This window comes from Tyto alba, unplaced genomic scaffold (genome assembly GCF_018691265.1).
Source record: "Tyto alba isolate M040663 unplaced genomic scaffold, T.alba_DEE_v4.0 Super-Scaffold_35, whole genome shotgun sequence".
NCBI lineage: Eukaryota > Metazoa > Chordata > Aves > Strigiformes > Tytonidae > Tyto > Tyto alba.
The window spans coordinates 306018-368982 of record NW_024881310.1 but is presented as its reverse complement, the minus strand read 5'-3'; the positions used below and the strand labels follow the sequence as shown (position 1 = coordinate 368982).

At 49.9% G+C, this 62965-nt stretch overlaps 1 protein-coding gene and 1 pseudogene across 1 annotated transcript; one reads left to right on the top strand and one right to left on the bottom strand.

Moving 5' to 3' along the window:
- Positions 1 to 3320: 3320 nt before the first annotated feature.
- On the top strand, positions 3321 to 30240 carry LOC122154260 (annotated as a pseudogene).
- Positions 30241 to 42923: 12683 nt separating this feature from the next.
- Positions 42924 to 43904, bottom strand: LOC116959757 (olfactory receptor 14A16-like). The gene has a single exon (XM_032985248.2). It carries the CDS (start codon positions 43848 to 43850, stop codon positions 42924 to 42926), a length of 927 nt encoding a protein of 308 aa, XP_032841139.2. The 5' UTR covers positions 43851 to 43904.
- Positions 43905 to 62965: the final 19061 nt, after the last annotated feature.

The following is a 62965-nucleotide window of genomic DNA, read 5'->3' as shown; positions in this document are numbered from 1 at the left end:
AGTGCCCAGACATCTCCCAAGATGGGGTTTGAGCCTCAAGCGCATGAGCAGTATAGGGAGTTGAATGTAGTAGCATAGTGAGTGGAGACTTGGACAGTCTAGGAGTAGACTGACTGTGCTTGAAGAGAGGTTTCAGAGCTGTTGATTTTATTCATAGTGAAAACAGCATGAGAAAGAAATAATGCATACTGTGCAGCTGGGGAAGGCCAGAGTGGACAAGCAGCAAAGCAACATCACTCAGAAGGATTCAGGATCAGCCCAAGGCTTTGTGTTTCAAGCAAGAGCCAGGGAGGATGGTGAGAGATCAGGAAAGGAAGGAAAGGCTCAGGTGGGAGCGAGGTGAGACAGCTGGGGGGATGAGGACAGCCTCAGGGAAAGAGCACAGGGGATGCAACCCCATAGGACAGCCTGTGGTGGAGATGACAGAGGGCTGTGGGAAAGCTGAAAGCCCCAAAAGTCAACCCCATCACGATTTTGGCTATGGCTGTTGTCTCTGCCACTGATGCCTGTGAGGAGGCACAGTCCCTTGCAGCAGGGCCTCATGGCCTCCTTGTGCATCCTCAGGAGCCTGGGAGGTGCACATCTCCATAGCCCCTACCCCAGGAAGAGCCCTGAGGAATGTGGGAGGGACAGGATCTCCCTTCCCAGGGGCTGGGGGTCATGGCTTGGCCATTTGGTTAATGGGCTTAGGGCTTGGAACTTTGGCTTAATGCAACACATTCAGGTTTACTCAGCATTTGCACCACCTTTCCCTTTTAGTTTCTGACTTCATCACTGCCTCCAGATTTCTACTCTAACAGGACCCTGAGGAAGCTTTGTCAATAGTGGCCCTCAGTGGGCCATTAACAGCAGAAACTTTGGAGTTTGTATCTGATACTGACTCCTTGAGAGGTTTCATCACTACCTCTCAGTGCCTGAGGTTCATGGATTGGCACCAAACCCTCCTGAGGGGTCATTAAAGTGCCTTGGGCTGTTGCTGTGGTGCTGAGCTGGGCCGGGCTCCTGGGCCGCAGGGAGCTCCTGGCAAGTGGGCAGCGCTGCAGAGAGACAGCTCTGCCCAGGAGCAGCTCCTCTGCAAAGCGCAGCAGGGCTGGGGCACTGCCTGCAGGCACCCAGGGCAGAGCAGCGAGGCACACACAGCTTCAAGGCAGCCTGGGCTGGGAGGCTGCTGAGAGCTCCGAGGAGGAGAAAGCGTCAGGGCCCTGGCCACAGTAAGTCTGGGGGTGCAGGGCAATGCAGCTGCAGCTCGGGGAGGGATCTGGGGAAGGCGGCAGAGCCGCCAGGAATCTGCCTCCTGCCTAGAGAGAGGAGGAGGAGGAGAGGAGAGGAGGAGGAGGAGGAGGAGGAGGAGGAGGAGGAGCTGCTCCCGAGCAGGGCTTCCCTGGTGCCCCCTGCGAGGGCCAGGGCATGAGGGCTGCCTTCTGGCGGGGCCGGCTGCAGGGGTGTGCAGCCGGGTGTGCAGGCAGGGGTGCCCAGGGCTGTCCTTCCCAGCAGGGTCCCTGCACCCCAGGGGGCTGTGTGCTGGGGCAGGGACTCTGCCGCCTGCCAGGGTCAGCACTCAGCCTGCCCGGGGAGCTCCCCACGGCGCTGTGGGGAGAAGCTGTGGGGGGAAGGAGCAAGCCACTGTAGGGCAGGGTGGTTCTGCTCTCCAGAGGTAGCTGCATGGGTCAGGGCTGATTGCAGCTCCACATCGCCCCTGGGACATTTCACAGGGCACTTTTCAAGAAGGACATCAAGGCGGGGGCTACTGGGCAGTAAAGGAACTTTCCAGGATTGGTGCTTTCACTCTCCAGCTGTGATGGTAGGTAGAAATGGTCATGGATCTGTTCAGGTTTGCACAAGAGACAAACAATCCTACAGCATTACAGTGAGTGAGGAACGGGTTTATCAGGAAACCTGCTGAAGTCCCTTCACTCACCTCAGCCTACAGAAAGCATTAACATCACCTTTGTGGTCTCTTCAGGGTTTATCTGAAATTCTCTTCAAGACTTGCCAGCACAGAGATCCCCCTGGTCAGTATCCTGCTGCCAGGAGGTGTCTTCTGGCAGAGCTGGGGACATGGTGGGTGGGATGGGATCCGTGAGCACGGACAGGGAGGAGATGTGGGGACAGAGAAACAGTTCCTGGCAAATAGAGCTCCCAAGCAGGATCCCAGGGAGTGCTGAGCCATCCCTTGGGTGTTGTCAGTCTCCTCGCAGATTCCTTTCCTTCTCTCTGCCAGTGCCCATGTCCTGCCCTCTCATCATAACTGCACCTCTGTGGTGGTAAAATGATTTTTCAGAACTTTCCATGCAGATTGGAGAAATAAGACTCCCCTGCTTTCATTAGAGTCCAATTACTTTTTTTTTTTTTTTTTTTTTTTTGAGAAATTTTTCTGTGCAGTCATCCTCCAGATAGCAGAAATGAAAGCACAGGGCAGCTGGGAACAAGCTTTATTGACGCTGCTGCTCTCCTGACTCTGCACTGAGCAAGAGACAGCTGAGCCCTTTTGCCTGTCTTGTCTTAAGACTCCACACTTTCAGTCATAAAGTTGAGGATTTCTAGAAGTAGTACTCACAGATGTGATGATGGTGGAAAAATAAAAGGCACAGAGAAAGTTATCATAACACATGCTAAACCTCTCTTCTGCATCCCACTCTCTTGGGAGTCATAAGTGCAGATATTAAACATTTCTATTAAGGGTGAATTGCATCTGACATCCCTTGTGAACACTGGAGGAGACAAGAACCAGCTCCCATGTCCTCACGGCAGCAGGGCAGAGCTGGCTCCTTGGCAGCACATGGGCAGAGGTCCTGATCCTCAGAGCAAACAAAGGAATTGTGTTGGAATTGGGAGTTGGAGGGAGGGATTTTGAAGAGAAATGCAGTGGCTTTGCTTGCAGGCTGTCACAATTGTCCCATCTTTTCCTTCTTAGGCCGCTGTACCCATGTCAAGAACCAGCTGATGTCCAACAGCAGCTCCATCACCGAATTTCTCCTCCTGGCATTTGCAGACAGACGGGAGCTGCAGCTCCTGCACTTCTGGCTCTTCCTGGGCATCTACCTGGCTGCCCTCCTGGGCAACGGCCTCATCATCACCGCCATCGCCTGCGACCACCACCTCCACACCCCCATGTACTTCTTCCTCCTCAACCTCTCCCTCCTCGACCTGGGCTCCATCTCCACCACTCCCTAAAGCCATGGCCAACTTGCTCTGGGACACCAGGGACATCTCCTACCAAGGCTGTGCTTCTCGGTCTTTTTCTTTTTCTAATGATCTCAGCAGAGTTTTATCTCCTCACCATCATGGCCTATGACCGCTACGTTGCCATCTGCCAACCCCTGCACTACGGGACCCTCCTGGGCAGCAGAGCTTGTGTCCACATGGCAGCAGCTGCCTGGGGCGGTGGGATTCTCACTGGTCTGCTTCACACAGCCAACACATTTTCAATACCTTTCTGCAAGGCAATGCCCTAGACCAGTTCTTCTGTGAAGTTCCCCAGATCCTCAAGCTCTCCTGCTCAGGCATGTACCTCAGGGAGGCCGGGTTTATTGTGATTAGTGTCTGTGTAGCATTTGGGTGTTTCATTTTCATTGTGCTGTCCTATGTGCAGATCTTCAGGGCCGTGCTGAGGATCCCCTCTGAGCAGGGACAGCACAAAGCCTTCTCCACGTCCCTCCCTCATCTGGCTGTGGTCTCCGTGTTTATCAGCACTTCATTTTTTGCCTACCTGAAGCCCCCCTCTATCTCCTCTCCACTCCAGGACCTGGTGGTGGCTGTTCTGTACTCAGTGGTGCCTCCTGCAGTGAACCCCCTCATTTATAGTATAAGGAACCAGAACCTTAAGGATGCAATTCAGAAACTGGTGACCAGATGTTTTTTTAGAAGGAATATACTGCCTATCTTCTCCATATCACTTTTAATATAACTCATTACAGTCTCAACCTGTCTTTTATATATTTTGTAGTTGTTGATGTTATTGTTGATTTTTTTTTTTTCGCTTCTGATTAAGTTGTCCATAAAGTGTTTTCACTATTCATACCATTTCAAATTCATTAGCTATCTGTCTGGTTTGACCCAGAGACAGTGTAAATGAATTTCCACACCCTCTGCATTTAAACACTAAAAAGGACCCTGCAGTGATTTTTTTCTGAGGCTTTTTTTCCAAGACCTTCTCTGGAGCTGCTGCATCAGCTCCTGCATACAGAGTCCCTGTGCAGCAGATCTGTGACAGAGCTGGCCTCTCTAACAGCATCTCCATCATGAAAGGGGATCTCCTCAGGCCAGTGCCCAAACGCTTAGGGATTTTTCTAACATGCCCAAGGAATAGACTCCAAAGAGGACTCTTTCTCTGCTTGTTTCCCCATGGGCTCAGTGTGATGGCTCCCAGTATGGTCTTGCAGGGACTGTGGAATGGCTCAGGTGTTACTTGTTGGACGGCACCCACACAGATGGTGAATGGTCTCCAGTTAAACTCCCTGGAGCTCTACAGCATGTGATAGGACTGATGGCAGATGATTTTTTTTCTGGAAGGAGTCTGGAACTGCCAGCAGAGTGCAGGTGATCTAGGTGATCTGCAGGATCAGCATGTGCCAGGAGGTCAGCAGTGAGTGGAGCCCACTGAGCACAAACGTGTCCAAGGTGGAGGGACCCAGATATAATGTGCTAAATCTGGGTGTGAAGTGTTGAGTGAGGGCTCTGCACCGCCAAGGGACACAGCAGGCACAGGGAAAGGAGCCTGGTGAGTGATTTGTTCTGCCATCACTGGACTCCTGTAGACTAGGTCCAGTACAGCACCCAAACACATCTTGTGGTGTTGGCTATAAGGCAGGGTACCTCTGAGCATCCTCCATGGCCACATAAGTGCTTCTGTGGGAGGCAGTTGGTGGCAGTGATGTCCCTGAGCTGGGTCTGCCTCCCAGCATGACCAGCACAGCCCTGTAAAATCACCATGTGACCCCAGACAAGCCCACTTGTTCCTCAGAGCAGCACCAGCAGCTCAGGGGCTGTGGAGAGCATGGAAAGCAGGTGCAGAACTGGCTGTCCAGGCCAGCACAGATGTGCCCACCTTGAGGAAAGATCCTTTGTAGAGGCGGGATGTCCTGGGAGAAGAGCAGGACACCGTGTGCACGGAGGGCAGATGTGGAAAGAGAAATTCTTTGATGTAGGTGCCAGCTGAGGGCAGCGGGAGCTGCCTGAGGAGCTCCAGAGCCAGGACTCTGCGCTGTCCTGGGGAGCGGGGCTGGCCTGGGGGCTGCAGCCTCCTGGGAGGGGATCTCCAGGCCACGACAGCAGGAGAGACACTGACAGTGACCTCCATCTCATCCTTGCTGTGGGGCCAGACCAGACTGGGCTGGGCTGCTCTGCTCAGCTGGGGAGAAGGCTGGGGAGTGGGGAGAGCTGGGAGGGGGTTGAGATGTCTGGGTGCAGCAGTGCTGGGCAAGGGATAACAGCGCTGTACCGCTGAAGTGTGTGAGTGTGCAAGGTCAGGGCACACAGCTGTGTCCTCGCACAGCCAGGCCTCTCCTGGGAGAGACATGAAGGACCATCAGAGCAGGAGCTGCTCTCTGCCCGTGTGTGCTGGACACCCCAGGAAAGCTGCCCCAGAGTGATCGTCACACACCAGCCAGTAACAACCACCATTACAGCACAGGCCTCTCACCCCAGCTCAGAGAGGTTGTTTGCCACCCCCCCACTGCAGGGTCCCGGGGGGAGCGGGGGGCGAGTGGCCGTGACACAGTTTGGGGGCCGCCAGAGGGAAAAGCGGGGCCGGGGAATTCTGCAGGAGTTCGAGGTCAGGGGTACTGAGATCCACACGGACACGCCTGCAACAAAAATAGCCAGAAGTCTCTTCAGGGAGGGAGAATGTGGCGTAAATAAACTGAGATGACTGACAGATGAAATACTTGATAGAGGACGTGGAAACCAAAATTCTCAAATATCTGCAGGAAGAAAATTCAGTCAGCCATACAGAACAAAGCGAGTGTTTTAAAAGGAGTAATTAGCACTTTTCTGGGTTAGCCAAATCTCTGCATACAAACATCACTTCTTCAGAAATACATTACTAAATAGTAGGTTATTCTCCCAGACAAACAGTTTACATTTACATCCTGACAGGCAAAGAACAACCTTCAGCATCGGAAAGAACATGGATTAGGTTGAAAAGTCTCTCTCCAACCTTGCTGCTAGGATCATGGCTTTCATATTTAAAGCACCTAAACCACTGCTTTTGAGAAAGTGCCCAACTGGGCTGCTGAAAACAACCTAAACCAATGGCCTGGAAAATTCAAATCTATGAAAGTTGATTTCTTCTTTGATCCATTTCTTCTCAAAGCCATTTAAACAAACTTTGCAATCCTAATTTATTGCTGAAGATGTCGCAGCAGTATTACAAAAAAGCTTCTCATGGTTTAGCACCTGTCATTAGCTAAGCATCAGTTTTTAAAATTCACTTGGTAGATTACAGCTTCACACTGTACCGTGTTTCTAACTAACCTGAAACATACTTACTTCGTAATCCTTGTGATCTAGAAGACAAAAACCTTCAATAAGCTTCACAAGACCCCAAGGGACGGCAAAGGTAGTTGGGAAGCAGTTGACTGAAGTGTGTTTTATTCGGAAAGGAATGCGTGATATTTAGCAGCAAGCATGTTGCCTGGTATCAAGTACCTAATTAAGGCTAATAAATGTGTAAGGCCAAAAATGTATCACGTGACATTTAGAAAAACATAATGAAGTAAGAATATAAAAGGGTGAGAAGCAGAAAATACTAATGTATTTAGTCTTGCCATTTGGAGCTCTTATAACCTGAAGACAGTCAGGTCCCAACCACAAAACTGCATTCTGCATAAACAGCCAGAGAGAATTACTCTTTGATTTCTGTGGAGGCGTTCAAAATGTTCACTTTAGATATTTAAATACTTCAGTTATAAACTCAGGCTCCCTCTTTAGTCAGTGGAGCTACCAGTCAGACATTCAAAACATTTGAACGTCCAATGATTCATTAGTAAAGCCAACAAAATCTACAGTTGGTTATCTTCCTCATTTCCAGAGTATATAAAATAAGGTAAACTATGGTGGTTTTGCAATACAACTTAGCGCTGAATTATTAAAATTGGATGAAAACCAGTTTTATCTTTACCATTTCTTAGTAAATGTGTTTTCTCCTATCAGAAAAGACTTTGCCACAAAACATTAAAAAAACAGACAAATCATAAAAAATACGCAGTACTAAGAAAAAAAAAATCCAATGCTTCTGTCTACAACTTAATTCTAAACTAAATGTTTTCACTCGCATTGTGTTTGAAGCATAAATTAAAAACTGTTATTAAACATGCAGGTGCCAAACATTTAAGAACGTCTGTGTGCACAAAATGAAGGTGTAATAGAAATAACCAGGAAGGATACAATTGCATGGCTGTAGCTTTCTTCAGTGCTTTCTAACAAACAGAGATCCAGCACGGCCTGAAATGAAAAATTAACAGTTTTTAATCTCCTTTTATAAATCATAAAATCTGGCGGGGTTTGGGGGCTGGTGTTGTTGCTACTGTTTTCAGTGAACATAAACACTCCCATATCAACTAGCAGGTGGGTATTTCCCAGTGCCTCCTTCATCTCTCCTCCACAACTCCTCTCCTCGGTCTCCGAACTGGGAAACCATTCCATCAATCATCAAGCAGCCAGAATCCCATTTTCCTCTGGAACAAAAGGGAGCAGGGATTTGGACACAGTAAAACACTGATTCCAGACTCTCTGTGTAACAGATTTCCTCCAGTCAAAACAAAAAAAAAAAAAAACAAAAAAAACTCCCATGACTCAAAGAAAGTACCAACCATACAAAGGCACGGTCATGACTTGACACGCAACTGAAACATTTCTGAGCCAGATGAAAGATGTTCATTAGTTCATACTGAATTATTAAAAGAGTTCAAAAGAGAAACCCTAAAAGCTCTCCTGTTACGGGAAAAGTTGCAATGACCTTTTAGTTTTCAGGTTTCCTTTTTTGTTGTGTTACTTGTAATAGAAAGGAAGTGTAAACAGAGATTTTAAGTGCCAAAAATAACCACTCTCCTACTGTCTAACAGAGGAAACGTAACAGTAGCCAAATACCAGGACTAGTCTTTATCACAAATCTAGAGCCTCAAACTGGAGTGTTCCAATACACAGCTGAGAGACAACGTAATGGACATTTCAGATTTTGTTCTCAGCATCTCACTTCTGTTACTGAAAAAGAGTTCTTTTCAGAGAGCTCAGCATGCAGGTAAGTTGTATCATCTTAAGCAGCATCTCTGTTTCTATACACGTGCCATTACAATCACAGACGGCTGAACCTTTAAAAAGTACTTTCTTCAAAAGTCCATCTGTCTTCTGCTGACTGCGACGCTGCCCTTTAATTTCCCAGTGACAAAAAGCAGAAGCAGCACACTAGAGGCTGTGTGCTGCTGAGGAACACAGGAGCCTGGAGGTCAGTTACTTGAGGAGTAAGCTAAGTAAGATGAACTTGAAAGTCAGCACCTCCTACACTGCAGCTTCCACCTGAACTCCTCTTGTAGCATCTTGTTCACAGGGTCAGAGCCTAAGCTTCTTTAGGCCTTTATTTCATTTTCAGTACCATTTCCAGAGAAAAACCTATGATCACCTAACCCAAGCTATATCCCCTCTATGCTGGGAAGCCAGGCCAGGCAAGAGAGTTGACATTCGGGAGTGACTTTTAGCCAGCAGCCAGCAGAGTGCTCGCTGTGCCAACGGTGTGTAACTCTGTCTTATTAAATTGCACAGATTCACTTGTGAGGAGGAGATTTAGAGCAACAGTTATGACCATCCATTATTAGACAATGAAAGAGATTAAAAAATACCACCACATTCTTTCTTCTACGTCCAAAATAATTGTTCTGTGAACTCCGTGCTTTGCTGAACTGGAGATCACTGATCCTGTCCTAAACACATCATCTTTTTCAGTAGTAACAAATTATACAGATTAGCCAAGGAATGACGTACCCCACAAAAAAATGAGGACACCAACAAAGAATACCCAGCAGAGGTATATATAAATTTGCAGCACAGGGAAGTAACCTCTGTGCTCAAGAGAACACAGGCACCGCTGCGTTCAAGAGTACTCCTGGCAAATGCATTCAGTGTAGCAAACAAAACTGTCACTATAAAAGCCATTCCCTTCCACTTCTGAATTTGCCTTGGAAGTGTTCTAGCATTTTCCTGTAAGGCTGAACTTGATAAACGCGCAAGTTTCTGTTCAAGACCCGTACAGCAGCTCTGAATCAGAGGATAATTGTAGAAAGGTCTACACAAATGCATATGGTCATCTACAGGCAAGAAAGCAAACGCAAGTTAAAGAGGTAACATCATATTTTTAAACTAAAATCTTTGACTAGAAGGACAGAAGATCGTACAAGAGAAGCATCAAGCACAGGCAAGACTCCAACTCTGACAGAAGCCAGTCTTGTTTCTGCCTTTGCTAAAAGAGGTGTAAGACACAAGAGTCTCAAGTGCCAGTAAAGTTGATGGAGCGTTCAGAACATGCAGCGTAAACTGAAGCTCACTACCAAAAAAAAAAAACAAAACCTCAAAGGAATGGGTTTTTAAACATGTCACATGAGCATTTATAAGACAATTAAGGCTGAGAAGAAAATTTATAATCCAGCCAAATCAAGAAGTATTTCCAAGGTGCATTTTTCCCTCAAGCAATAAATAAAAAGATCCCAACACACAGGTAATGTTTTTACTGGAAAAAGTACTTGCCGTTTAATAGCGATATGTTTAAAATCCCAACTATTTCAAGCTGTGGACACAAGCAACTCCTTGAAGTCTGAGGCATACTGCTCTTTCTAAAAAACCCAGGAAAGAAACTGCTTGTATTATTCCACACTGTCTACCTGAAAACCCAGTAGAGTCTCCGCTTCACCAACAGAACTTCAGCACATGCTGTCACTGAGCCAACACGACTTGTTCTGGATGAAACATGTACAAACCCAGGGCTGAGCAGGTGTTCGTAGGAATCACTTACTGGAGAATCTCCCGGTTACAAATGCATTCCAGTTTAGGCTCACCTAAACCCTCTGGAAGGAGACTGGGCCGACAGAACCAGATCACCACTTGTGCAGACAAAGAAATGAGGCCAGTTACCCCTGGCTGAGTTGTCAAGTCTGTGAAACCTGATAAAAGGCACAAGATGATTTTTCTTATGCAAATCCTTTCATTTTGACAAAACTCCCTTCAACACCCTAATTAGAAATTATATAAATAAGAGGGTAGAAATCTGTCTTCCCATTTCTTACTACATCACTTTCTTCTTTGATGACAAAATCTACCATCAGCACCAAAAGAAAAAGCAGCCCTACAAAGAACCAGATTCACTAAAGGATAAAATAAAAATAAAAAAGAAAAGCCTGAACTATTAAATATACTCATGAATAAGACATTTCTTTTTCACATAGCAGAGATTTTTACTATAGCAAAGGCATATTGTTTTTTCCCTCAACATGCCACGGACAATTGATAATATAAAAGGCTATAGAAATTCAAGTAACTTAATTTACAAGTTACTCCTTTACTCTTCCTTTCTGTTTTTATCAATTTTCAATATAATATTTGCAGGCAATTATAAATTTCTAGCCAAGAATGAGAAAGAATACTTTGCAGCATGACCCCACTCAGGTGCTGTCATTTCAACCCAGCTGCTCACAGAGCTTCTTGCTGAATGGAGCCTCCCCGACCCATCCACAGGAACTCCACAACACTTTCCCTCGACTCAGGGCACATGAAGTGTCAGCCCCAAGCTCCCAGATTCAAGCCCCTTCTCCCAGCTACAGCTGCCTGTCCTCCACTCCTCAAAAGCAACAAAAGCTCCTGTTCCCACAATTCCAACCCAAGCAGAATTCCGAATCTTAATAAAACACACCAAAGATTTAGTACTGCTCTTGGCAAACCTCTTTCAGCAAGCTCTTGTGCTTCTCTTAGAAAACAGTTTCAGACTGTGCTAAGGGTGCTCAAAAGCAACTGGCAGCGCTGCAGAGACAGAAGTGTCTGTGGGTCAGCGCAGGGGCAAGAGCCATCGAACAGCAGAACACCTTTTCAAGAGTAAATATTAAATCATCAGCCCACAGAGCAATCTCAGAGTCTCAAACTACGCTCTTCAAGAACCACCTGCAATATCACATACCAGCAGGTTACTGAATAAGCTCAATTAGCAAGAATGATTTCAGGTGAGCAGAATGACTCCTGCAGGGGAGAATTCAGTCTCCACAGACGGCAGAGCCACTCAGCAGGTATTCTTTATTCGACGCGTCGGGGATCATTCCTGCTAATATGCATACCGCCGTAGTGGAGTTGATGATATTTCCACACAATTCACTTACACATGCATGGAATTCCCAAGAACTAATTACAATATTCATTACTTTTCCAAGAAATCATTATAATCCGTTGCCGCCCACTTCCACATGCTCACTACAGTCTCTGGGTGGTCTTCTAGGCCCCGCAGTGGTCGTTTCCTTCATCATTCTCATCTTCTTAGTCCTACCCAAAAGTGCACATCAAGTAGGTGTCACCATACCAGTGAGTAAAATTCCTCTTAAGAGGATTCAGCCATGTGCAAAAAACTCCTATTAGAATTAGCTTGGAATAAAAAAATATTCAGTCAAGCCTACCAACCAAATGACTGTTTATAAATTTGTCTATATAGGAGTAATGTGTTTTTGGCTGGGTAGGAGAGAGACTAAACCTGGGGAAAAAATCCTGAAAATGTTCGTGCTTTCAATGTCTGAAATAATGTTCAGTTCAGAATAGGACTAAGTTTGCTTAATCACTTTCAACCTTTAAGACCGAACATTTGATTCAACACAAAACAATGTATCTATTCCTAATGGCATTCTAATGGAAAAATGCCTCAGCTTGGCACACGACTGATTTTTTTAACAGTTACGTAGCCATCAGTGTCTACTACACCTACAATTCTACTTCACACGTAGCAAAACCTCAGCCCGGCGGGATCAGGCAGAGCCCCACACCACCGGCGTGTGCTGAGCAGAAGTGTTCCAGCAGCAGCAGTTTGTTTCTCCCGGCCGTGTAACTTTAACAGCCTTTCCGTGGGGATGCTGGCAATCACTGACTGCCCTTCTCCCTCAGCTGGCTCACAACATTTGCAAATGCGTTTCAGTTTTAGCAGATAATAAAACCTGAAATCACCATAATTCCCATCCTCTTTTGGTGCTCTCCTCAAACACTAACCCCCTAACACAGAAATTCCTTGCATAATAAAACTCTTTCTGTGAGAACACAGCCACCTCACTTTGGAGCACCCGGGCTCCTGCACCCAATGAATGTTCAAAACCCAGCAGGAAGGATTTCTGAGTGGTTTCTCTGCAAAATGCAGACATTAAAAATAAATTCTGGGTGTGGAGGTGTCACCATCCCAGCCCTCTCCCCACCCCCGGCTTCTTTGCTGGTTTTCACGCGAATCTGGCAACCTCTCCCATTGTGGGGGTGGACACGGGGGCACCTCTCCCATTTTGGGGGGAGGATGAACATGGTAGCTCGTCTCCCGTTTTGAGGTGGGGATGAACACGGTACCTCCTCTCCTGTTTTGGGGGGGGGATGAACACAGGGGCACCTCTCCCCTTTTGTGGGGGAACGGACACGGGGCACCTCTCACATTTTCGGGGGGACACGGGGACACCTCTCATGTTTTGGGGGGACATGGGGGCACCTCTCATGTTTTGGGGGGGGGATGAACACAGCACCTCCTCCGCCAGTTTTGGGGGGGGATGAACACGGCACCTCCTCTCCCGTTTGGGGGGGGGGGGGGGATGCACACAGCACCTCCTCTCCCGTTTTTTTTTGGGGGGGGGGGATGAACACGGCACCTCCTCTCCCGTTTGGGGGCAGTATGAACACAGCACCTCCTCTCCCGTTTCAGGAGGGAGATGCACACGGCACCCCCCCTCCCGTTTTTTTGGGGGGGGGGGGGGATGAACACAGCACCTCCTTTCCCGTTTTGGGGGGAGGGGGGATGAACACGGCACCTCCCCTCCCGTTTTTTTGGGGGAGGGGGGGGATGAACACAGCACCTCCTTTCCCGTTTGGGGGGGGATGAACACGGCACCTCCTCTCCCGTTTTGGGGGGGGATGAACACGGGGGCACCTTTTCCAGTTTGGGGGGACACACAGGTGCACCTCTCCCATTTTGGGGGTGGGATGAAGACAGCACCTCCTCTCCCGCTTGGGGGGGGATGAACACAGCACCTCCTCTCCCGTTTGGGGGGGGGGGGGATGCACACAGCACCTCCTCTCCCGTTTTTTTTTTTGGGGGGGGGGATGAACACGGCACCTCCTCTCCCGTTTGGGGGCAGTATGAACACAGCACCTCCTCTCCCGTTTGGGGGGGGGGATGAACACAGCACCCCCCCTCCCGTTTCAGGAGGGAGATGCACACGGCACCCCCCTCCCGTTCCGGGGGGCAGCACCCCGCCGCCGGGCCGTTCCGCCAGCGCTGCCCACCCAGCCCCGGGCCATCCCTCCCGAGGCCGGGGCAGCGCCCGGGCCCAGCCGGCCGGACCGGCTCCGGAGCAGCCGCAGAGGCCGCGCCGCACACTCCGTGCGCCCCAGCGCCCCGCCCGCCGCGGCGGCGGCTCCAGGCTCCGGGCCCGGCCCCTCGCCGCCGCCTCCCCTGCGGAGCCCCGGGGGTCTCCCCCCGCGCCGCCGGGCTGCCGGCCCGCCTTCTGCCCCGGCCACGCCGAGCGGCGCGGAGGCGGCGGGCAGAGGCGAAGCCCCTCCGGCAGCCGCCGCCGCCTCGTCCCTCGCGCGCTCCCAGACCTTCCCCTCGGGCCTCCCCGCGCTTTCCCCGGCGCTTCCCGCCGCGGCGGGCAGCCGCCCACACGCACTCACCGGCCCCGGCCCCGGCCCCGGCCCCCGCCGCTCCCCCCGCGCCGGGCCGGCCTCCCCCGGAGCGGCCGGGGCACCTCACCCACCCGCCCCGCCCCCCGGGCTCCGGCAGCCTCTCTCCCTGCGCCGAGGCTGTGCCCACCCCTGACCCAGCCCCGGCCCCTCCTCCGCCTCTTCTTCCTCCCTCCCCGCCCGGCCCCGCAGCCCACCCTGACCCCTGCCCGGCGGGGGTGCGCGGCGGCGGCGGGGCCGGCAGCGGCACCGGGACCCCGCCAGCGACGGGGGGCGCCGGCAATGCCGGCGGGGCGTCTCCTTCGAGGAGCCGCTGCCGCTCCTGCCGCGCTGCGGCTGCTGCGCCGGGTCCCCGCAGGCCCCGGGGGTGGAGACGGGGGCCCGGGGGCGGGCGAGCCGGAGGCGAGGAGGCAGCCCCGGCCCTGGGGCCCCTGGTTTGACGGTGGGGTTCAGAAGTTCATGGTGAATGAAGTTTTCTCTCCCTGTAGACCAGTAGTTCATTGACTACAGCAAGTGTTCACCCTGGGATCTGTCCTGGCAAACATCTTTACCAAGGGCATGGTAGAACTGAAAGAGTGCACTCTCGCTAACGTTGAAGATGCCACCAAACTGTGGAATTAAGGGTCAATATGCTGGAGGGCACAGTTGCCATCCAGGGAGATCTAGAGAGGCTGAGATGTTGTGGATTAATCACAGTAGACTGCTTAGGCTCACACAGCCACTCACTCCTCCTCCCCAGTGGGAGGGGGGAGAAAATTGGAACGGTGAAAGTAAGAAAAATCATGGGTTGAGATAAAGACAGTTTAATACATAAAGCAAAGCTGTGTGCAAGTGTCAAGCACAATAAAGAAATTCATTCACTACTTCTCACCGGCAGGCAGGTGTTCAGCCATCTCCAGGAAAGGAGGGCTTCATCATGCACAGCGGTTATTTGGGAAGAACAATGCTGTCACAATAAACATCTCCCCTTCCTACTTCCCTGCAGTTCTTATTGCTGACTACAATGTCATACAGTATGGACTGTCCCTTTGGTCAGCTGAGGTCAGCTGTCCCAGTTGTGTCCCCTCCCAGCTTCTTATACCCCCAGCCTACTTGCTGCCAGGGCAAGTTCCCCCATTATGATGCCAGTGAGAGCAATCAGTTAATTGTCCCCCCCATAACCCCAGCAAGACATAATCTCATAACATACAATTTGCAGCCTCCCCCAGTATCCAACTTTCCCTGCCCCAGCTGTGTCCCATGTGGGGATACAGACAGCCCTTCTCTGGGGTCTGCCAGGGTCTGCCAGAAGAGAGGCCGGGCAGGGCTGGCCGTGCCCCCATACAGGCACTGAGACCAGCAGGAGGATGGAGATGGTTTAGCAGCAACACTCACCCATAAACCTGGGTGAGCAGCCAGTGCTGGAAATGACCAGCGAGATAGGCTGGGGGGTGCTGCAGAGCTCTGGGCACTCACCCCACAGCCCCAGCCCCTCGGAAGGTCACAGCAGCTCCTGGGGCACAGAGGGCTCTCAGCCTCCCCATCAGCCCCAGGGCTGGGGCCAGCCATGCCATGAGCAGACGCAGGCCAGCGTCTCCCTCTCTCTGCTGCTCTTCTCTCCAAGAGATCCTGATTGCCCAGTGCTGGCAGCCCCTCTGTGCCCGTCCCTCTCCCCAGCACAAGACTCCTGCACTGGGGGCTCCCCAGGCAGCTCCTGCTGTGCCAGCCAGAGAAAAGCTGCCCAAACTGGTGCCTCCAGAAATAGGTCTGCTCTTGTCATGGGATGTCACCTCAGGCACGGCCCTGAGCTGGCGGTGCTGCTCTGCAGGGCAGTGGTGGCTGAAAGCCACGGGGAGATGGTCCCAGGGAGATCCCCATGGATCAGCCATCATTGCCATTGCACCGGGCACCCCCACGTGAAGGGGCAGCACAGGCCTATTCCCTAACACATCCCCCCATGCCCTCCTGCCCTGAACCCCTGGAGAACCCCAGCACAGCAGCACGCTCAGAGGGGCAATTCCTTCAGCCTGTTCCTGACCTCAGCTTTGGAAGAAGATACCAACCTCCAGACATGGGCACTGAGACAAGCCTCTTTTATTATAGATATGTTTAATGGAAGGCCAGCTGTACTGTCCTACCAGACACATGTAGAAAGGGCTCTGGGTCAGAGAGGCTGGTTCATGTCTGTGAGGTAGAGGAGTGGATGCAGACATTTTGGAACAAACAATAGCTTTACAAATAAAATGCTTACTGCACAAAAGGTTTCAGATATGAGTTGCAAATGACTTCTGAAGAGACACAGGCAGCTTATTCCTGATGACAGACACCTGACTGAATCAGCTTCTTCAGTGCGTCCTTCATCTCCTGGTTCCTCATGCTGTAGATGAGGGGGTTCACTGCTGGAGGCACCACCGAGTACAGAAAGGACACCACCAGGTCCAGGGTTGGGGAGGAGATGGAGGGGGGCTTCAAGTGGGAAAACGTGACAGTGCTGATAAACAGGGAGACCACAGCCAGGTGAGGGAGGCATGTGGAGAAGGCTTTGTGCTGTCCCTGCTCAGAGGGGATCCTCATCACGGCCCTGAAGATCTGTACATAGAGCATGATGAAAAGAAAACACCCAAATACTAAACAGGCACTAAACATGATAAGTCTAATTTCCCTGAGGTAGGCATCTAAGCAGGAGAGCTTAAGAATCTGTGGAATTTCACAGAAGAACTGGTTTATGGAATTGCCTTGGCAGAGTGGTAGGGAAAATGTGTTGGCAGTGTGCAGGAGAGAACTGAGCAACCAGTGCCCCAGGCAGCTGCTGCCATGTGGACACAAGCTCTGCTGCCCAGGAGGGTCCCGTAGTGCAGGGGTTGGCAGATGGCAACATAGCGGTCATAGGCCATGACAGTAAGAAGGAAATATTCTGATGATATCAAAAATAGAAACAGAAATAGCTGTGCAGCACATCCTGGGTAGGAAATGGCCCTGTTGTCCCAGAGGGAATTGGCCATGGCTTTGGGGAGAGTGGTGGAGATGGAGCCCAGGTCGAGGAGGGAGAGGTTGAGGAGGAAGAAGTACATGGGGGTGTGGAGGTGGTGGTCGCAGGCGATGGCGGTGATGATGAGGCCGTTGCCCAGGAGGGCAGCCAGGTAGATGCCCAGGAAGAGCCAGAAGTGCAGGAGCTGCAGCTCCCGTCTGTCTGCAAATGCCAGGAGGAGAAATTCGGTGATGGAGCTGCTGTTGGACATTTGCTCACTGCAGGCAGGGAGGTTGAACTAGAAGACATTGACAAGTTAGGACAGACTTCTTTTATTCAGTTTATGCTGTTTCCCAAAAAGTCTCCTCAAAAATATTCTCTTTCTTCCGGGGAAATATATTCCATTTCTTTTTATTAACTCAGATTTGTGATGTTGCTGAGGAGACATTCATTGAAGGGGCAGAAATTCTCATCTTTCACAAAAAAAAGGTTCCCTGTGCCCTAGTACAGAGTCAAGAGAATGCTGGAGCAAGTCCTGGCTCTCTGCTCCCTGGAGCTGTTTTCTGCCAGGAGTCATTTCTGTGTCCCCATGTCACTGCCCTGACAGTGCTGCCAGCCCCCACCCCACCCTCTGTGTGCTCAGCTCTGCCCTGCAGACCCCTCCTGGCAATAGGGCACTGCCCAGGGGCATTCCCTACTTCCAGATTCAAAGGAGAACAGCAGGCAAAACCAGAACCCTCAAACAAAAATCATGCTGTTGTGTCTGTAAGTAGAGGAGTAGGTGAAGGCACTTTATGAAGTTTCTGGCAATCCTGCTGATCCCTCAGTTTAACATTTCAGGAGTCTCAGTGAATTATTCAAATTTCACAGTCCATTCTACTTTTCTTAGAAGAAACATGAGATCATAGACCCTACAAAGGTTCACATTATTAAGGTGGCCCCTGCTTTGAACTTCCTCTTGAAATGCCAATGTCCTAGAGGTGATCTGGAGCTGTGAGCATCCCTGATCCACGCAGCAGCCTCTGGAGAGCAGAAGGAGCCTGCCCTGGCGGGGGGCTCTCCTTCCCCCCACAGCTTCTCCCCACAGCGCCGTGGGGAGCTCCCCGGGCAGGCTGAGTGCTGACCCTGGCAGGCGGCAGAGTCCCTGCCCCAGCACACAGCCCCTGGGGTGCAGGGACCCTGCTGGGAAGGACAGCCCTGGGCACCCCTGCCTGCACACCCGGCTGCACACCCCTGCAGCCGGCCCCGCCAGAAGGCAGCCCTCATGCCCTGGCCCTCGCAGGGGGCACCAGGGAAGCCCTGCTCGGGAGCAGATCCTCCTCCTCCTCCTCCTCCTCCTCCTCTCCTCCTCCTCCTCTAGGCAGGAGGCAGATTCCTGGCGGCTCTGCCGCCTTCCCCAGATCCCTCCCCGAGCTGCAGCTGCATTGCCCTGCACCCCCAGACTTACTGTGGCCAGGGCCCTGACGCTTTCTCCTCCTCGGAGCTCTCAGCAGCCTCCCAGCCCAGGCTGCCTTGAAGCTGTGTGTGCCTCGCTGCTCTGCCCTGGGTGCCTGCAGGCAGTGCCCCCAGCCCTGCTGCGCTTTGCAGAGGAGCTGCTCCTGGGCAGAGCTGTCTCTCTGCAGCGCTGCCCACTTGCCAGGAGCTCCCTGCGGCCCAGGAGCCCGGCCCAGCTCAGCACCACAGCAACAGCCCAAGGTGCCACTTGCTGTGGCCCCTCTGGGCTCCCTCCAGCTGTCCCTGGGCTCCAGGGAACCTGCTGTGACACAGCCTCATGCAATCAGTGGTTTTCCTTTCATCATCTCTGGAGAGACTCTTAGTTTCAGTAGTAGCATTTCCCCTATCAGGGAAAGAGTTGGCTCGAATAATCACCTTTTCTTGACTCATCTTTAGGCAGGACAGCCAGACAGGGACAGATAGGGCTCTCCTTTACCCCTGCTGAGGGAAGGGATTCAGCTGAGTCCAGTCAAGGCATCTCTTCCTGTGTTTGATGTCCTGAGACTCAAAGTAGACTCAGCTCACTGCCATTACTGCCACAATGATTTCAAGAGGTGGGATTCCTCTTACCTGTCTTCATATTATCATTAAACGTGCTCCTGCAGGTGAGCTCCTTGGCTCAGATCCCATGGTAATTAATGAAGGGGGAGGCCAGGAGTGAGCTGTTCAAATACAAATGTCTGGTGACAGCTGAGGTGTCAGGGGTGGCTGAAGTCATGGGCAGGTACCTGCAAACTCAGATGGAGCAGTTCACAGAGACAGCAGGGCAGCATCTGTGGGCATCCTCTTGGAGGCTGCTGGGAATTGTCTTTGGCCAACTGAAATGACAGCTGATGCCCAAAATAAGGGCAACTGAACCTGTCCCTTCTCATTAAGTTCAAGGCATTTTGCAAAGTTATTCCTCTGAGCAGCTGGAGTCATGTGTTATAGGGACAGCTCAGTCTCTCTCTTCTCCTTCTGCTGTATTTACTAGATGGCCACTGACGACGTTGGCAGTGGTTTCATGTTCATCCCCACATTGCCTTACCAAATCCAGGGAATCTACTCAATCTCATGTCCAAATCCAGGCCCACAGAGCTTCATGAGAGGTCAGGGCTGGCAGGGACAGCACAGGAACTACAGGAAAGCAATTCCCATTCAGGGTTGGTGTAAGACAAACACCCCTGACACCATCACAGACAGAGTGATTTGAAGCATCAGCCATCAGATGCCACCAGAGAAGCAAGATCTATCTCTCCTCTACCCAACAGCTGCAGGCATTGCATGAACACAAATGCCCCCACACGAGGTCTTCACCCACTCTCTTGATGATTCAATCAAGGAACAGACCAATCATTTTCACAGTATGCTTGGGTAAATCTTGTCATCAGGGATAACTTCATTCCAACAAAGGCCCTCACAGGCAAAAGGGATATCACTGAAGTAAAAGTATTTCTTTCCAGGGATGCTTCTCTGGCACTGGGGACATCACGGTTTGCTCACTCTCTTGGCATCCAATTTCAGCTTTATGTTTCCATCACCACAAACTCTGGCCTGTATCTGCTCTGAAGCAAAGCCTCTGAACACATGGGGACTGGGACACTTGGTACCAGTTTCTCTAAGACAAGTCAGAGCTTGGCCTGGTGCTACCCCTGAAGTGCTACGACCCAAATGTGCACTGATGCCCTCAGCCAGGAGAAGAGGCGCCTGTGGGTTTTGACATGAATGGAGAAACTGCCGTAATCTTTCGAAGCCCCCAAGGAAGTCTCTGGCTGGAGAAGCCTGGGCCTCACTGGGGACTTTAATGGCCCCGGCATTTTCTGGCAGAGGAACACAGCAGCATGCAAACAGTCCGGGCGGTTTGGGGACAGCTTGTTTTCATAGCTGCCAGATGGGCCAACAAGGGCAACACAAACCTGGAGCTGACACTGGCAAGCAAGGAAGAGCTGGTCAGGGCTGTGAAGACTGGCTGTTGGGACAGTGACAGCGGAATCCGAGCTCCTGAGGGCAGTGAGGAAGGGGAATAGAAGACTGCAGATGCCAATACTCAGTGGAGCAGATTTGGCCGAATCTGGGGAGTTTTATTGGGGATCCCACTGTCAGTAGCACTGATGGGCAGCAAAACCAAGTGTACGTGATCTTCAAGGACAGCATCCTCCAAGCACCGCATCTTCTGTATCAAAAATCATCTGAAACTTGAAAGAGAATTCAAGGGCAACAAAAAAAGATTTTACAATTTTAGGAACAGTCCAAAAAGAAATAAGGGTAATATGTGGTCACAGTTGAATATAGTATGAGTAGGTGGCAATAGGCTGAGATACTTCATGTCCTCTTTGCCTCATATTTCACCAAGAGGTTCTCCTATGGCATTGTGCCTCAAGGCAGGACTCTAGAGGAAAACAGCCAATAGTGGAGGGGAATCAAATCAGGGGCTACTTGACCAAACTCAAATGTTACCCATCAAATGGAACCAGATGTATCAATCCGTCTTTACATTGGGGGAGAGAAAGTGTCATCAGCTTGCTCATCCTTGTCCATGGCCCATGAAAAAATGTATGAGAATGTACAGAATGGTTTAAAAATTCTAAAAATGAAATCTTCTTTACACACTGATTACAACGATGACTTTTCTGCATATGTTTCAGATTTTGCCAAACATCCTCATTCATGGGTTGATTCAGTTGCCACGAAGTGGTGGCTATGGCCTCCAAGTTACACTGGGGTAGCTGAAGCCCTCACATTTGACTGGAAAATGTGACCCCGAGCTGATGGGAGACTTTCCTGAGCAGGAGTTGGTTACAGACACGGTGAGCCAAAGCAACTCAGTTGAGACAAGTCATTTTTCTCACTTGAGTAGAAGAGGAGGCCTGGAAAATTGCACCCAAGGTGTCCCCTCTTGGAAGTGAATGAGAAATGAGTGGGTCTAGATGCTGCAGAGCCTACTTGCAGACCCACCTGTAGCCCAGGTATACTGGGATGGGTGCAGATTTGGAAATCCAGAAGACAGCATATTTTATCTTCTGTCTCTTTGCTTCCCTCTGAACTGATGGAGCTCGTGACTTGAGTTTGTGAGTGACTGTGAGTGAATATGGACAGAGTCTGGGCCAGGGCATGCCCTGGGGTTTCTTGGTATCTCTGCTTGACAGAAAATATATTTTCCATTGCTCTAAAGCCACCTGCAGTGTGGAAAGTGGACTTTGGAGACGTAAGGTAGAATTAATATAGAGCAGAGGACTGTATTTTGTTTTTTATTGAACCGTGCCTTCATTTGGTTTTGGTTTTTGGCAATTAAGAAACATCCTTCTGTGTCTGTGTGCACCTCGATTCCCAAGTACAGCAGATTGGAGTTGGTGTGAATGGGCTGAAACGTGCAGCTACAGACCTGTGTGGAGAAAACTCAGATTGAAACAAAGGTGCTGTAAGTCCCATGAGAGAAAAGTGGGATTGGACATAGGGACAAACACTGTCCAGAGGGTGTCTGACATACAGGGTCTAGACTTCCCTCCATATTCAGACTTAATCAGGAGATGCTCTAGAATCAGTATCAATTGCAGTTGGGTCATATCCCTTAGTGTGTAAGCAGAAAAATAAAGATTAGTGGAAAAATAAGAGTTTTTTTTCTTATTGACATTTAGTACTGAAAAATTATCACTGTGATTACAATCCTCAAACCTCAGAAGAATTCAACCCAGAAGAATTGAGGAATTCAGTTCTGCTAAGAGACTTGACTTGTGCAGGCTTTTTGCATGTTAATGAGCCCTCTGGTGCCAAGTTGCTGAACTGCAGATCCTGGAAAGGGATTGAACTGGCTCTAGAGAAGTCGGAGTCAGCAGGAACCCTCCAAGTTCCTGAGGGTGTCAGTGATCGCCACCGAGGGCCATCACTGAAGAGCCCGTGGAGGGAATGAGGAGACAAGGTCCCTGTCCCTGGGGGTGGTGAAGCAGGAAGGCAGAGGCACTGCTGCCAGCTGAAAATCAAATGTTCAGTGCTGTGAAAGCCTTGATGTGTTTCCTCAAGCAGGCTGTTCAAGCCCTGACCCCCATAGCCTGGGAATGGGGATCCTTCCCCTCAGGGGATGCTGAGGGCTCTTCCCGGGGGCAGTGAGATGTAGGGGGGTGTGATGCCAGTGCAGGACAGTGGGAGGACTCCTCCCAGGCTGTGAGGAGGGTAGAGGAGGAGGCAACAAAACGCTGTGGCTGTAAGGAACTGGTGTTCTCTCAGGGACCTCAGTGGAAGAGACAGCAGCCATCGTCAGAAGGACAAGGCTTTCAGTTGTGTTGGGGGGTCCCAGACACATCGGAGGGGTCATTCCCACCACAGGCTGTCCTACACTTGCCTATGCCTGCCCTGTTTCTGTGAGATTTTAACCCACACCCCTGTTTCCCCACCTCACTCTGATCCCATGGCATCCCAAGATTTACTGGTGACACTCTGTCCTCAGTCACTATTTGTTCAAACACAAAACTGTCATTTTCTCTTTTTTTTTGCAAATTGCTGTGAGTTCCCTATAACCTGTGGAACTTCTTCCAAAGCCTGCTATTGCTCCTCAATTGTCAAAGTTATCCCTGAACCCAGCCTCACTTCAATCTTCTATATAGCTCCATGTCTCAGCACTGAACTGCACACCCTCCTTCTTCTGATGCCTCCAAATCAAAACTCTACTCTTTCACTTCTCTACGATACCCATACCTCCCTCTGCCACACACCTCGCATCTTCCTTTCTGTTACACACACACTGCCACCCCCCCACCACACACTCTCTCCCTGCACTCCCATCTGTCTCACACACCCTTCCTCTTCCCCTGCAGCGATGGGACCTCAGCCCAGGAGGTTTGTGCATCCTCCAGGCTCCTGGATGTTTCCTGAGGCCCATCCAAGTGTGGGGAGTGAAGGAAGGAAAGAGAGGTGTCTCAGCCTCCCCATCAGCCCCAGGGCTGAGGGCCAGCCATGGCATGAGGAGACGGAGGCCAGTGTCTCCCTGTGTCCCTTGCTCTGGTCTCCCAGGCATCCTTATTGTCCCCTGCCAGCAAGCCCCTCTGTGCCAGCCCCTCTCCCAGGAAAAGACTCCTGGCCCAGGGGCTCCTCAGGCTTCTCCACTTACCCCAGCAATAGAGAATCTTGCTCCAATCTGGTGCATTCAGAAATAGGTTTGTCCTGAGTGGAACAGGTGAGAAGGTAAAGAAAATACAAAAAGACATCCAGAAATTGAAGTAGGGGATATTTCCCAAATTAAGTGAACTGTCTTAATCAAAACAACATAAGATCTTAGGGTCCACAGACACAGACTCTGGTTACAAATTAAATAACTGCAGCTAGATATTGGCCAACCACAAGATTTAGAAAGAGAACTAAAGATTTTTGAAAATGAGCTAGAGAAAGATGGAACAGCATCTCAGTTTCTAGCAGAGGAACATATTTTCACTAACATAAGTGGCAATAAATGCAATGCCTTCACTGGAGTCTGGGAATTCAAACGTAAGTCTTCTTCAAGTCCACTGGTTCTTCTGGAAGGCCCAGGTTCCTGTGGGCTGCCACCATGGATCCTGGTACCCTTGCCAGCACATTCTTGGGGATGACCCATAGTTAAAGTAACTTAGAATGTTCAGGTAGAATCTAATTAATCTCATCCATGAGCTAAGGCAAACCCTCTGAGCAGAGGGAAGGACAGTGAGTGCTGGCCTAACAGGAAGCAGGATGTAGATCTCTGGTGTAGGAGCTGTCTTTCTCCTGCCATGACCAGTGCAGATTACGCTGGAGTTAAAGCCCCAGTCCAGCACCAATGGAGTGAAGACCCACGGGCACAACTGCAGATTGATTTCGTGGGTCTTCTGCCAGTGACAGCTTGAAACACCAAATGCATCTTGGTAGTAGCACATCCTATTAGTAATTGGACAGAAGCCCCTCTTGCATGGTTGCCACCACTGAAATCTACTGTTTAACAGCGTCATTTCTTGATGGGGTGTGTGCACAGCACAGACTCTGATCTCGGCTTTGTTGCAGTCATTATGCACAAGCCTGCAAAGCCTGAAGGCACCACGTCCCAGGCTGGTTCTGTCCAGCCGTGGGGCAGGGGAGAGGGAAAGGCCAGGAAAGGGGCTGGGTTTGGCTGTTGAACGTGGGCTGCAGCAGAGAGGAGTCAAGGGAGTGGATGGGGAGAGATGGGCAAAGGCAACACCAATGGTGGTGGTGATTGCGAGGCCACCACTGCTACAGGAGCCTGATTGGCCAGCAGCTGGCCCCAGAATTTGGGGCCAACAAGTGCATCACAAAACCACTCATCCAGCAGAACAAGCTAGGGACAGAGAGGACGGGGAGAGGCAGGCCAAGGGCAGGTGGCAGGAATGGTGATGATGATGAGGTGGCTTCCACTGCAGCAGCCTGACTGGCCCTCAGGAGACATGCTGGCCAGCAGGCATTCTGAGGTCATCCAGTGCATCTGAGAACCCACCCAGCAGAAAACCTCCTTGGGGAGGGGAGGGCTGAGGCAGGTGGAAGAGGCCCACCTGCGTTCTGATTCTGGGGGCACCTCTGTTCTTGTGACCTGAGCAGCCATGGCAGGCAGGAGGGCAGGCAGGGCTCATGGCCCCCTGATCAGGACTAGCCCTGAGACTGCTGGAAAATCTTTCCTTATGTCCAGGGTGAACGTCCCCAACCCTCCTCTTTCAGCCTCTTAACATGCTCCATGGTGGAGAACCCCATTCTGTATTCTTGCAGACCTCCTCATAGGTGCGGAGAGGCTGCAGGGAGCTGCCCCTCAGCCTTCCCTTCTCCAGGCTGCACAAGCCCAGCTCCCTCAGCCTCTCCTCACAGGCAAAGTGTTCCAGTCGGCCTGTCTTGGGGGCCATTCACTAACCCCCTCCAGCTTGCCAACATCCTTCCTGTACTGGGGATCTGCAATCCGGACACAGTAACCTGGACAAGCCCCTCTCGTGATCTCCTGGCCGTCCTGCTGGCCACAAAGGCCTGGGTGCAGCTGGCCTCCCTTGCTGCCAGGGCACACGGCTGCCTCCTCTCCAACCCACCCAGACCTTTCCCACGGGGCTTCTCCCAGCCAGGCAGCTCCCAGCCTGGCCATTGCCAGGGGGATGTCCTGCAGGGTCACACACGGGCACTTGGCCTTGCTGGGTTGCCTGAGGTTCCTGCCAATGCGTGCTCTCCTGCTCGTTGAGCCCTTTCCCTCAGCACAGGGACTGGAGACCTTTTCAGTACAGAATTAGGCAAAGAGGCATGAGTGCCCCTCCCACCTGTCTCTGCTGTTATTAAATCACCCTCACCCTCATCAGCAGCCCTGTATTTTCCTTCTTCCTTGGCTCTAATGTGCAATTGAAACTCTTCCTTTTACTCTTGACTTTTCCTTTCAACCACCAGCTCCAGGCAAGCTTGCCTTCCTAAAAACAATGAGGTCATACATATAATTTGTCTTTGTAAACTGTCCTTGCTGTCACCTCCTGGCAGCTGCTTCATGGTCCCTGTCAGAGGAGCCTGTCCCACTGACGCAACCTCCCTGCCCCATAAGCATTATTGTCAAGGGAAGACCCGTGGTGGAAGGAAGGTGTCTAGGGCAATCCAACCATGGGCAGTGGAGAAAGAGAAACAAGGGTGGGCTGTTGCTATGCTAGGCTATTGTACTGTAACATCTGTACCTAAATAGATAGACAAAATGGATCCCTCCAAGAGTTGGACTTGAACCTTCCATCTATCCAGCACCTGGCCCTGGGATCCTCTCATTCCCCTGCTCTACCATGCACAAATTCTGGGTCCGTGCAAACCTCCTGAATTCCAACAAGGCCAGGTTCAAGGTCCTGGCCATGCATCGGGGCAATCCTAAGCACAGGTACAGGCTGGGCAAGGAGTGGATTAAGATCAGACCTGCAGAAAAATACTTGGGGGTAAGAGTGGATGGAAAACTGACTATGAGCCAGCAACGTGAGCTCGCAGCCCAGAAAGCCAACCGTGTCCTGGGCTGCATGAAGAGAAGAGTGGCTAGCAGGTCGAGAGAAGTTTTTCTCCCCCTCTACTCCGCTCTTATGAGACTCTACTTGCAGTGCTGTGTCCAGATCTGGGACCACCAGCATAAGAAGGACACAGACCTGCTCCAGCTGGGCCAGAGGAATCCATGAAGATGATCAGAGGGCTGGAGCACCTCCCTTGTGAGGACAGGCTGAGAGAGCTGGGGTGTTCAGCCTCAAGAAGAGAAGACTCCAGGGAGACCGTCTTGCTGTCTTCCATTAATTAAGGGGGTCCTGCAGGAAGCATGGCAGGAGACTCTTGATCAGGGATTGTAGGGAGAGGTCAAACGTTAAGGTTTAATGCTAGAAGAGGTTAGATTGAGATCTAAGGAAGATATTCTTTACTGTGAGGGTGATGAGACACTGGAACAGGTTGCCCAAAGAGGTGATGGATGTGTCCTCCCTGGAACTTCTCTAGGCAACCTGTTCCACTGTCTCCACAATCTCATGGTAAAACATTTCTTCTTTAAATCAAATCTAAATCTAAAAACGTTGTCCCTTGTCCTGCCAATACAGGCCCTGATAAAAACCCTCACTTGGTCTTTCTTGGCCTATGACCACACTATTTTAATACAAACAACTTGGCGAGTGCCCAGACATCTCCCAAGATGGGGTTTGGAGGCCTCAAGCGCATGAGCAGTATAGGGAGTTTGAATGTAGTAGCATAGTGGAGTGGAGACATTGGACAGTCTAGGAGTAGACTGACTGTGCTTGAAGAGAGGTTTCAGAGCTGTTGATTTTATTCATAGTGGAAAACAGCATGAGAAAGAAATAATGTCATACTGTGCAGCTGGGGAAGGCCAGAGTGGACACAAGCAGCAAAGCAACACATCACTCAGAAGGATTCAGGATCAGCCCAAGGCTTTGTGTTTCAAGCAAGAGCCAGGGAGGATGGTGAGAGATCAGGAAAGGAATGAAAAGGCTCAGGTGGGAGCGAGGTGAGACAGCTGGGGGGATGAGGACAGCCTCCAGGGAAAGAGGCACAGGGGATGCAACCCCATAGGACAGCCTGTGGTGGAGATGACAGAGGGCTGTGGAAAAGCTGAAAGCCCCAACAAAGTCAACCCCATCACGACTCTGGCTATGGCTGTTGTCTCTGCCACTGATGCCTGTGAGGAGGCACAGTCCCTTGCAGCACGGGAGCCTCATGGCCTCCTTGTGCATCCTCAGGAGCCTGGGAGGTGCACATCTCCATAGCCCCTACCCCAGGCAGAGCCCTGAGGAATGTGGGAGGGACAGGATCTCCCTTCCCAGGGGCTGGGGGTCATGGCTTGGCCATTTGGTTAATGGGCTTAGGGCTTGGAACTTTGGCTTAATGCAACACATTCAGGTTTACTCAGCATTTGCACCACCTTTCACTTTTAGTTTCTGACTTGTCATCACTGCCTCCAGATTTCTACTCTAACAGGACCCTGAGGAAGCTTTGTCAATAGTGGCCCTCAGTGGGAGCCATTAACAGTGCAGGAAACTTTGGAGTTTGTATCTGATACTGACTCCTTGAGAGGTTTCATCACCTACCTCTCCGTGCCTGAGGTTCATGGATTTGGCACCAAACCCTCCTGAGGGGTCATTAAAGTGCCTTGGGCTGTTGCTGTGGTGCTGAGCTGGGCCGGGCTCCTGGGCCGCAGGGAGCTCCTGGCAAGTGGGCAGCGCTGCAGAGAGACAGCTCTGCCCAGGAGCAGCTCCTCTGCAAAGCGCAGCAGGGCTGGGGGCACTGCCTGCAGGCACCCAGGGCAGAGCAGCGAGGCACACACAGCTTCAAGGCAGCCTGGGCTGGGAGGCTGCTGAGAGCTCCGAGGAGGAGAAAGCGTCAGGGCCCTGGCCACAGTAAGTCTGGGGGTGCAGGGCAATGCAGCTGCAGCTCGGGGAGGGATCTGGGGAAGGCGGCAGAGCCGCCAGGAATCTGCCTCCTGCCTAGAGGAGGAGGAGGAGGAGGAGGAGGAGGAGGAGGAGGATCTGCTCCCGAGCAGGGCTTCCCTGGTGCCCCCTGCGAGGGCCAGGGCATGAGGGCTGCCTTCTGGCGGGGCCGGCTGCAGGGGTGTGCAGCCGGGTGTGCAGGCAGGGGTGCCCAGGGCTGTCCTTCCCAGCAGGGTCCCTGCACCCCAGGGGGCTGTGTGCTGGGGCAGGGACTCTGCCGCCTGCCAGGGTCAGCACTCAGCCTGCCCGGGGAGCTCCCCACGGCGCTGTGGGGAGAAGCTGTGGGGGGAAGGAGAGCCCCCCGCCAGGGCAGGCTCCTTCTGCTCTCCAGAGGCTGCTGCTGTGTGGATCAGGAGTGCAGATTAACCCCACCACAAAGCCAGAGGCAGCTTTTCAAGAAGCACATCAAGGCAGGGTCTACATGGAAGGAAAGGGGCTTTCTAGGATCTGTGCCTACAGTTTCCTGATGTATTTGGGAGGGTGTGAATAGTAGTGGAGCTATTATGTTTGACCCAGACTCCTACAGCATTAGAGTGAGAGCTGTGAAGTTCTGTGAGGAAACTGCTTAAGTCCTTTCACCTCTTGCTTTGCCTACTGAAAGCCCTGTCACTGCTGTGGTGTCTTCTTACAACCTGACAACACATGGCTATCCCTGGGCAGTGTCCTGCTGCCAGGAGGGGTCCACAGGGCAGAGCTGAGCACAGGGCGGGTGGGATGGGGCTGGCAGCACTGACAGGGTGGTGACGTGGGGACAAAGAAATGGCTACTGGCACAAAACAGCTCCTGGGAGCAGAGAGCCAGGACTCGCTCCAGCATTCTCTTGACTCTGTACTAATGCACAGGGAAACACATTTTCCTTCAGGTCTCCCCTGTTTTCAGGCTGAGAGAAATGAGAAAGATGAGGATTTCTACCCCTTCAAAGAATGTCTCCTCTGAAACATCACAAATCTGAGCTCATAAAAAGGAATTGAATACATTTCCCCCAAAGAAAAAGAAATCATTTTGAGTAGACTTTTTGGCAAACAGCATAAGATTGAATAAAGAAGTCTGTCCTAACTTGTCAATGTCTTCTAGTTCAACCTCCCTGCCTTGCAGTGAACAAATGTCCAACAGCAGCTCCATCACCCAGTTCCTCCTCCTGGCATTTGCAGACAGACGGGAGCTGCAGCTCCTGCACTTCTGGCTCTTCCTGGGCATCTACCTGGCTGCCCTCCTGGGAAACGGCCTCATCATCACCGCCATCGCCTGCAACCACCACCTCCACACCCCCATGTACTTCTTCCTCCTCAACCTCTCCCTCCTCGACCTGGGCTCAATCTCCACCACTCTCCCCAAAGCCATGGCCAATTCCCTCTGGGACACCAGAGACATCTCCTACTTGGGATGTGCTGCACAGCTCTTTTTTTTTGTCTTCTGATAACAACAGAGTTTTATCTTCTCACCATCATGGCCTATGACCGCTACGTTGCCATCTGCCAACCCCTGCACTACGGGACCCTCCTGGGCAGCAGAGCTTGTGTCCACATGGCAGCAGCTGCCTGGGGCATTGCGTTGCTCTATTCTCTCCTCCACACAGCCAACACATTTTCCCTACCCCTCTGCGGAGGCAATGTTGTGCACCAGTTCTTCTGTGAAATCCCCCAGATCCTCAAGCTCTCCTGCTCAGATTCCTACCTCAGGGAAGTTGTGATTATTGTGGTTAGTGTCTGTTTAGCTTTTGTGTGTTTTGTTTTCATTCTTTTTTCCTATGTCCAGATCTTCAGGGCCGTTCTGAGGATCCCCTCTGAGCAGGGACGTCACAAAGCCTTTTCCATGTGCCTCCCTCACCTGGTTGTGCTCTCCCTGTTTGTCAGCACTGGCATGTTTGCCCACCTGAAGCCCCCCTCCATCTATTCCCCAACCCTGGACCTGGTGGTGTCATTTCTGTACTCAGTGGTGCCTCCAGTATTGAACCCCCTCATCTACAGCATGAGGAACCAGGAGATCAAGGATGCCCTGAGGAAATGATAACAGAATGATTTTGTGAAAAAATAAAGTACCTGTCTTCTGTAAATCACTCATACTTTAAATCATTACATCCCAGTGCATAATCTGTAGCTTTTGTTGTATTTTGTTGGGGTTGGGTGGGCTTTTTTGCTTTCTTTAATTTACATGGTGTTCTCTACAAAGAAGTGTCAATATTTGACCCTTTTCTAATAATGCATCTATCAAGCTTTTGTGTGACCCAGAGACTGTGTAAATTAGGACCTATGCTTTCTTTCTGTTTAAACAAGATAAAGGATGCTGCAGCAACATGTTTCTCTGAGATCCTTCCTCCAAGACCGTCTTCTGACCTGCTGGGTTAGTGCCTGTGTGCAGAGGTGGATGGGAAAAGCACCATGGCATAGTAGTGCTTCCAAAAACCACAACCACTTGGTCTTTCCAGAGCTGCTCATTTTCAACTTCCACTTTATGCTCCTGAGCCCTTGTAGTGGTCTATGATCTGAGTGGTTTTGTGCCTTGGTCACAGTCCCACGATGTGGCAGTCCTGTGACCGCAGGCAGGGACAGGCAGTGGGTACTTCTGTGGCAGAGCTAGCCTTCATGACAGCGTTTCCATCAGATAAGGGGATCTCCTCAGGGCAGTGCAGGAAGGCTCAGGTCTTCTTCAAAGAGTTGCTCTCAAGACCATGCCCAGGAAATTGTCTGGGAGAGAAACCACCAGTGAAGTGTGGAAGCGTGTGCATGTGTAGGGTGGGGGCACACAGCAGTGTCCTTGTACAGCCAGGCTCCTGTGAGAGACCTGAAGGACCAGGAAAGCATGGGCTGGGCTGTGCCCGTGTGTGCTGGACACCCCGGGGAAGCAGACCCAGGGCAATTGCCACAGACCAGCCAATAACAACCACCATTTCCAGCATGGACCTCTTACCTCAGATCAGATAGGTTTTTCATACTTCCACAGAAGGACAACAAAGGACTAGGTCAGAAGTCCGTGTTTGCATTGTACAGACAAACCATAAACCTGCACATCATGTGTGAGCGGTGAGATGAACCTGAGTGAGCACAAAATCCACCAGCTATTCCTGGGGTTGCCATGAAGGTCTGTGGCACAGACCATCCCTTGGGGTCACTTCACATAGAGACTGACGTCCCCTGGGAAACCCCCTGAATGCAGCACTGGGTTGTGCTTCCCTGAACCACGGTCCCTGTGTCCATTCCTTGTGCCTCGGGGCATCTCCCACGGGTGCAGAGCAGGGCGAGCACTGCAGGGCTGAGGTGCCTCCCAGCCTCTGGGGGTGGCAGCAGGAGTTCAGAGAGACACTATGGCTCCTGCAGTGCACTGCCTCTGCGTGTGCAAGGGAAGGACTCGTGTCTCTGAACAGCCCTGTGTGTAAGAGGAGTGCCTGAGGCCAGCTCAGCTGTGGGCACGTGACAGAGCCCTGACACTTCTCTGTGTGACTGCAGGAACAACCCCACCTTCCCAGTAAGAATCATCTCAGCCTCCTTGGACAGGCTCATTGCAAAAGCCTCTATCTGCTTCGTCACCCTTCCTTGGCTGTCTGGCCCCTGCCTTCAAATGCACAGAACGAAAGGAGCTGCCCTGGGGAGCATCTCACCTGCGCACTCAGAAGGGGTTCTGCAAGCATGAGCAACGCTGCCCTTCAGAAGAAGTCATTTCTCACCTTTCAGAAGGCACAGAGCACATCTGGGGAGTGTGAATGCACTCAGAGGCACACATGCCTTCATCTTTCACCTCTCTCAACTTTTACAATTCTTTGAATCAACTAAGAAAGAAACAAAAGTTCTTCCTCATAGGTACCACCTCTGCTCACAGCAGTGTCACTGCTGGTTTTGGCACTTTTTGCAGGTGCTGAGTATTTCCCGCTGGTGGCCACATCCTAAGGACAGTACCAGGCTGTGTGCCACCCACTTCTCTCTGCAAGATTCCCAAACTGGCAGGTCTGTGCTGAGAAGGCAGCTGTATCTTGGCTAGGGGTATTGATGTCGTCTGCAGTCATCATGTCATTCTTGTCCCAGACACAGTCCTGTGGCCTCCTTAGATAGTTTGACAAAATTTTTTTCTACACTATCCTCATGCCCCTCATAAATACCCTCATTTATAGACTGTGAACCAGAGATATTCTGGGGGATACAAACAACACTGAGAAAAATTCTCAGGCAAGCTGTGAGCTGCAGAGACACCCCCTCAGAGTTGTGGGCCTGCAGGCAGAAATCCTTTCTGGTTCTCTGATGAACAGGACCAGAGGAGAAGGACAAGCATGTGCTCTGTCCTGGGCATTTCTGTGGAAATGTGTGATACTTAGAAGGTTTTTGGTGTGGGAAGGGACAAAGAGGTGTTGGTGGAGCTGGACAGTGTTATCATGGACCTTTCTCAAACATCTCTGAAAACCCAGAGCAATCGGGGAAGTTCCCTGGTCCTCAGAAATTACAAACATCACACTTCGAGAAGTACAAGAAAGAAGTTTGTGAGAATTACAATGGCCACCTTCACCTCAGCCCCTGGGAAGGGGAAGGTGGTGGGACAAGTCCTCCTACAGGCCCTTGAAAGAAAAGAAAAAGATTATTGAAGGTGTATGGGAGGGGAATGTAGGCAATGTTGTGTGCCTGGAATTTAACAGGGCCTTAGACATGGTCTCCCATGGTCTCCTTGCAGCCAGATTGGTGCTATCTGGGCTGAAGAAGTCGATGATGAAATGGGTGGGAGTTTAGCTGGACGATCAAGCCCAGATGTCATCGGTGGTACAGAGTCTTCCTGAGAACCAGTCACTAGCGACCTCCCTCAGTGACCAGCACTTGGGCCAACACTGTTGAACGTCTTTATTATCTCCTTGTATGACAGGATGGAGCTCACCTTCGTGTCCTTTGTGGATGATGGCAATCTGGGGGAGCCTTTCAGCTACCTCATCTAGTTCACCCTGCCTTGAGAGGGAGAATCAGACAAGATAGTGCTCAGGTCTCTTCCAGCAGGACTTCTATGACACATGGGATCTTTCCATTGAAAAGTTCATTGAAGTTTAAATAGGCGGAGGAAGGAGAAAAGACAGAGAGGCACAAGTAGAATAAATAATGTGCCTGTATAAACACGGTAGCTCTTCTGAGCAATGTTTCTCCATTTCAATTATTGGTAAGAAAATTTATTGTGATAAGTGGCTGCATAAAACTATTTCTACAGAGCAAGAGAGCATAATCAGTTTGATAGGACATACACCTGGTGCTGTTAATAAAAGACTAAGTAAACTGGAAAGAAACTTCCTTAAAAACCTCGCAGTGCTGGAAATGAAGACTTTCTCATCTATTATATCGAGTTCTTTTATGCTGAATTAGAAGTTTTTCCAAAATATACATTCAGGACATGATTCTGCCATCCACACAGAGGTGGCCACTGCCCTGGTGTAGCTGGAGCACCCGTGTGTCCCAGGACATATGGGGTCCCTTCTGGAGCAGGAGCTGGCAGTCAGGCAGAGTACCTGCGGGGTGGTGGAGGGCATCGCCTGCCTCCAGCACTGCTGGGGTGGCTGAGCAGGGGCCTCTGCAGCACAGCAGCACATGGTGTCCCCTCAGGTGCTGGCTGCCAGGTCACTTCTGGCCATTTCCAGCACTGGCTGCTCAGCCAAGCTTAAGGGTGAGTCTTTCTGTGAGACCATCTCCATCCTCCTGGTGGTCTCAGTGCCTGTATGGGGGGACCGGCCAGCCCTGCCCGGCCTCTCTCCTGGCCCAGACCCCGGCAGACCCTGGAGCGGGGCGGTCTGTAAAGACCAGCATGGGACACAGCTGGGTCTGGGCAGGGGTCAGATGCTGGGGGAGCCTCCAAACCATCATGGACTTGGGAGAAGGGGCAATGAAAACTGTATTGGGGATTGATCCAGAGAACCTTTCAACTATCAGAAACCAAATGAAGGAGGTGATTGGGAAAATCCAGCATAGATTGCCCAAGTGCAAATCGTGCCAATATAACATCATCGTCGTCTTCAACAAAATAAATTCCTCTGTTGCCATGGGGAGATCAGTGGATGTTGTTGTCCTGGACTTCAGCAAAGCATTCAACACTGTTTCCTACATCCTTCTCCTGGACAAAGTGGCAAGACAGAGATTGAAGAGTTGATGTGGGAGATGGGTAGGAAATTGTCTCACAGGCTGCACTCAGAGGGTGGTGATCAATGCTTTTACTGAGGCTGGAAGCCTGCAGCATGTTGGATCCCCCCAGGAATTGGTAGCGGGTCCCATGCTGTTCAACATCTTCGTAAATGATGTGGATGGTGGGGTTGAAATCACCCTCACCAAATTTGCTGATGCCGTTAAGCTGGGTGGTGAGGTGGACATGCCAGAAGGGAGAGTCATCTTACAGAGAGACCTGCACAGGCTGGACGAATGGGCCAGCAAGAACAATATGAACCACAAGACAAAGACAAGTCAAAAGTCCTGCACCTGAGTCAGAGCAACCAAAGAGCCCAGTAGAGGCCAGCAGGTGTGTGGCTGGGGAGCAGCCTTGCTGAGAGGGACCTGGGGGTTCCTGGTGGACAGCAAGCTGAAGAGGCTCCGGCAGTGCCCCGCTGCAGCAACAACAGCAAATAGGCTCCTGGGCTGCATCCACAGGGGCGTTACGAGCAGACACAGGGACATGATCATCCCACTCTGCTCAGGCTTTGTCAGGCTACAGCTGGAGTGCTGTGCCCAGTTCTGGTCCCCACAATGAATGAAATCTGCAGGCAGACTGGAGACAGTCCAAAGGGCTAAGAGCAGCCATTCACTGGAAAGAACTCCCCAAGGGATGTGGTGGAGTTCCCACCACTGCAGGTTTTCAAGAATCAATTGTACAGGGTGCTGGGTAGTCTCATGTAGGCTCCCTTTCTCAGAAAAGGTTGGACCTTTCCAAGCTGGGTTGCTCTATGATACAATGATTCTATGAATATCTCTTTGGTCAGTTGAGGTCAGCTGTCCTGGCTGTGTCCCATCTACTCCCAACTTCTTTCCCACCTGCAGCTATTCACAGGAAGGAAAAAGAGTGAGAAATAGAAAACACCTTGATGCTGTGCATGCATTGCTCCTCAATAACCACAACACTGCTGTGTTTTCAATACTGATTTAGACTCCAATGAAAAACAAGCCACCATAATGGCTGCAACAATGAAAGTTAACCCCATCCCAGCCAGACCCAGCACACTTGAACCACAATAGATACAACAGTGTACAGGTGGTCTGGCGAGTGACGAGTGGTGGGTAAATCACTCCCCTCACTCTTCTGGCAGGGCTCCTCTTTAAACACTCCAGGACACTGCTGGCTGCCTTTGCAACCAGGTCATGCTGGATTGTGCTGATCACTGCTGGATCATGTTTTGCTTTCTATTCCTGAGCACAACCAAAGACTTGTCCACAGAGCTGCTCCTCATCCAGGCAGACCCCTTCTGCTGTCACTACAGGGTGTCCGTCTCTCCTAGTGGCTAGACCTGGATATTATCCTCCTGTCTCGTGAAATTCCTGACAGGACAGTCCTCTCATCTGCCAGGTTTCATCTGAATAGCATCCCTAGGGCACAGGAACGGTCCTCTCAATTTACTGTCATTGACAAACACTGTCAGAATTACCTCCTCTGGGTCATGTATAAAGCTGTTTGATTGCCCAGATCCCAGGAGAGTTCCCTGTTATGCCCCACAATGCCCCAGTATCTCCCCCTGGCCTCCAGGTAGGGTATGACCCCTTCACCACAGCTCTCTGAGCCTGAGCCTCCAACTGGTGTTTCACCTCCCTGTCTGTTGACCCACCCAGACTGTAATGGCCTAACGTTGGTACGATAATATTGAGGGAGATCATGGCCAGTGTCTTGCTGCATTGGAGTTACCTGACATCCATTGTTCTTATGTCACGCACAAAAACAGTTACTTCATCCTGCAGGCAATCAGGTTGGCGGGGCATGATTTACCCTTGGACAGTCCCTGCCGACTGCATTTGGGCATTTTCTTCTCTTTTAGGTGCCCAGGAACGTCACCCAAGAGGACTCTAGCTGACGGCACACTCCTCACCAAAGAGAGCTTGTACAGCCTGTGGTTCCCTGGGTGGCCCTTGTGGGCTCTTTCCAAGATGGCTGCAACATTGGCTTGCCCTCTCCCACAAGAAGCCTCTACCAACCCCATGACCTCTTAACAGGCATATGCCAAAGAAATATCCATATTCCAGTCTAACTTCATTGCCACTATCCTGCCTGGTTTACCATGTACTTAATTTCTCTAATCTTTCATGAATTTGCACCTGGCCAGGATACAATGAACATTTCTCACGTCACCTTTTCAGATGCAGACCCCTGAGGCAAAGGCACTTTCCAGTATTCTCCAGAATTCTTCTTCCCTTTATTCTTTGTTCCTTCAGATAACTCTCACCTATGTTGCTCTTTTGAACTCCAGGGAGTAAAAGCTTTCAACAGCCTCATTGTCTCCTTAGTCAACACTTTAATTGTGTTTATATCTATCTTTGTGTATTTACCTCCTTAAAGTATTTCTCCTGACATTAGCCCTTGCAGAAGGCAACCTCATTAGTGATATCTTGTACTTAACATATGCTTGTGGAGTGTTTTTACTGTTGATGAAACTTTCTCATACTTTAGATTTCTTTGTTTCCAAGGAACTAAAACCCTTCTGTGCCTGTGGGCAGCCAGTTCTCTAAGGACAGCAGTGGGAGCTGGTGCAAAGGACCTGTAACATCCAGCTGCAGAGATCAGTGGAGAAGGCTGATGTAAGGAGAAGTGATGCAAGTCCCAGGGGGCCAACGTTAGAAATAGTGAGACTGGGAAATAAGGAGGAAGGTTGTCCATACTGTGTTAGACCCCAAGGAACTGTCCACACCTCCCGAGGAGACACTCTGCATCAATATCAGAAACAGAATGTTGTTATCACCTCTTCTCTAAACAGGAATTAATAAAAAAATGCTCTTTAAAATGAAGAATTATTTTTATTAGATACATTTGGAAATGTTCCTCCTTGACTACATTACAATATTAATTCAATTAACTGTACAAGTCTTGAAGACTTCAAGAAAATTACAGGAAAAGGCATGGCTTGTTAGGACATTCTGTATTTTAAAGAGCCCCATGGTGTGTTTGGCCCTGAGTCCATGAGCCTCAGATACTGAGAGGAGACTGAGCAAAATACTCAAGAAGTCAAAGTCAGAAGAAAACCCAAAGTACCTTGAAGCATTGATTGGCCCCACTGAGGGCCATTACTGACAAAGCCTCCCCATGGGCTCATTAGAGCAGATAATTGGAGGCTGTGGTTGCAGGTAGTCAAAGGCACTGTGCAGGTGGCTGTAAGGCTGCAAAACCCCTGGGTTTGTTTTATGAAGAAGAAGGACCAAGCCCTGACACCCCAGGCCCTGCGAAGGCAGGTCCTGTCCCTCACGTGTGGGTCAGGGCTCTTCCTGGGGGCAGTGGGGTGTGAGGGTGAGCAATGCCACATGTAGGGAAACTGCACAACACCTCCCAGCTTCCCCAAGAAGGGGAGAGGACAAAACAAATTCCAGAGCCACAAAATAAGGTTTATCCTGGTAGGCCTCAGCAACAGAGGCAACTGCCATAGCCAAAGGGACAAAGAGCTTGTTCTTGTGTGGCCTTTCAGCCCCTCCAGAGCCCTTTGCCACCACTACTGCAGGCTTCCTTCTACTGTGCTCTTTATGCACCTTTTTCCCTTCAGGCTGTTGACATCCGTCTTGCTTTCCCACCTAGCTGTCACCCCAGCATTTCTATACCTTCACTGAAGTCTCTTCACCCTCGCTGGCTGCTCCTTGAAAAACAATGCTGTGGGCTTTTTGAGAGTCCTTCTGGGCACCTCCTATGCCACAACGCAACCCTTGTAGTGAGATTTCTTTCCCTCACATCCAGACTGAAGTTTCCAAGCTGCACTTTGTGGAGCTTTCCTTCTCTTCCCACTACCAAGAAAAGCTCCATCATCTCTGAAACCATCCTTCAAGCTGCAGGAATCTGCTACAGTGCCCTGAGCCTCCACTTTACCAGGCTAAGGTAAAACCCCACGTCCCTCAGCCTCTCCACACAGGCACCAAATTCCATCCTCACAGATCTCCTTAGGACCTTTTCCATTTTCATCTCCATTCCTCCAGAACAGGGAGCCTCACCCCCCAGACACAGTAGCCCAGATGTAGCCGCACCAGTGCTGAGTCAAGGGACATGGTAATTCCCTTGTCTGGTTGGCCACACTCCTCCTACCGCGCCCTGTGTGCACTTGGCCTTATTCATGCTGATCATGCCCCGCTGGCTCACATGGCATCCCTTGTAATGCCCTGGCTCTTCTCACAACGGTTAGTCCTGGGCTGGTCAGGTCCCAGCCTGCCCTCCTGTATGGGGTTATTCTCTCCCCAGGAAAGGACTGGCCACTTCGACTTGTAAAACTTCATGAGGTTTCTATTCCCAAATCCCAGAGATTCTCAAGGTCCCCCATGAGTGAATCTCCATTGAGCCAGATTTTAATATGTGCATACACATGGATCACCCTGACTTGTGATGCCTCAGACAAGATAATAGCATGAGGAATTGTAGGACACTACAGGCAAGAAAAGGAGGCCCCTTTGTTCAGTGATATTGCAGTCCAAGATAGGAATTTCCCTGGTGATCAGCTCAGAAAAAAACAAAAGAGCTGTGAGGGAAGATAGAGGTGGGCAATTTACATAGGAGGGTGCAGGGATGGTCAAGGGGAAGTAACAAAGAGTGGGAAAAGAGGGGAAAAAAAAAAAAATGAACCACAGGAAATGATCAGGGCTGTTTCAGGGTACCAGCCAAGCATCCCTGAATTTGAGTAACAATGCCTGGAGAGGGACAAGGAAGCCACAGATCACCTGACCAAACATTGTGTCTTCCTTCAGTTGTTACTAGGAACCTGAATGGTTTCCTTCCCATCATGAAGGCAAGATGTGTGGTGGAAGGAAATGCTGAATCATTTATGCTGGCAGCAACCTCAGGCTGTGTTGTGCTGAGCAGATCCCAGGGTTGAAGGATGAACTTTTTTGTAACAGACAAGTCTGCAGGAAGCTCCTACCTGGTATCTACAATTAGGCCATCTGTATGTCCTTCCCTTTATCTGAAACTGTAGCAACAATTTCCCATGAGAACACCCTCCTTTTCAGTCAGCAGAAGTGAAGATGAAATGAGTTTTCCTTGTAAGAAAACACTGGAAGAGCTCCTATCTTCCACCTTGTTGGGGACAGTGTTGCAATGGCTTTTAAGACCTCCAAGCAGCTGTCTCCCCACTGCTGGCTGGGCAGAAGGGACCTGGCAGCCAGCACCCGAGGGGACACCATTTCCAGCATTGCAAGATTTTTAAGGAATTTGCATCATAGTTTTCCTATTTTTTTTAACAACAGCACCAAGACTATGTCCTGACTAGCTGATTATGCTCTCTTGCTCTGTGGAAATAGTTTTATGCAGCCACTTATCACCCTATATTTTCTTACCAATTACTGAAATGGAGAAACATTGCTCAGAAGAGCTACTGTGTTTACACTGGCACATTTAATTTTTCTACTTGTGCCTCTCTGTCTTTTCTCATTCCTCTTCCTATTTTAACTTCAATGAGCTCTTCAGGGGAAAGATTCCATGCATCATAGAAGAAGTCCTGATGGAAGAGACCTGAACATTTTCTTGTATGACTCTCCCTCTTGAGGCAGGGTGAACTAGATGAGGTAGCTGTAAGGCTCCTCCAGTTTGCCATCATCCACAAAGGACCTGAAGGTGAGCTCCATCCCATCATGCAGGGAGATAATAAAGACGTTCAACAGTGTTGGCCCAAGTGCTGGTCACTGAGCGCTGTCTCTAGTGACTGCTTGCCAGGAAGACTCTGTACCACCAATGACATCTGGCCCTGATCTTCATGCTAAACTCCCACCCACGTCCCTGTCCACTTCTTCAGCCGAGATAGCACCGATCTGGCTGTAAGGAGACCATGGGAGACCATGTCTAAAGTCTTGTTAAAGTCCAGATACACAACATTGCCTACTTTCCTCTCTTATACACTTTCACAATCTTTTCTTTCAAGTGCGTGGAGATGGCTGCAGGAGGGCTTGCCCCATCACCTTCCCAGGGACTGAGGTGAAGATGAAAATCCTGTAATCTTTCCAAAACTCTTTCTTGCCCTTCTTAAGAGAGGCTTGATGTTTGCCTTGATTTTGGGTGAAAATAGCAGATGAATTGAATAGTATGATATTAATTGATAAATAATGCTGTCATTGCGTATTATCATCACTATGTTTGATTATACTAACGGCATCGTATTAACAATCACCCAGGTTAATGAAAAATGAACTGTCATAGATTCAGGACTAATTTCAGCAATTGGTGCCCAGAAACTTCGTCGAGTTTGACAGTTCAGCCTGCAGACCGTGAGCATGGACCATGCCAGGTACATCAGCTACGAGCTCCCAATGTAGCAGAGACTACACACCATCCTCCTGCTGCATCCAATGACACCCACACCATCGGCTGATCATGCCTCCTGAATTAAAACACCGCACCACCCCTCCTGAATTAAAAGACTGTCAGGACAGATGGAACCCAAAGTTTTCGACTAAATTAATTCACTACACACTTGGGGGGGGATAGCCCATAGAGTAAGGGAATGATACCTGTGTGTATACATCAAAAACAAGAGAAAGGGAGGGTGATTAATTGGAATGTATTGGGAAACAAGGAACCTGATCATAACGTAGATGGTCTGGAATAAGGGGTGTTTACTGTCCTGGTTTCATCTGCAATTGAGTTAATTTTTATTCCTAGTAGATAGAACAGTGCTGTGCTTTGGATTCAGTATGAGATTTGGTATGAGAAGAATGCTGATAGTACACAGATGTTTTCATTTGTTGGTAAGAAATCAAGGACTTTCCAAATCCTTAAGTTTTCTCTGCGTGCAGGTCCACAAGGAGCTGGGTGGGGAGCATGGCCACAGAAACAGTCCTAAATTGGCCAATGAAATATTCCATACAGTGAAAATTCATACTCAGTTTATAGATGAGAGTTGGCCGGGGGGGAGCTCTAGCTCATGGGATTGTGGTTTTGGGACCTTGGCTTCTCTGAGATCGGTAACCAGGAACAGGCTGGGCATCGGTCAGAGGGAACTGAACAATTGCATTGTGCATTACCCATTTGTATTGCTTCCTATTGTTTTTATTATTATTAGCCAAATTTATTTCAAATATTAAACTAATTTTATCTCAACTTATAATTGTCCTTACCTTTACACCTCCAAATCTCTCCTCCTTTCCCAGGGGAGGCGCCGGGTGACTGAGCAGCTGCATGGTAATTGGCTGCATCTGGGTTCAACCACAAATGTTGCCAGAGCTGGAAATGGCTGATGGGAGAGTCTGGGGGTTGATAAATACCCTGGGACACCTTGTCGGTCTGTCCATGCCACCAAAGGCACAGATTGGCCCCCTCTCTCCTGCACCTGCAGGTCTCGGCTCCCTTCCAGGAGACTGGGCTCTGTCCCACACACCCACTGGAGCATGTCCTCACCCTGCATGGTCACACAGCTCAGGCAATATTGGAGTTGTCATCTCCTGGGCACTTTCCAGCCCAGACCAGCCCCTCCCCAGCTCTTCCCATCTCCCCTGCCTGCTCCCCAGCTTAGCCCCACAGAGAAGCCCAGTCTGGGTTATACTGAGTTATAATGCAGCACCACATTCTGAGGTACCACTCACTGCTCACCCAGACTCACACTGTCCCTGGAGTTCCCCTCAGCTCTTCTGGCACCTCCCGATTCCTCTCCAGGATGGCCTCTGCCATCAGCCCCAGTGCAGCAGGGACACTGACAGACAAAATAAATACATCAAAGAGCAGTGGCTGTCTATATGGACAAGTGCAACCAAGAAGGGTCATCTTGCTCCCTAACACATCCTCCTGGGACTCTGATCTTGTGCCCCTCAATCCATCAAGCACCTCAGAAGAGCAAAAGTCCTTTTGAGGGAGCAGCTCCTTGGGTGTATTCCTAACACCAGCTTGGGAAGAGACGTCCAGCCTTCTGGCCCTGCCCTGAGGAGCCCCGTTGGTTATGGGGGTGCTGGCATGGAGGTAAGCTCTGACACTGTGCTTCCCATGGCCTGATCCTGCCTGTAGCCACAGGGATGCCACTGTGGACACACGGGGACTGTCAAAAGCTACACAAGAGCTTGGGGGTGACACAAATGCCAGGGCACAGTGGGACGGTGTGGAAGTGAGGAGAGCCCAGCACTGCAAAGTCCACGTCCTGCTTCTGTCCTTGGCCGTGGCTCCAGGGAAGCAGCAGTCCAACTGCCAGACAGCAGAGAGGCAGTGCCCACCGAGGCAGCAAGGGGCAGTCCCGAGGGCCACAGGGGCTGCTCCTCCATGGGGCAGCTGGGCCCTGGGCTCCTGAACCCCTTCTGCCGGCTGGGGCCGGGCCCCAAGCTCTGGAGGAGAGCTGAGAGATGAGAGGGGAAGCATATGATTGCATTCCAGCCTCTTTAGCTATGCAAAGAGCCTGGTTCCTTATATACATTAGGTTTAGCAGACAGAAAAAACCAGTTCTACACTTAAGAAGAAGTTTTATGTATAATACATAACTACAATTAATATTTTTACAAGTATAACAAGAAAATACAAAAGAAAGAAAGAGAAGAATGAAAGATAAGCTGGGACTTTACTGAATTCCTGGGAGTTATATGAGAATGGTTGTCAACTTATTAGTGCTAGAATAATGTGTATTCATACACTTTCCTCAGCGCATTCTTGATCTCCTGGTTCCTCATGCTGTAGATGAGGGGGTTCACTGCTGGAGGTACCACTGAGTACAGAAATGACACCACCAGGTCCAGAGATGGGGAGGAGATGGAGTGGGGCTTCAGGTAGGCAAACATGGCAGTGCTGATAAACAGGGAGACTACGACCAGGTGAGGGAGGCACGTGGAAAAGGCTTTGTGCTGTCCCTGCTCAGAGGGGATCCTCAGCACCACACGGAAGATCTGCATGTAAGACAGCACAATGAACACAAAACATGCTAAAATAAAAGAGGCAATAACCATGAGGAGTCCAACTTCCCTGAGGTAGGAATCTGAGCAGGAGAGCTTGAGAATCTGGGGGATTTCACAGAAGAACTGGTTTATGGAATTGCCTTGGCAGAGTGGTAGGGAAAATGTGTTGGCAGTGTGCAGGAGAGAAATGAGCAGCCCAGTGCCCCAGGCAGCTGCTGCCATGTGGACACAAGCTCTGCTGCCCAGGAGGGTCCCGTAGTGCAGGGGTTTGCAGATGGCAACGTAGCGGTCATAGGACATGATGGTGAGAAGGAAGTACTCTGATGATATCAAAAACAGAAACATAAATAATTGTGCAGCACATCCTGCATAGGATATGTCCCTGGTGTCCCAGAGGGCATTGGTCATGGCTTTGGGAACAGTGGTGGAGATGGAGCCCAGGTCGAGCAGGGAGAGGTTGAGGAGGAAGAAGTACATGGGGGTGTGGAGGTGGTGGTCGCAGGCGATGGCGGTGATGATGAGGCCGTTGCCCAAGAGGGCAGCCAGGTAGATGCCCAGGAAGAGCCAGAAGTGCAATAGCTGCAGCTCCCGTCTCTCTGCAAATGCCAGGAGGAGAAATTCAGTGATGGAGCTGCTATTATACATTTGCTTTCTCTGAACATGAGAGCCTGTTCAAGGAGAAAAGACACTGACAAGTTAGGACAGACTTCTCTGAGATAAGTCAAAGCTCATTCTCCTAAACCCATCCCTGATGATACATGCCACCTCCTTTTCTTGTCAGAGACCTTCCTTCAGTTCTGTAGCTGGAGCTCTGGTTGCTGCTGGGCAAGCATGCCAGGAGGGAAAGCGTCTTTGCCTGCTGTATGTGGAGGAGTTATCCCTTTGTCTGACTTTGTCAGAAAAAAACCTGCCCCAAACCCAGAAGGGCTTGTCAGCATCTGTTCTACTGGTGCTAAGGAACACAGAAAACAAAAGACAGGTTGAGAGGGTTTTCTGATGTACTCAAGGAGAACAGAGTGAGTCCTGTGAGGTGAGATGATTGGCTGTGCCTTAATGAAGAGGGAGGGCAGTTGGTCTGTCCTTTCGTCTTGTTCCCAGCTGCCCTGGACTTGCATCTTTCTGAGATTGAGGGCGATTAGACTCTCATTTTACCCCAAAAAGCAACCAGACACTGCTGAGAGCAAAGGGATCCACTGCAGAGCACCAGATGACTCACCCTTTCTCCATGTCTCAGCACCCCACTTTAGCCAATGACACCCACGGCTCACAGAGCCCCCTGGAAGCAGCAGACAGCTGCGATGGACACCACAAGGAGAGAGCCAAGGGTCTGAACCATGGCAAATTCTTAAGGGAGAGCCAGCTCCTGGCCCAGCCTCACAGACTGCATTGCCCAGAGCTTCATGGGTTAGAGGAAAGCTGGGACACCTCATTGCTGGGAGCACATCTGCAGAGTAGGGCTCACAAGCTCTGTGCCTGACTCTGCAGCTGAAACCCCCCTTCCCAGAGAGCCTGTCAACAACACCAAGGGCATCTGAGCAAGGCAAGGAGAGGGACAGACGGGCACTCAGGAAAGCCTTTCCCTTCTCCAGCTCTGCACAGCACCTCCCAGACAGCAGCAATGCAGGACAGTCGCCCTCAGGCCCTGCTCAGTGGGAACTGGGCCCCTGGCAGCAGAGATGCACTTCATCCCTTCTGCTGGGCTGCTGGGCCAGGAGGTGACTAACGGCCAGGAGCCACGGGCTAAGGGCTGTGCTGGGTGGCAGAGGAGACAAGAGGAGTGTTGCTCAGGGAAGGAGTCTGCCCTGCAGCAGGGTTTCCCTTAGCATTTCCCTCCCTCCCTGCCCACGTCTCCTCTGCCTTGAGCTGTCCAGGCTGGCAGTTCTGTCTTTGAGCCCATGTTTCCTCCCTGCCAGTGCTCACCGTCCCCATCCCAGCCCCTGTGAGCACAGCTCTGCCCTGCAGCCACTCCATGTGTACAGGGGTAAAAGCACAGCCCACCCAAACCCTGATGAAAATGGAAAGGAGATGCTGGTGTGTTCTGTGGGCTACTGGGGCATGAAGGCACTTGCTGAGGTTCCTAGTGAACCTCACTGTTACAGCTTAAGAATTTCAGCCCCCGCTCTCACCTGCACAGCTGATAGAGATAGAAAGATTCAGGCCACAGAAAAGTAGAAGCAGAGAGTCCAGAAAGAACAGACACAAACCAAAAATCCCTGAGATAAAAGTACTTGTGACGAGTTCCCTGGGAAATGAGCTGGGCATGAGCTGGATCTGTGAGCATCCCTGATCCACACAGCAGCCTCTGGAGAGCAGAAGGAGCCTGCCCTGGCGGGGGGCTCTCCTTCCCCCCACAGCTTCTCCCCACAGCGCCGTGGGGAGCTCCCCGGGCAGGCTGAGTGCTGACCCTGGCAGGCGGCAGAGTCCCTGCCCCAGCACACAGCCCCCTGGGGTGCAGGGACCCTGCTGGGAAGGACAGCCCTGGGCACCCCTGCCTGCACACCCGGCTGCACACCCCTGCAGCCGGCCCCGCCAGAAGGCAGCCCTCATGCCCTGGCCCTCGCAGGGGGCACCAGGGAAGCCCTGCTCGGGAGCACCTCCTCCTCCTCCTCCTCCTCCTCCTCCTCCTCCTCCTCTAGGCAGGAGGCAGATTCCTGGCGGCTCTGCCGCCTTCCCCAGATCCCTCCCCGAGCTGCAGCTGCATTGCCCTGCACCCCCAGACTTACTGTGGCCAGGGCCCTGACGCTTTCTCCTCCTCGGAGCTCTCAGCAGCCTCCCAGCCCAGGCTGCCTTGAAGCTGTGTGTGCCTCGCTGCTCTGCCCTGGGTGCCTGCAGGCAGTGCCCCCAGCCCTGCTGCGCTTTGCAGAGGAGCTGCTCCTGGGCAGAGCTGTCTCTCTGCAGCGCTGCCCACTTGCCAGGAGCTCCCTGCGGCCCAGGAGCCCGGCCCAGCTCAGCACCACAGCAACAGCCCAAGGTGCCACTTGCTGTGGCCCCTCTGGGCTCCCTCCAGCTGTCCCTGGGGCTCCAGGGGAACCTGCTGTGACACAGCCTGATGCAATCACTCATAATTCTTCCCTCAGCTGGCAGACGCACTAGTTTCCAGCACTGTCATTTCTCCTACCAAATTACAATTTGATTCCTATTATCAGTCTTTACTGTTCTATCATTACATATGGCTCTTGTTGGGAGGCACCTGTAGCTGAGCTCCTTTTGTCATCTCAGGTCATGATAGAGATGGAGATCAGGAGTGAGCTGTTCAGACACAGTTATAGATATCTGAGGGTCAGGAGGTGTTCCAAGAAATGTGCAGAAGACTGCAAGCTCTTATGGAGCAATGCTGAGAGACAGGACAGCATCTGGGGGCATCTTCTTGGAGTCTGAAGGGGACCATCTTTGGCCAACAGCAATGACAGCAGATGCCCACATTTAGTACAAGTGACTCTGCCACTGTCTGTTATGTTCCGTGCAGCCTGTGCAAGGATTCCTCTGAGCAAATGGAGTCATGTACTATTGGGAGAGCTCAGTTTCTCTCTGTCTTTTCCATCAGCTGAATTTACTTGATCCCCACAACAGTGGTCTCATGACACCTCCACATTACTTCACCAATCTTAGGACATTTATGCTGTTTAATGACAAACAGGGGCTTCCAGTGTTACATGAGGTGCCAAGGCTCTTGCACACAGCTCCATGGGGTTGGCTGGGACAGCACTGGTACTATACATGCAAGCAATCTCCCTCCAGATCGGGGCTGTGACAGACCCCCCGCACAGCACTGCAGACAGATTCGGGGCTGCTGTGCAAGCCACCGACTGCCACCACTGCAGCGTGGCAAGGTCTGTCCCTTCTCTATCCAGGAGATGGAGAGCAGTCCAGGAACAAAAGGCACATCAATCCGCAGTCTCCACACAAGTGTTTACCTTCTCAGACTGTTGGTTTTTATCTCCAACAAACATTACCCACCCCCTTTAAGATGCAGTCAAGGAAATGACCAACAATTTTCACACTGGGCTGTCAGCAGAACCTAGTTGTTCATGGAGATCACCTCCACATCCAATGATGTCCCTCCCTAGCAGAGAAGACAGCAGTAAAATGAACCTGAATCTACCCAGGACTGCACTTCCCTGTCCTATTTCTATCACACGTAGATGGCGAGAGAGATGAGATATTTCATTTCCTCTTTGCCTCATCTTTCACCAAGTTCTCCTAAGCCATTGTGCCTCAAGGCAGGACACTAGAGGAAAACAGCTGAAGGTGGAGAGGAATCAAATCAGGGGCTACTTGAGCAAACTCAAATGTCACCTGTCCAAAAGAACAAGATTTATCAATCTGTCTATACATAGGGGAGAGAAAGTGTCATCAGCTTGCTCGTTCTTGTCCATGGACTATGAAAATATTTATGGGAATGTACAGAACAATGTCAAAGTTGTGAAAATGAACTCCTCTTACACACTGATTGCACCAAGGACTTTTCTGCAAATGTTGAAACTTTTGCCTAATATCTTCACTCCAGAGTTGATGCAGTTGATCACAAATTCGTGGCCACCACCTCCAAGATACATGAGGGTAGATGAAACCCTGACAGGGGAGAGGGAAATGTGACCCTGGGCTGATGGGAGACTTTGTGGACGGGGAGCTGGTGGACAGGCAGTTGAGAGAACTAATTTCTCTCCCTTGAGTAGAAGAGGAAGCCTGGACAATTGCACCCAAGCTGTCACGTGCTGGATGAAAAAAGAGAAATGAGTGGATCTAGATGTTGCAGAGCCTACCTGAAGATGTACCTGTAACCCAGATACACTGGGCTGAGTGTGGATTTGGCTGTGAAAAAGGGGGCGATTCATTTCTTTTGATTCTTTTCTTCCCTCTGTGAATCAAGGAAGATCATGACTTGAGGGTGTGAGTAGCTGGGAGTGAAAATGGACAGAGTCTGGGTCAGGGAGTGCTCTGGGGGTTCTTGGGATCTCTGCTTGACAGGAAATACGATTTTCTTTGGTATAAGGCCATCTCTGCTATGGAAATTGGACTGCAGACGAGGGAAGTTGGGCTTCATATACAGCAGAGATGTGTATTTTATGTTTTATTAAACTCTGCCTGCATTTGGTTTTGCTTTTTTGGCAATTAAGAAACATCCTTCAGTGTCTGTGTATAGCTTGATTCCCAAGTATGGCAGGTGGGAGTTGGTGTCTATGTGCTGATGCATGCAGCTACAGCCTGTCGTGGAGAAAGCTCAGATTGGAACAAAGGTGCTGTAAGTCCCAGGGGGCTGGTGAGAGACATGTGGGGTTGGAGGTAGGGACAAACACTGTCCAGAGAGTGTCTGACATACAGGGTCTTGACTTCCCCCTATACTCAGACTCGACAGGGAGAAGTTCAGGATCAGTATCAATCGGAATTGGGTGATGTCTCTTAGTGTGTAAGCACAAAAGTAAGAACTAATTGAAAACAAAGATATTGTTTCCTATTGACACTTCATACAGAAAGATTTATACTATGACTACACTCCTGAAACTACCCAAATTCATCACATGGAAACTAAGGAATTCTGTTCTACCCAGAGACTTGTCTTGTGCAGACTTTTATGATGTTATTGAGCCTTCTGGTGCCAAGTTGCTGAACTGCAGATCCTGGGAAGGGATTGAACTGGCCTCTAGAGAAGCAGGAGTCAGCAGGAACCCTCCAAGTTCCTGAGGGTGTCAGTGATGGCCACCGAGGGCCATCACTGAAGAGCCCATGGAGGGAATGAGGAGACAAGGTTCCTGTCCCTGGGGTTGATGAAGCAGGAAGTCAGAGGCACTGCTGCCAGCCTGAAAATCAAATGTTCAGGCAAATGTGAAAGCCCTTGATGTGTTACCTCAAGCAGGATGATCAAGCCCTGACACCCATAGCCTGGGAATGGGGATCCTTCCCCTCAGGGGATGCTGAAGAATCTTCACACAGACATCTCACATCTTCTTCATGTCTTTCACACACACACTGTCACACATAACCCCACTCCCTTGGACCAGGAGGTTTGTGTATCCTCCAGGCTCCTGGATGTTTCCTGAGGCCCATCCAAGTGTGGGGAGTGAAGGAAGGAAAGAGAAGTGTCTCAGCCTCCCCATCAGCCCCAGGGCTGAGGGCCAGCCATGGCATGAGGAGACGGAGGCCAGTGTCTCCCTGTGTCCCTTGCTCTGGTCTCCCAGGCATCCTTATTGTCCCCTGCCAGCAAGCCCCTCTGTGCCAGCCCCTCTCCCAGGAAAAGACTCCTGGATCAGGGGCTCCTCAGGCTTCTCCACTTGCCCCAGCAATAGAGAATCTTGCCCTGAGCTGGTGCATTCAGAAATAGATTTCGCCTGAGAGGAACTGATGCTAAAGAACATGCAATAAGTTATGACGAAATTGAAGGAGTAATTTCCCAAAATAAGAGAGCAGACTTGATCACAAATGAGGATGCTCTTATGGTCCACAGACACAGACTCTGGTTACAGATTAAATAACTGCAGTTAGATATTAGCCAGGTGCAAGATTTAGAAAGAGGACTAAAGATTTTAGAAAATGAGCTAGAGAAGTTTGGAACAGCAGCTCAGTTTGTAAAAGAGGAACATATAATCACAAGCGTAAGTCACAATAAATGCAAAGCCAAAACACACCACATCCCAGGCTGGTTCTGTCCTGCCATGGGAAAGGGGAGAGAGAAAGGCCAGGAAAGGGGCTGGGTTTGGCTGTTGAACGTGGGCTGCAGCAGAGATGAGGAGTCAAGGGAGTGGATGGGGAGAGACGGGCAAAGGCAACACCAATGGTGGTGTTGATTGTGAGGCCACGACTGTTACAGGAGCCTGATTGACCAGCAGCTGGCCCCAGCAATTTGGGGCCAAGACGTGCATCACAAAACCACTCATCCCAGCAGAGACAAGCTAAGGACAGAGAGGCAGGGGAAAGACAGACCAAGGGCAGGTGGCACGAATGATGATGATGCTGAGGTCACTTCCACTGCAGCAGCCTGACTGGCTCTCAGGAGACATGCTGGCCAGCAGGCATTCTGAGGTCATTCAGTACATCTGAGAAGCCACCCAACAAAAATGACCTCCTGGGGGAGGGGAGGGCTGAGGCAGGTGGAAGAGGCCCACCTGCGTTCTGATTCTGGGGGCACCTCTGTTCTTGTGACCTGAGCAGCCATGGCAGGCAGGAGGGCAGGCAGAGCTCATGGCCACCCTGATCAGGACTAGCCCTGAGACTGATGGAAAATCATTTCCTTATGTCCAGGGTGAACGTCCCCAACCCTCCTCTTTCAGCCTCTTAACATGCTCCGTGGTGGAGAACCCCATTCTGTATTCTTGCAGACCTCCTCATAGGTGCGGAGAAGCTGCAGGGAGCTGCCCCTCAGCCTTCCCTTCTCCAGGCTGCACAAGCCCAGCTCCCTCAGCCTCTCCTCACAGGCAAAGTGTTCCAGCACCGGCCTGTCTTGGGGGCCATTCACTAAACCCCCTCCAGCTTGCCAACATCCTTCCTGTACTGGGGATCTGCAATCCGGACACAGTAACCTGGACAAGCCCCTCTCGTGATCTCCTGGCCGTCCTGCTGGCCACAAAGGCCTGGGTGCAGCTGGCCTCCCTTGCTGCCAGGGCACACGGCTGCCTCCTCTCCAACCCACCCAGACCTTTCCCACGGGGCTTCTCCCAGCCAGGCAGCTCCCAGCCTGGGCCATTGCCAGGGGGATGTCCTGCAGGGTCACACACGGGCACTTGGCCTTGCTGGGTTGCCTGAGGTTCCTGCCAATGCGTGCTCTCCTGCTCGTTGAGTCCTTTCCCTCAGCACAGAGGACTGGAGACCTTTTCAGTAAAGACTCAGGCAAAGAGGGCTTTGAGTGCCACAGTGTCTTGTTTTGGGCTGAAATAGAGTTAATATTCCTTTTCAGGGACTAGATGAGTGCTGTGTTTTGGATTTAGCTTTGGGTTTGGTAGGAGAAGAATGCTGATAGCACACTGATGTTTTCAGCTGCTACCGAGACTTCAAGGACTCTCCGACTCCTCATGTTCTGCCCGTGCACAAGGGCACAGGGAGCAGGGAGGGAGCACGGCCACAGCACCTGACCGTAACTGGCCAGTGAAATATTCCATATCATGGCACGTCATGCTCACTGTATAGAGGAGGGGTGGTTGGGAAGGAGCTCTCTCGCTTCCAGGATTGTGATTGTGGGATCTTGGTATCTCGGGGTCGCTGGCCGGGAACGGGCTGGATATTGGTTAGCGTGTGGTGAGCAATTACGCTGTACGTTGCCTGTTTATATATTTCTTTTTGTTTTCCCCCTATCTTCGTTATTGTTCTCGTTTTATTGCCATTATTAAACTGTTCTTATCTCAACCTGCGAGTCTCCCTTCAGCCCTCTAATCCCCTCCCCCATTCCCAGGTGGGGAGGGGGAAGGGAGGGTGACCAGCTGCGGTGGTTGGTTGCCGACCAGGCTCAAACCACAGCAGCCTTTTTGGCGCCCAACGTGGGGCTTCCAGGATTGAGATAACAACAGGTTGATTTGTGTGCTCTACTGAATTTGTTAAAATGTCGACTGCTCATCCTGCTATAATGTCGATCAAATGGTTCCTGGAATTGTGGTCTTCCTTTTTACAGTTGTGTTATACGTCACCTTACTTGTATATTCCATATATATATTCCCCATGCTGCTGCTTATCACCCGTGGGAGTTGGATTCAGATTGTTGCTTTGCTGTACTATGTAATACTGATTTATGGCACAATAAGGTTGTCATTCCTGAGATTAGTCTGGTATTTGTACTCAGCATGGTCATCATCTGTGCATGTGGGAGGTCATCTAGTGGAATGGGTTAACAATTACACTCTCTCCCTTTTCTCCGCGGAGAGCCAGACCATAAGGGAGATATCTTCTTCCATTTCCTTCTTCTCCAGGCTATTTATAAATGTGTTTGAGAATGTTGGGAGTTTTGAATATCCAGGAGATATTCACACTAATGTTGTTGTCTCACTGCTGGGAGCTGTCATGTTCCTGAAGGCTGTTTGGGTTGTGTTTAGGGTTAAGCGACCATTTCTGAACATCACTCGGAGATCCCCCCCAAGGTTGAAGGCTTATGAGTGGCTGGGGGTGTGGGATAGCATGGGCAAGTACTTAGGACAGTGGGCACCTCCGATGTTTTGGAACTTCACCCCTGAACAAGTGCAGGATCCTGAGAAGATAGTAAAATATTTAGAAAAGGTATGCTGTCATCCTGGTAACTCAAGAGATACGCAGATCACGGCAACATGCTGGGGACTGGCCCATGCCTACCGAGCCCTGCTCACCATTATACAGTGCCCTCAAAAAAAAGAGGTCTCTGGATCAGAAAACAAAACAAGCACTGCAGCTGCTCCGACACCCCCACCAGGCACTGCAGCTGCTCCGACACCCCCACCAGGCACTGCAGCCGCTCCGACACCCCCACCAGGCACTGCAGCTGCTCCGACACCCCCACCAGGCACTGCAGCCACTCAAACTCTGGAAACAGAGACTGCAGCTAATCCGACCCCTACAACAGGTACTGTGGGTGAACCAGAGAACCAACCCACAACTGTGTCAGTTGCTCCTGTACAGATGAAGAAATATACAAAGAAAACACCCCGCCTTGTAAAGGATGAGGATGAACCAGGGCCATCATGAGAACAGAAGGAGGAGGCAGAACCAGTGGTAGTCACCCGATCTCTACCCCTGAGTGAGCTGCGAGACATGCGGAAGGATTTCAGCTGCCATCCAGGTGAGCATCTCCTTACTTGGCTGTTCCGATGTTGGGATAGCGGGGCCAACAGTGGAATTAGAGGGGAAGGAGGCCAGGCAGCTGGGATCCCTGTCTAAGGAAGCGGGCATTGACAATGCAATTGCAAGAAAGACACAGACCCTCAGCCTTTGGAGGCGACTTGTGTCAGGCATAAGGGACAGATATCCCTTCAAGGAAGATCTTGTATGTCATTCAAGCAAGTGGACAACCATGGAGAGAGGCATCCAATACTTGAGGGAATTAGCCATGCGGGAAATGGTTTATTTTGACCCAGATGATGCACAGCTACCCGCAGACCCAGATGAAGTCCAATGCACCCGGCCCGTGTGGAGGAAGTTGGTACGGAGTGCGCCATCATCACATGCCAATGTATTAGCAGTAATGGACTGGCGAGACGAAGACGGACCAGCTGTGGATGAGCTGGTGCGTCAACTCCGGAACTATGATGAAAGTCTCTCTCCCTCCATCATTGCAGCTGTGAAGGAACTAAAGGAACTATCCCGCCAACTCAAAGAGGATATGTCTTACTCTCCATCTGCATGGACTAAAGTCTCAGCTATCAGGAGCAAACGGTTCTCTACTCAAGAGAGACAGTATACACCACGGAGGGACCTATGGTATTACCTGCGTGACCATGGAGAAGACAGGAGGAAATGGGATAGGAACCCTACCTACCTTCTAATAGAGCGAGTTCAAGAGTTGGAAGGAAGAATGGCTAAAAATCAAGGTTCTTTCAGGAGAAACGCTGCTCCAGTCTCCAGTAATCTGTTGCCAAGACTGAGCAGGAGGGTTGACATGGCTTCTGATCCTATGAGGAGGACTTCCAGTTCGTACTTACAAGAAGTGAGTAACCGAGATGTTAAAGGAGACTCGAACTCCGTCGTGGGTTACTCTAGGATTTTATTCAGGTCCAGCAGCGTTGGGTCACCTCCGCAGAGAGTGACAGCTTACATGAGTTCGCATACATGTATTTATGCACCTACAAAGCATTACCTAATCCAAAATACACAGAATTATACTTTATCAGTCATTATTATCTTGACAGTGGGTTTCACATCTTGTTCTGGAGTCCGACCACTTCGTTGTTTTGTTTCTTCTTTCTTTTAGTCTTCAAGGACGATTACCTCAAGTTCTGTACGTCTCAGTTCTTAGTAGCCACAATGATAGATCTCCCATCGCTTTGGTAGCTAAGGGTCAGTTTCTCATACATCAACATCCTTTGAACTGTCAGGCCCATCATTACCTTTGTTACAACATTTTATTGATGCTCTATTCAGCTGACTGTGCTTGCAGCCCTGGGCTGGGGCTATACAGGGGACAGAGCTGATAGAACAACTTGTGCAGCAGCACTGCATTGCAACATTTTCCCAACAGTCCCCCCTTTTCTTTTAGGATACTCACTATCCTATTGGATACAATAGGGTCTGGTGGGAATTCGAGATAAACACGAGACACCACACTGACACACAAACACTACCATGATCAAAATGATTATGACTAAAACAACTACCATTAGAATCTTCTTGATTAAAGTTGGAAAATCAGGAATCCAGGAAGTAGCCCATTGCCATAAATCACTAACACCCCAGGATACATTGTCTCGTTGCACAACTTGCATCATATGGCTTACTTCCCATTTTGGCAATATCTTATTCTTTCGTTTAAATGTTTTTACCAGCACTTCATCTCCCACCTTATAATCATGAACCTGTACTTCTGGTGTCACACCTTGGTACCACTATGCATATTTTCTAATTTTCTGAAAGGAATCTTGTAAATATAATAAATATTGAGTGACATTCTCATCTCCATCCAGTAGTGCAGTTTTTGCTGAAATATACGAACCAGGTACAGCTAAAATTCGTCCAAATAGGACCTCTGCTGGGCTAATTCCTAACGGCTGCTTTGGAGTAGTTCTAAGATCCCATAAAACTAAATTTAATGCCTCTGGCCACTTTAATCCAGTTTCACTGCATACTTTCACTAACTTCTCCTTAATTGTTCTATTCATTCTTTCTACTTGCCCTGATGAAGGTGGGTGATACGGAGTATGAAACTGTCCTTTGATGTCTAGGGTTACATAAACTTGTAATAAAATAGCTGCTGTAAAATGTGGTCCACGGTCAGAGTCTATCACCTCAGGTACACCATATCGAGGAATGATTTCCTTAAGCAAGATTTTCACAACTATTTTTGAATCATTCTTCTGGGTCGGGAAAGCTTCTACCCACCCAGAGAGTTGATCTACTATTACCAGCAAATATTTATATCCGAGAGCGGCTGGCATTTCCGCAAAATCAATCTGAAGTTTCTGAAAAGGATAGACTGCTGGCGGCCTCTTCCCTGGCATTACTTTTGGCCTTATATCTCCATATCTCTTACACAAAGAGCATCCTTCAGTCAGTTTCTTAGCTGCTGAAAAGATTCCTGGTGCTGCCCATAGCTGGGTTACCTTCGAGGCTACTGCTTCGGGACCTCCATGCCCCTTCTCATGGTACCAACGCGCAAGTGGCAGTGCATACCTTCTGGGCAATAGAGGTTTACCATTCAGGGTCCAGATCCCTTTATCTTGCACAGCTTGCATCTTCTTCCATTCTTCCATTTCGGTGGTCGGGACATCATGATAAAGGGTATCAGGGTTTGGGATAGAAAAGAAATTAGCAACCACAACTTCAGTCGTGGGGTAATTTTTAGTAGCGGCGGCTCGTGCTGCGGCATCTGCAAGAACATTACCTGTCGCAAGCTGATCAGTGCGCTTCGTATGAGCAGGTATATAAATTACCGCAACTTCCTTTGGCTCTTGTATTGCCAACAACAAGTCATTAATCAAAGACCCATGTGCAATGGTTTTACCTGCAGATGTTAGAAAGCCTCTTTCTTTCCACAATGCACCGACTGCATGACAAATGCCATAGGCATACTTCGAGTCAGTGTAAATATTAACTCGTTTATTCTTAGCATACAATGCTGCTCTGGTTAGTGCTATCAATTCTGCAGCTTGAGCTCCTAATGTTGGTGGCAAGGGTTCAGCGATGAGAACAAACTTTTCAGTAGCTATTGCAAAGCCCGTAAATCTCTTACCGTGAAGATAAAAGGAAGATCCGTCAGTAAAGAGATTCAAATCAGGGTGTTCCACCGGAGTGTCCCTCAAATCTTCTCTAGTCTTGCTTATAGTTTTCAAGACAGCTACACAGTCGTGCGATCTTTCAGGTTCAGGCACTGGGAGTAAGGTGGCAGGGTTAAGAGTCTTTGATCTGTCAAGCTTGACATTCTCCGTTAGCGAGAGGATAATTTCATATCTGTGTGTCCTTTGTGCAGAGAGTGCTTTTTCTGCATATTTGGTTAGTAAAAGTTCAACCTCATGGGGAACAGCAACTATGAGATAATGGCCTAGCACAATATTCTTTGCCTTTTCTACCAGCTCAGCAGCTGCGGCAATAGATCACAGACAGTATGGAGATCCTCTGATAACTGGGTCCAAGGTGACAGAATAGTATGCTACAGGACGTTCATAGGGTCCATGCTTCTGAATTAATACTCCCTTTGCAATTTCTCTGTTCTCTGTTACATATAATTTAAAAGGTTTTTTGTAATCTGGTAACCCAAGAGCTGGAGCATTTACCAAGGCAGTCTTCATGGACATAAAAGCTGTTTCCAATTCTTCCGTCCATGGTATGGGTTCAGGGCTCACATCTTTAGTAGTTTCTACCAAAGGTTTTGCAATTTCCAAAAATACCAGTATCCAGGGTCTACAATATCCAGCCTGTCCAAGAAAGGCCCTCATTTGTTTCTTAGTCAAAGGTCTAGTGATTTCTTGAATTGCTTGTGCCCTATCTGGATCTAATTTCCTAGTACCTCCGGCTAGTATAAACCCTAAATATTTTACCTCAGGCTCACAAAACTGCAATTTGGAGAGAGATGCTTTATGTCCTTTCTCATATAATCTAAGACATACATATTTAGTATCTTTTACACAACTGTCATAATCTTTACTTGCAATTAACAAATCATCCACATATTGTATCAATACTGACCCAGCTGGTAGTTCCAGTTCTTGTAAGTCTCTCTTTAATATTTGAGAGAACAAAGTTGGTAAAGCAGTAAATCCTTGAGGAAGTCTGGTCCAGGTATACTGGCGACCTTCCCATGTAAAAGCAAATAAATTCTGGCTGTCAGGGTCAATTGGTATTGTAAAGAAAGCTCCGGTCAAATCCAAAACAGTATAGTATTTCGCCCAAATTGGTGTTTTTGTAAGGATAGTAGAAGGATCGGGAACTACTGGATGTGGGGGTTCTACGTATTCATTTACAGCTCGTAAATCCTGAACAAACCGATACTCGGGATTTCCATCCTCATCCTTTCGATTTTTATTTACAGGTAAAATGGGAGTATTAAAAGGACTAATGGTAGGTCTTAAGATGCCCTTATCCAAAAAATTCTGTATTTGTTTAGTGATACTAGGAATAGCTTCTGCTACGATAGGATGCTGCTTAACTGCCAGGGGTATACCACCTTTAGTCTTAATTTTTACGGGGGCTGCAGATTTCAGAAGTCCCACATCTTTACTAGATTGACTCCATAGGGAGTCAATCTAACAGTATTCAAGCAGAGAAGAGCAAACTGGAGATGAACCTGCAGGAGAGTGTTGATAAGGCATATTTTCACAGCAGTGGAGACAAGGGGATCGGGTGGTATCCATTGAGCAGCAGTCCTTGTGCAGATGATTCTCGAAACTGAGAAGGAATTGAAGTGTCAACAAGAACTTCTGAGCAATGAGAAGATCAAGGCTGAAGAAAGGGTAGAACTTTTGTTAAAGGTTCAGAGGCGGTCAGAGATTCTGGAGGACAGCCTAACAAACAAGATCCCTCAGATTCAAGAAGAATCTACTGAGCAAGAACTATTTCTTCTGAGAGAAGAGCTGAGCCAGGCAAAAAGGAAATGGCATGAAATGGAGGAAGTAAAGGCCAATGAATGTCAAAGAGAATCTGAAAAACTGGAGAGAAGCAATTTTATTTCAAAATTGCCTGAATGTTGGGAAGCAAGCACTCTGACAGAAAGTGGAGATGGTAATCTTACAATACAACTAGAGAATCTCCAAAATGAGAGAGAGCAGTTAAGAGAAACCATACAGGAGACAATTAGCAAGAATTCAGAGATGCAGGAGGAGTTGAAATGTGCTCACTGCTCTCTCAGACAACATCAGGAGACTATTGTGGAGCTGAAAGAAAGTATTTCAGAGAAAGAATATCAACTCTTAGAAGCGCAAGAGGCATTGAAGGAAACAACTGACGAACTGCAGCAGGAGCTCACTGAAGTCACTGAAAACCTGACTCATGTCTCTTCTGAATATGACAAGCTACTGTCAGAAAAAGAAGAAATTGAAAAAAACTTAGCGCATTTTTCAGCATTGTCCCTTAACCTCGGCATTTTTTCTTGCCACAACATCAAATCACCAGGTTTCCAGGGTTGGTGTGTGGAAACTGCAATAACTGGAGGAACTTCAGGTCCTGAGTTGGGGCCTACTCTAGGATTGGAATGAAATTCCACTACCATAGGATATTGTCCTACAACAGATTTCCCTTCTGATTGTGGATGGGAACTCTGGTTCTGATTCTTTCCCTGATGATCATCGAGGAAGGCAATTAATTCTTCTCTTTTCATAGGTTTCTTTAGAGCCATACGATTTCTCAAATCGGCCCATTCCAGCCATAAAAATAAATAATTCATCTGCTGTGGATTCCTATCTTCTAATATCAATCTCAAACATTTCAACCTAGTTTCATCGAAGGTACCTTCAGGTGGCCATACTTCTTGGGGACCTGCCCATCTAATTCTGGTTAAAAATGGCCAGTCATCTTGACATAACACTATAACTTTACTCTTACTCAACCCTGCTGTCCCAGAAAGTTTATTCCAATTTGCTAATCATTCTGCCAAGGGGGATCCTTTAGGTACTGAAGGATATCCTCCCATTCTGCAATTTTCTTTGTGAGGGGTATTTCAGAGTGATCCTTTCCTATTCCAACCCACAAACACAGACAAGGGGGAGACTTGAACTCACCTTTCTGTAGCCGGCAGTTTGTAGGATGTAATATCGGGATCCTCTTTTATTCATCCTCCCCGTCACAGCCTAGAGTCCCATCTGGGGTGCCAAAACTGTTAAAGGAGACTCAAACTCCGTTGTGGGTTATTCTAGGATTTTATTCAGGTCCAGCAGCATTGGGTCACCTCCGCAGAGAGTGACAGCTTACATGAGTTCGCATACATGTATTTATGCACCTACAAAGCATTACCTAATCCAAAATACACAGAATTATACTTTATCAGTCATTATTATCTTGACAGTGGGTTTCACATCTTGTTCTGGAGTCTGACCACTTCGTTGTTTTATTTCTTCTTTCTTTTACTCTTCAAGGACGATTACCTCAAGTTCTGTACGTCTCAGTTCTTAGTAGTCACAATGATAGATCTCCCATCGCTTCGGTAGCTAAGGGTCAGTTTCTCATACATCAACATCCTTTGAACTGTCAGGCCCATCATTACCTTTGTTACAACGTTTTATTGATGCTCTATTCAGCTGACTGTGCTTGCAGCCCTGGGCTGGGGCTATACAGGGGACAGAGCTGATAGAACAGCTTGTGCAGCAGCACTGCATTGCAACATTTTCCCAACAATAACCTCTTCCAGTGTGTAAGTGACCTCATGGTTATGACCTCATGGTCCTCATCTCCTGCCTGAACGTTCTTTCCACTTTTGTCCCTTGCCTCTCCTTTTCCCACCATCCACCACGATGAAGAGCCTGGCTCTATTTTCTTAGCTTCCTGACAGGTACTGAAATGTTCCTACGAGGTTTCCCGAAGCCTTCTCGTCTCCATACTGAAGAGTGTTCCCTCAGCCTTTCCTCAGGTGGGAAGCTCTCTAGCCCCCTGCATGTCTACACATGCCCAATACTGTATTGGTGCCTCTTCACTGAGCTTGCTCCATTTGATCAATGTCCTTCCTGTACCCGGGGCAGGAGGCCCCAAACTCAGTGCGGTACTGGGCATGTGGTCTAACAAGCACTGAATGGAAGGGGAGAATCCCTCCCCCTCATCTCCTGGCCATGCTCCTCTTCAGACAGCCAGGATACTGTTGGCCTTCTGGGTTGCCAGCCGTCACCGCTGACTCATGTGCAGCTTGTTGTCCACCATGACCCCCAGGGCCTTTTCTGCTGAGCTGCACCCCACCCAGGGCTGTTGCCCAGGGTTAGGCCAGCCCAGGGAAGGACTTGGTTGAAGATGAGGGGTGTTGAGGGAAAGGATTAGGGAGGTAGGTAGGGCTTAGATTTCAGGCATCTGGTGAGGGTTTCAGCTTCAGTGATCAGGGCAGGGCTAAGGATGAGAGCTCACATTTCAGGGTTAGGTGTTAGGGTATAGGCAAAGGTTTAGGGTGAGCAGGGCAGAGCCAGGCCTGAGGGGCAAGGATGTGGCACTCTGCGTGTATTTGTCCTCAGAGTGACCGGGGGAAAACCTCAGCTGCTGATGACCAAAGGCATCACCATTCAAATGAGCTGGGAATTAGCACTGAGCCCCTTGGCAGGGCATATCCAAGGGGCTACACGACACAGGATGTCTCTGTCTCCTTTCTTTGTCACCCTGAAGTCACTTGCCTCTGTTCTTCTGCTCTAATCAGCCCCCAGAGAGGCTCACGTCAATCTCCTGAGGGAGCTTCCTCACCCAAACCCCTCAGCACGCCCCACTAAACCCCAAAGACTCTTTATTCCTCCCACAGCTCAGTAACTTTCCCCTGGGAGCTTGTTAGAGTGCAGAAACTATAATTAGTTTATTCTTGCATCTTAATTTCTGTCCGGTTGCAGGGGAACTTTTAGAACAGACTGTCTTCGAGGATGGGTTTTGCTAAATACAATGATGTTAACATCCACATGATGTTACACAAGTTCATTTCTTTCTCAGTTACACCTCAGAAATGCTTTGAACATTGACAAATGATTTTTCAGTTGGCTGTAAAATGTTGCCCACAACACCCCAACTTCATTTGCTAGAGGTGGGCATGGGCTAAGGAGGCACAGGAAGATGGGCAGGGAGATCACTAGAGGCATGAGCTGGTGACAAGGCTCTGGGCTAGAAATTTGGCCAAGAAGGTGGAAAAGTTGATTTAAACTGCCAAACTCTCTTTTTAGCCAACTTGCTAATTGTGTGTATATTTATAATTTCCTATCTATTTGTCTAGAGTATTCCTTTTATGGTCATCGCTTGAGGAAGGTAGACCTTAGTGGAGGCTTGGACTTGGCATACAGTTGAGGAGTTTATTGTTGATTTTTTTAAAAAATTTGTATCTTGTTTTACTTCTCTTTCTTCAAATTAATAAGATTCCTGTGACTATTTACAGTCAAGTCTCAGGGTAAATCAGGTGGGAATTGGTGCAAAGGAGCTGTAACATTCAGTTGTGAACATCAGTGTGGAAGTCTGATGTAGAAGAATGCAAGTCCCAGGCAGCCCCTGAGGGAAATGGTGGGGCTGGGGAGGTGGGGAGGAAAGTTGCCCATACAGTGGGGGACCATGAGGAGACCGCTGTTGCTACATTTCCTGTCCTCCTTAGAAGACCCTCTGAATTGGAGAAAGCTTCTATCACTTCTGTAAAATTAAAAAAGGAATAAAACCCCCTCCAAAATGAAAAAAAAAAAAAAAAAGGTTTTTTTATGAAGTTGTTATTAAAATCTTCCACTTTAATTAGATTCTTGAAGCCTCTCCAATTAGCTGTACAAGACTGGAAGTCCTGAAATAATTGATGGAAGAGATGTGGCTCCTTTGGGTTTTCTGCACTTTGATGAGACCGGGGGTGTATTTGGTGCTTGAACCTCAGATACTGAGAGGAGCTGAACCAACCTCTGAAGGGGTTACAGTCAGAAGCAAAAGCCAAAGTGTCTTGGAGTGTTAATTGGCCCCTCTGAGGCCCATTACAGACCAGGTGTCCCCATGGATTAGTTACAGAAGAAATTGGAGGCTGTGAGTACAGGTAGGCAAAGGCACTGTGCAAGGGGAGCTGATGCTGAGTAAAACTTGATATATTTTATCATGCCAAGTGGTCATCCCAAGAAGGGGGATCCTGTCCCTCACACTGGCTCAGGGCTCTTCCTGGGGCACTGTGGGGTGGGGTGGGCAATGCTGAGTGGAGGACAGTGGTGCCACAGCTCCCAGCCTCCCTGGGGGGCTGCAAGGAAACCACGAGGCCCCAGTTCCATGCGATTATCATGTTCCCTTCCAGGCCTTGGTAGCAGAGACAACTGCCATAGCCAAGGGGACAGAGACCCCCAGGCTGTGGACACCCAACCTATGGCATCTCCCTGCCTTTCCTGAGATCTCTCCTTCCTCCCTGCCTGTTCCTTGGAACACAAAGCATTGCACTGATCCAGGCTCTGGCTGACCTCTGGTACCACAGCACTACCTTCAAGGGACATTTCTTTCTCCTCCTGTCCACTCTCAACCTCCCAAGCTGCACTTTGCGATGCTTTTCCTTTCTCAGGTGGTTTCCCACTACAAAGAAAAGGTCCAAAATCTCTGAAAACACCCCAAACTCCTAATTTCAAGCTACTCTTTTACTCCCGCATGACCTTCCACACCATCAGGACAAGGAAGCCCAGGTCCCTCAGCCACTCCACACACTTCATGTGCTTCATGCCCTCTAAACCCACCTTTGCAGACATCCTCTGGGCACTCTCCCATTCCTTCCTGCTCCTCAGAATGGAAAGCCCCAGAGAATGTTATAGGTGTGGCCACACCAGTGCTGAGTCGAGGGGATGATAAGTCCCCGTGTCTCGATGGTCATGCTACAATGCAGCTCCGTATGCAGGAGCTGGCTCTATTCATGGTGAGCCTTTACCAGCGGCACATATGGCATCACTCACAGTGCCCAGGGCCTTCTCCTCAGACTCACTCCTCTGCCAGTCCAGTCCCACTTTGCCCCTTCTCCTTGTACAACTTGAGGTTTCTGCTGTCCGAAGCCCCAAGTA

Coding starts and splice junctions, on each gene's coding strand:
- LOC116959757 (XM_032985248.2), bottom strand. CDS start 43,850: ATGTATAATAGCAGCTCCATCACTGAATTTCTCCTCCTGGCATTTGCA.